The sequence below is a fragment of the Megalobrama amblycephala genome, linkage group LG3, assembly GCF_018812025.1.
Source record: "Megalobrama amblycephala isolate DHTTF-2021 linkage group LG3, ASM1881202v1, whole genome shotgun sequence".
Lineage (NCBI taxonomy): Eukaryota > Metazoa > Chordata > Actinopteri > Cypriniformes > Xenocyprididae > Megalobrama > Megalobrama amblycephala.
The window spans coordinates 51,534,102-51,596,782 of record NC_063046.1 but is presented as its reverse complement, the minus strand read 5'-3'; the positions used below and the strand labels follow the sequence as shown (position 1 = coordinate 51,596,782).

General features: G+C 35.7%; 3 protein-coding genes and 1 long non-coding RNA gene across 8 annotated transcripts in view; 2 read left to right on the top strand and 2 right to left on the bottom strand.

Annotated features, from left to right (window-relative positions):
- The first annotated feature begins 2,520 nt into the window (after window positions 1–2,520).
- Window positions 2,521–7,306, top strand: LOC125264181. The gene is made up of 3 exons (XR_007184012.1): window positions 2,521–2,957; window positions 3,090–3,246; window positions 7,195–7,306. It is a non-coding gene; the product is annotated as an uncharacterized LOC125264181 (long non-coding RNA).
- A 5,632-nt stretch (window positions 7,307–12,938) lies between these two features.
- On the bottom strand, window positions 12,939–20,048 carry LOC125265658. 2 transcript variants are annotated; one of them, XM_048186014.1, is made up of 13 exons: window positions 19,798–20,048; window positions 19,483–19,715; window positions 19,193–19,365; window positions 19,007–19,100; window positions 18,370–18,717; window positions 18,190–18,243; window positions 18,007–18,019; window positions 17,796–17,887; window positions 17,416–17,533; window positions 17,116–17,220; window positions 14,913–15,080; window positions 14,365–14,538; window positions 12,939–14,121 (listed from the first exon to the last, which is right to left on the bottom strand). In XM_048186014.1, exons 2-13 carry the CDS (start codon window positions 19,666–19,668, stop codon window positions 13,880–13,882), a joined length of 1,767 nt encoding a protein of 588 aa, XP_048041971.1. In that variant the 5' UTR covers window positions 19,669–19,715; window positions 19,798–20,048; the 3' UTR covers window positions 12,939–13,879. The 2 variants fall into 2 exon arrangements, with proteins under 2 accessions (XP_048041971.1, XP_048041969.1); XM_048186012.1 differs by lacking the exon at window positions 18,007–18,019 and having other exon boundaries at window positions 18,126–18,243.
- On the bottom strand, window positions 20,045–21,427 carry LOC125264076. Its single transcript, XM_048183321.1, has 6 exons — window positions 21,166–21,427; window positions 20,855–20,984; window positions 20,671–20,733; window positions 20,536–20,589; window positions 20,244–20,422; window positions 20,045–20,182 (listed from the first exon to the last, which is right to left on the bottom strand). Exons 1-6 carry the CDS (start codon window positions 21,313–21,315, stop codon window positions 20,045–20,047), a joined length of 714 nt encoding a protein of 237 aa, XP_048039278.1. The 5' UTR covers window positions 21,316–21,427.
- Window positions 21,428–46,546: 25,119 nt separating this feature from the next.
- Window positions 46,547–62,681, top strand: part of LOC125265638 (immunoglobulin superfamily member 1-like) — a 44,438-nt gene continuing 28,303 nt past the window's right edge. For 2 of the 4 annotated variants that reach the window (XR_007184310.1, XM_048186001.1), the window contains exons 1-4: window positions 46,549–47,131; window positions 48,650–48,694; window positions 51,535–51,831; window positions 53,039–53,335. Coding sequence is in view for 2 of the 4 variants with exons in the window: in XM_048186001.1 (XP_048041958.1) it covers window positions 47,101–47,131; window positions 48,650–48,694; window positions 51,535–51,831; window positions 53,039–53,335 (670 nt within the window). In the remaining 2 variants the exon portion in view is untranslated. Of the gene's footprint in view, window positions 47,132–48,649; window positions 48,695–51,534; window positions 51,832–53,038; window positions 53,336–62,681 lie in introns of all 4 variants that reach the window. The other 2 variants (XM_048186000.1, XR_007184309.1) reach the window with 2 other exon arrangements.

Sequence of the window (62,681 nt, the reverse complement as noted above, 5' to 3'; positions counted from 1 at the left end):
TCTTATCTGAACAGTCTCAACCAGTTGCACAAGAAACAGATTATCAACTCAATAAACATTTTCCCCCTCTTTTTTTACTTTGATAAACAGTAATGCTGTCTTGAGGTAGACATTAGAAGACAGACAAGTGTATCCTCCTTCGTTTAAAGATTTTGTGCGAGAAACACCAGCCTGTCAACAGCATCCGGCTTCAGAGATGCTCTGTGGCAGGTCACGATATTGCCACTACAGCTGAAAACCCTTTCGGAGGGTGAACTGGTAGCTGGTACCAAGAGATACTTTTTTTGCCAGGTGGCTCAGAGATGGAAAGAAAACTTCATGATCCTTCCACCAGTTGAAAGGATCAGTGTCACTCTCCACACTTGCGGACTGCAAGTAACTTGACAGTTCATTTTCAATAGCCCCCCTCTTGGTTGGTGCAGTGGTGGTGGCTGTGCGCTTCTTGAAGAAGCTTGCCAGTCTCTTAGCTTTTGGTGCTACTGCTGCTTCTCCATCTGCAGGCTCAGGCACAGTGGGCACACATAGGCAAGGCGGTTGACAGCTGCTCTGATCAGCCAGTAGCGTCTCCACCTCCAAGACAGCTCTGTGCTTCAATGCATCGACTTTTTCACTTGGGATGTAGGTGGCCCTGAACCGAGGATCCACAAATGAAGCCATCTTCAAAAGGTCAGTAGTGGCTGGGTCAGAATATTTGCTGTTGAGGTACTCAACAATGCTGGTCTTGATCGATTTGCAAAGCTCGCTATCACCCTCTTCACATGCCAAGAGACTTTCGTTAAAAAGGTGCAGCACAGGTTTCACATATGATAGAGTGACGTACTCCTCACCTGATAAAGCATCAGTAAAGTCCTGGAGAGGTTTCAGGACCTTTTGGACTGCTTCTAGGACCTCTAAGTCCTGCCAGGTAGGGACAAGGTGCCTGGTCTTTTTGTCATTAGACAGGACTTTGGCCAGTGCTCCTTCCTGCTCCAGGACTCTCTCTATCATCTGCTGCCTGGATCCCCAGCGTGTGGCAGACTCTGTTATGAGTTGGTGACTTGGCAGACCCAGCTGAATCTGGACTTCAGCAAGATGTCTCCTTTTCTTCCAGCTGTACGAAAAACAGCTTACAATTCTTTTGCACAAAGAAATGGCCTGAGTGACATGCTTGTCATTCATGCCATGTCCTGTCAGAATCATAAAAAACTATTAAACAAATCTGCTTATGCGAGAAATTTGACTCTGGTTTCACTTTAACACATTCATACAACTAATCCAAAATCAAGCTTTAGAAATATTCTACATTAATATTATTTTCTCGTTTCATAGTTTATTTTTTTAATCAACACCAGTACTAATCATAAATATCAAATATTATATTAATTTTTTTTTTCTGAATTTTAATCATGTAAGTGATTTTTATGTATTATTATTTTTGTATAATTTATAAATGATGACTATACTGTAGGCCCTATGTACATTTACTCGTGTTCCGTTCTTGTTGTTCTTAGTATTTAATATTTATGCTATTTTTTAATGCTACTTCATATTTCTACTCCACTAAAAACTCCACAATGTTTAGGCATATGTGTCAACATTAGTTTCTAGTTACTTTGCAGTTTGCTATTTTCAATCCAGAGAAAAAAACTATAGTCTATCATAATAGCTAAATATATGTTACCTTGATGATAACAACAGGCTAACCAGCATTTTAAAGTCATAATTACCTCACCTTTACCAGCTGTAACAACCCTATCTCACGGCGAATTCGTACTAATTCGCACGATTTAATTACGTGGTTAAATCGTACTGTATAGTACGATTTCTTGTTCGCGTTGAATAACTCTCGATTGGAAAGCATCGCGATATTAAACAGCAGTTACACGTGCCACATCTCGGTAAGTAGTCTGTCATATGCTGTCCTAATGTCCTTTTATAATGTTTTATATAAGTCCATTATATGTTATTTATGAATCAAATCGGCTCCATAATGCTCGCTGGATTTAATCTGCCTTCTCTTACCATGTTTTGTTCCAAAAAGTTGAACATATATCGCTAGCTAGGGTGATTAAACTCGTTAGCGTTAGCTAGCTTCGATCAGTTTATTATGTTCATATTGATGGAATTATAGATTATAGTTACTGTTATTCTACTGTGCTAATCTGTAGCTAAAGCACAAGCATTTATTTATATATAGTCCTTGTTATTTATGCTGTTAATTCCTTTTATTTACTATGCAAAAATTGTAATTCAGCATTTCTTTTTCTACCTTGCAGTTACTTCAGATCCTACACTACTCCTTCATATAGACTTCCTTCAACATATTAACCCAACGGCTCTTTTAAGAGCCATCTCTTGCAAAAGCTCTCTCTCTCTCTCTCTGACACACACACACTCACTCACTCACTCACTCACTCACTCACTCTCTCTCTCTCTCTGACACTCTCTCTCTCTCTGACTCACTCACTTTCTCTCTCACACACACACTCACTCACACTCTCTCATTCACTTACTCTTACTCACTCATTTCTCTCTCTCTCTCTCACACACACACACACACACACACACACACACACACACTCACTCACTTTCTCTCTCACACACACACTCACACTCTTTCACTCACTCAAACTCACACTTGCACACACACACACACATTAATGCTGTCACCTTTTATTCCCACCCCATGCACGCTTTTTACTTAGGCCTACATTAATTATAGATTTTTAGGGACATTTTAGGGACGTTACATAATTTTCTCACACACAAAAACATGGCACCTGGAGCCACATCACAGCAGTGTACTGTTTGCTATAAAGAGATCGGAAGTGCCTCCAAATCATGTAAACATTGTGGAATAACAGTTAAACAAAAGAAAAGTCTGGAACACCAAAAACTTAAATTTGATCACCAGTGGGCAGCCAAATTAAAAAAAAGATGGAAATATTTGCAAAATCATGAATTCTGTTGACTTGATTGTAAGTTTTTTTTAAATATATGAAATTAAAAATAAAATAAAAAAAATGACACAAAAAGCCTATTAGCACTAAAGTAAGTTTCTTAACTTTGATGTATACTCTTGTTTAAAACATTTTGTTCTCTCTTCTCAGCTCCATAAGTTGGAATTACTAGGTGTCTCACCAATGCTTTTCATTACAACACAGAAAGGCCAGCACCGCTCTACAAAAGTTTGAGTTAAAAGCTCATACATTCAGAGCCATCCCTCAGTTCCAGTTATGCAGAGGCTTTATGAGGCTGTTACAAGAGGTATTTATTTGTACATTTGCATTCACAATTTGAAAAACTTCTCATTGTAATACCTACTCATTTACTCTTGTCTCCAAAAGATTGTTATGATGTCACACTAAATATATGTTTTTTTAGAGTGCATGTAGTGGCATAACTACTGTTAGTGTTTCATTAGTATTCATCAATATATATAAATCATAACTTACTCTAAAATTATTATTATTATTATATTATAGTTAGGAAGGACTATTATCAGCTGTAGATGAGTGTCAAAATAATGTCAATTGAAGAAAAGTTGCAACACTCGCCCTAGAAGAGAAAAAAAGTTTAAATTTAGTAACATTTTAGCCATTGTCAAGAGCATAAGGACTTTGTCAAGAACAACTATATCACACAATGCTTTACACCTTCTCACAATCACCTTTAGATATTTTGGATGTCCATGTCACCAAGTCTGGACAGTCATTAAGTACAGACCATTACTGAAAGTCTGGACATGGTACCCAATGTCTATACACTGGGATGCTGAAATATTTTTCACCCCTAGAACAGGCAAAAATAAATGTATTCATAAAAAATATCATCACCTGTAATTTATGCAATGTCATGTATGCTATATATTTCTCATGTGGGCATTGATGTATGTTTGAAAAACATCTAGAGAACTTGTATATGCGAACATTGTAGTGCCATAAGACATGAGGATGTTAGTCACCCTGTAGCACAGTATTTCAGACAGCATTCACATTGAACAAGTTCATGTATTAGGCCAGGGACGAGATATTGATGTGAATCATAGGTCCAGGGAAACTTTTGGGATTTTTACTTTAGATTTGTTGTTTCCCAAAGAGCCTATTTAGGTAATAGGCTATGGTATGTTTTATTGAAATTTCTCTTTTTCCCTTTTGATCTTGTAAAAGAAGCCACTCCCACAGTTAGTAGAGTACACTTGTTGCTGATTGTAAGAATGTTTAAAGCAGTGTGTGATGAAGTTGTTTTTGATGTCTTATGAAGGCCTTGACAGTGGCTAAAACATTGCTTGTTTTAAACTGAGGGGCTGTTTACACAACAAACTGAAAATGGAAACATTTTATGCATTTTGCATTTTGTCCATTCATTTACACAACAACAACATTTTGGGGCATGAAAACAAGCTTTTGAAAATAGGATTTAAAGTGCAGGTTTTTGAAAACAATGCCTTTACAGTCACCACATAAACAACAAAAACGTGAATTTGTGAAAACGGTGACATCATGGTAATGCGTATTACGTGTTCACATTTGTATTGCGTGTTTCTTGACAAAGTGACATCTCCAACTACTGGCCTGGAAGTGAATAAAGTTCTAATGTTTTTTTTGTTTTTTTTTTTTCTTGAGTGTTGCACCTTTTCTTCAATTAAGATTAACTTTTGTTTTTTGATAGTACCTCCTCTTTAGATGGTTGAATATATCTTTTTAACCCTTTTTTGTCAAAATAATATCCATATAGCAGGAATTAATATAGCTATAATATAAAACATGTTATGTGGTTAGTTAATATCATGTATTAAGCTGACTCACTGGAATTGTTCTTAATGTAAGCAGTTTCTGCTCATAATGACTAAAATATAAGAAACATATTTGACAGTTTTGAATTACAATCCAAATTTGGAGTCATCTGAAATCTTTGGAAAGACTGGAACTAGCACAATCTGTAGTTTCCTCAGGATGGCTATCCCGAGGCAAAATCAGGAAAACAAATTAAACAGAATTAACGTAGCTGCAGTTCATTGCATTTCAGGCAGAAGACGATCAGGTATATTTCATACTTTTTCATCAGATACCACTCTTTGTATAGATGCAGTGAGTGAATGGTAATTTATATGATGTGTGTAATCTAGAGTCACATTATCAGGAAGACTATTCTAGAGTTGAGGAAGCAAATTGTGAAAACGCTCTACCTTCTTTAGTTCTATTCTATGTACTATCAAAAGATGTATGACCTAAGAGCGTGATGTATAGCGTGATAGAAGATCCGTTAAATACAAATGGATCTAGTGCAGGTGTGCCCAATCCTGGAGATCTACCTACCTGCAGAGTTCAAGACCCAATCCTTATCCAACACAGCTGTATTTAATTATCAAGTGCTCCTGAAGATCTTAAACCAGGTTTACACTGTACAATTTTGACCACAATTTGGCCACCTTGGACAAATTTAAGAAATACTAAAAGATTCCTCTGATCCTAGGCTAAAATATGTAATCTTGTTAGTTTGACGTTCACTGACAGGACATTGCAATCAGATTTGACCTCAGACAGAATTCTAGCAGTGTCAGAAGATTTGGCACACGATCCTGCAGTGTGACTTCCCCTATGACATCAATCAAATTGTCTTCATTTTTCAAGACAAGCCATGATCAAACTTAATGTTAGAAATTTCTTTGTTAGCCACCATTTCAGTCTTGCGTGTAATGCAGCTCACAGTCATCAGACGTGTTAATATAAAACTCCAGACAGGTTTTCTTGTGCACGTATTTTAACATGTCTTGATTGCTGTATGGTCTGTATATTTAATTAGTGTTAGTTTGGTCAGAAATGGAGCTGAACTTTACTGTTCAAAAAGTTTGGACACATTATTATTTAGAATGTTTTTGAAAGAAGTCTCTTATGCTCATCATGCCTGGATTTATTTAATCAAAAATACAGAAAAAATAGTCATATTGTGAAAATCTATTACAATTTAAAATGTTTTTTCATATTAATATACATTAAAGGAAACACTTTACAATAAGGTTAATTAGTTAACATAAACTAATAATGAACTGCACTTATACAGCATTTATTAATCTTTGTTAATTTTAATTTCAACATTTACTAATACACTATTAAAATCAAGAGTTGAATTTGTTAACATTAGTTAATGTACTGTGAACTAACATGAACAAACAATGAACAACTGTATTTTCATTAACTAACATTAACGAAGATTAGTAAATACAGTAACAAATGTATTGCTCATGGTTAGTTCATGTTAGTTAATAAATGAACTAATGTTTAACTAATTGAACCTTATCGTAAAGTGTTACCACTTTAAAATGTAATTTATTCCTGTGATCAAAGCTGAATTTTCAGTATCATTACTCCAGTCTTCAGTGTCACATGATCCTTCAGAAATCATTCTAGTATGATGATTTACTATCAATGTTGGAAACAGTTGTGCTGATTAATATTTTGTTTTGTTTTGTTTTTTTTTGTTTTTTTTTTAACCTGTGATATTGTTTTCAGGATTAGCATAAAAAGTTTATTTATTCAAAATAGAAATCCTTTCTAACAATATATGTCTGTACTGTCACTTTATCAATTTAACATGTCCTTGCTGAAAAAAGTATTAATTTCATTATTTCCTTTTTTTTCTTTTTTCTTTTTTTAAAGAGAAAAAAAGTGTATATTGTTACAAAAGATTTCTATTTTAAATAAATGCTTTTCTTTTTAAACATTTTATTCATCAACGAATCCTGAAAAGTATCACAGTTGTGCTATAAAAAATTTATTAAGCAGCACAACTGTTTCCAACATTGATATTAAATCAACATATTACAATGATTTCTGAGGAAAGGATCATGTGAGACTGATACTGGAATAATGATGCTGAAAGTTCAGTTTTGCATCAAAGATATAAATTGTATGGTATAGAATATTAAAATGGAAAGCCATTATTTTTGTTTTAATTTTAATTTTGTAATACTATTTCACAATATTACAGTTTTTGTCTTTTGTTTGGGTCAAATAACTGCAGGCTTGATGAACAGAGAAGAGACTTTTTTACAAAAACATTAAAACATTAATGTCTCCATTTTTGACCAGTATTGAAGACCTCCAGGAACATGATTGTGCACCCTGAGCTAGAGCATTATAGGCAAATAGGCTGTATAGGTAAACAGCAGTATAAATAAGTTAAATACTGTTCTTTTTTCTTAACCCTCTACAGGGAACACCTCTGCCTCTGTGTCCAACACCTCTGCCTCTGCGTCCAGTGACCCTCCGTCTGTGTCCAACACCTCTGCCTCTGCGTCCAGTGACCCTCCGTCGGTGTCCAACACCTCTGTCCAACACCTCTGCCTCTGCGTCCAACACCTCTGCCTCTGTCCAGTGACCCTCCGTCTGTGTCCAACACCTCTGCCTCTGCGTCCAGTGACCCCGCCTCGGTGTCCAACACCTCTGCCTCTGTGTCCAACACCTCTGCCTCTGCGTCCAGTGACCCCGCCTCTGTGTCCAACACCTCTGCCTCTGCGTCCAGTGACCCTCCGTCGGTGTCCAACACCTCTGCCTCTCGTTCAACACCTCTGCCTCTGCGTCCAGTGACCCCGCCTCGGTGTCCAAAACCTCTGCCTCTGTGTCCAACACCTCTGCCTCGGTGCATCCAGTGACCCTCCGTCTGTGTCCAACACCTCTGCCTCTGCGTCCAGTGACCCCGCCTCTGTGTCCAACACCTCTGCCTCTGCGTCCTGACCCTCCGTCTGTGTCCAACACCTCTGCCTCTGCGTCCAGTGACCCCGCCTCGGTGTCCAACACCTCTGCCTCGGTGTCCAGTGACCCCGCCTCTGTGTCCAACACCTCTGCCTCTGCCGTCCAGTGACCCTCCGTCTGTGTCCAACACCTCTGCCTCTGCGTCTAGTGACCCTCCGTCTGTGTCCAACACCTCTGCCTCTGCGTCCAGTGACCCTCCGTCTGTGTCCAACACCTCTGCCTCTGCGTCCAGTGACCCTCCGTCTGTGTCCAATGACCCCGCTTCTGCATCCATCAACTCCACCACTGCAGCCAATCACCCTGCATCTGTGTCCAGCAACTCTGCCTTTGAGACCAGTGGAACTGCTTCTTTGTCAAATGACCCCACCCCTGCATTTAACGACCACATCTCTGTGCCCAACGACTCCGCCTTTACAGTCAATATTTCCAATGTGTTCTACAAGCCAATAAAAAGAAAGGGGAGACAAATACATAATGGTAATGTTTCCATCTTTGTAATGCTTATTGTTGAACTACATTCAGTTAATTTGAAAGCTATTTCAAACTATTTTTTTTTTTTTGATTGGTTTCAAAATTAACATAACACTAATTAACACACATTTTCTTTTTGTTATTGTCTAATTAAGTTGTAATTATGGATGCATGTTGTTGCGTTACAGAATGTTCACATAACAGCCAGGATGTGTACCATGGAGAGGTTGTGAGGGAGAGAGATAGGGAGGTTGGTCAGAATAAAGAAGGATAAAAAAGCCAACTTCATTACTACTGTTTATTCCTCTTTTAAAACCTTCAAATGAATTGTAATGTTACATGTAAGTTTTGCTACTGAAACAGTAAGTTAACAGCACTGGTAACTGGCAACATCCCTAAACAGTTTCACTGACCAGTAAATTGTCCAATTATATTATTGTTAGGTAGACAAGTACATGAAAATAACTGTAGCAGAAAACAGTTATTTTATTCCTTGTGCTGTTTAGCTTGAAAGTATAATGATGTAACAGATCTTGATACATTTTTTTTGTCTGTCCGTTCTTTAAAGGGAAGAAAAGAATATCTTTTTCGTTGGCAGCCTTGCGCATCTTGGTAAGTACAGACATTTTATTTGGTAGCTTATTCGACCTTATTGTTCTTCTAAGTTCCCAACCACATTCCTGGAGGCCCACCAACACTGCACATTTTGCATGTCTCCTTTGTCTGACACACCCATTTTAGATCTTTGAGTCACTACTAATGAGCTGATAGCTCAAGAAGTTTCGTCTGCTCACCAAGGCTACATTTATTTAATTAAAAATACAGTAAAAAACAGTAATATTGTGAAATATTATTACAATTTAAAATAACTGTGTACTATTTAAATATATTTGACAAAGTAATTTATTCCTGTGATGCAAAGCTGAATTTTCAGCATCGTTACTCCAGTCTTCAGTGTCACATGATCCTTCAGAAATCATTCTAATATGCTGATCTGCTGCTCAAGAAACATTTATGATTATTTTCAAAGTTGAAAACAGTTGTGTACTTTTTTTTCAGGATTCCTTGATGAATAGAAAGTTCAAAAGAACAGCATTTATCTGAAATACAAAGCTTCTGTAGCATTATACACTACCGTTCAAAAGTTTGGGGTCAGTAAGAATTTTTATTTTTATTTTTTTGAAAAGAAATTAATACTTTTATTCAGCAAGGATGCATTAAATCAATCAAAAGTGGCAGTAAAGACATTTATAATGTTACAAAAGATTAGATTTCAGATAAACACTGTTCTTTTGAACTTTCTATTCATCAAATAATCCTGAAAAAAAATATTGTACACAAATATTTTGTACAATTGTACACATTAAATGTTTCTTGAGTAGCAGATCAGCATATTAGAATGATTTCTGAAGGATCATGTGACACTGAAGACTGGAGTAATGATGCTGAAAATTCAGCTTTGCATCACAGGAATAAATTACTTTGTGAAATATATTCAAATAGAAAACAGTTATTTTAAATTGTAATAATATTTCACAATATTACTGTTTTTACTGTATTTTTAATTAAATAAATGTAGCCTTGGTGAGCAGACGAAACTTCTTTTAAAAACATTAAAAATCTTAGTGGTTCCAAACTTTTGAACTGTACTGTGTATATTTGCATTATTATGTGTAAAATTAAATTAAAATTAAATTATGTGTAAATTGGTATTTATTGTTTTATTTGCACATATAGAGGCACCTCTTTCATTTGATCATAGAACATTAATTTTTGTTAATTATGTAATTAATTATTTTGTTAATTATTAATGCCATTTGAAGAAACAGGCACAATGGAAATATTGCTGGTCATATAATTATTGCAAGCCATCATTCTGATACAAAGTTTAGTGTATTTTATTATTATATTTCATAACAATACTTATGACTAAACTATAGAACTATTGAAGTGAAGGACATGTAGGGCCTCATTCAAAATCATAGCATGTTATTAAATATAAAAACAAGTTATTAAATATTTAAAAAAAAAAAATAGCCTACACCAAACACTGTATCAGCATACGATAGCTTATGGATTGTGATCAATACCTGCTTCAGATGTCATGCATAGTTAACAGTGAGTGGTGGTTCATGGAAATATTTTTTATAGTATAAACTCATGGGCAGTGCTGGACAAAATAATTTTTGGCTGACAGAATTATTGTTGTATAGAACTGATAAGATGAAAAAGGTGTTTCTGTGTCAATGAAATATTGAAACTATAAATGAACCAATGTAGGGGAAAAAAGAAATTGAGTCAAATTCTCATTTTTACATTGTTAAACTAAACTTTCCAGTGAGTGAATTGAATGGTCAAAAAGACTGGGCACATCTTTTGACAGGGTGATTTCAAGTTTTATAACAACTACTGTCTTTCTTTTTTTTTTCTTAGTGGCAAGAAGTGGCGGAGTACATGGGTGTCCGAGGATGCTGTACAGTAGTTTGCGAACTATTTGCTTCTGTTTAAATTCATAAACATTTGACATATCAATGCATATAATGAAATAAATACAAAATATGAGTAGTAATTGTGCTTCAATGAATTTGTTTTAACAAATACATTGTACTTGAACAGTGGATGCATGCCTATGTTAATCTTGCAAAACAGCAAAGCATCTATCACATAATACATCCTACAATAAAGTATTGTGTTCTGCAATGAAGTGTGTTTAATGTTGTACATTAAAAATGGGGTTTCATTAAAAAATAAATTTATGATTGATTTGTAAGAAAGGAATCCTGATTCTTTTAATAAAATGATACAGTAACATTGATATAACATGCTGTGGTAAATACAGTAAACATGCCAGGTTTCAGTTACTTGGGAGGAATGCTGCAAAATGCATTACAGGACTAGGTTATAGGTTATAATTCTACAGACACTTTTGGCACAACTTTGTCTAGGATATGTACTAGGGAATTATCAACATGGATCCTTTACTGCATTATAAAATAGAACATACACCGTACCAAGGAAGCATTTAAGGAAGTGCAAGAAGATGAGGATAAAAAAATACTTTTTCTTCAAATTACAGAAGGTTTTATATTGTGATTATTTATATTGCATGCATTTTTGCACCTTGATCTATGTCATAGTAACAAAATTATCTCAATGATATCTGAATGGCATATTGGCCTTATGTAATATTACAAGGTGTGTCAGACTGTAATGCTTTCTTAAATGTAATGAATATCTGAATAATTCTACTATAGAGCAGCTAAAAATAGAATTTGAATTTGAGCTGAATGACAACTCTGATTGTTAGAGCTGCTTTACAGCAGAATTTGAATGTCATTTGAATATTTTTCTGTTTATTACTGAGCTTTGAATCAATCTTGTATAAAGCACTACAACAAATGTGACAACTTCTGTTATACATATAAGTTGGATTAGTTGTTTCAGGTTCACCCAATGCCACTGTTTATAAAACACAGATATAAAAAGAGATAATCAGTATGTAATATAGCCATATAAGTTTTTAACATTTTTGACAACTGCTTGTGGTATAAATTCCCACTGTATGCACATAAGCTAGATAACTGGTTCAGTCACCACATATCTCTATTATCCACTGGTGGCCCTCACACTGAGTCAGATGGTGTCCCATCCCCTGCGATCACTATAACTTGGGAATTAAGAAACTCTTGTGCCTCACTAACTTGTTGCACAGAAGTAACCAGGCAGGACTCCAGACAATGCCCTTGACATCTTGACATCACAGTCAGGTGCATCTCAGACAAATCACAGCGAAATACCCACTGCATGTATTTATTTAGAATTATGCATGTAAAACATATCATAAATATCAGTGCTGCAAAGTAAAAGTGATTAAGTTTTGATTCTTTTTTTTTTTTTTTTTCATCAGATCAGAGTCTCACAATACCCATCAAAAACTGATACAAGCATAATGAAAATATGGAAAAGAGGAAAAAGATAAAATTCTAGAATATAAATGTGACTCAACATAGTTTGTTGTACATGATGAGGAGAATACATATGTGTAGGATTTATTGCCCTTCCACCCCCAGGGGCCCAGTAGTGACCCCTTGAAGAGCAAAAAAATGCATACTTTGAATGACTGTAAATCAAAGTCTGATTAGTATATTTAAAAGAAAATTTGCAGGACAACTCTTTATGTTGTGTTTAATAAATAATGTTAGATACAGTTTCCTGACATATATAGAAAGGTGGTATAAATGCGTTTTAAAAAGTGTGCATAGTAATATACAAAATTTCAGCATATCTCTTAAATATGTCACAGAGGTTTGCCCAATTAACATATTTAAATATCCATTGATTCTTTAAAGATGGAATTTATTTTATTTAATAAGTAAACGTTTTTAAACTACATTACCCATAAGCCTCCGCCATTCTGTCGATGGAACGTGAAATCATGGCGCTGATACTTGTAGTTCTTTGAAGTGTGTGCTTAGGATTAGGGTTAGGGTTGGGATGTCGATAATGGGGTAATTTCTCTCAACATAGCAACGTGGTATTGTTAACTGAATGTATAAGTGGCATAATATTAACAGCAAAACGTACTTTGCAACAAGAAGCGCTTTTTAATAGGGGTTTAAAGATCAACCAACCAGAGCGGTTCCTGCCGGTGCTGTGGAGCCAATGACAACGCAGTTCAAAAGAGGCGCCATGCACACGTCTACATATATGGTCAATTACGACAGGATCTTCCGGTTTTATATGGCGAATTTATTAATGAGATGAATGCAAGATTCCTATAAACATTTATTTGGTTATGTTTTATACATTTATAATTTCCCATTAAACGTAAACTAGCATTTTTAAACGATAGATTCCTTTGTGTGGTTAACCTGATGTAGAAATAGGCTTTAAGTTAGGCTCTTCTAAGCAAGGGCCAAATGGTTTCCATCCATTGCATACACCATGGGGTTAAGTAATATTAATTAAATATATTAATTAATTACACATATTAAATACATAAACATTTACCCCCAGTTTCACAGACAAGGCTTAAGATAGTCCTGGACTAAAATGCATGTTTGAGCTGTTTTTAGGCTTTTAAAAAAATGTGGCACATGTAAGCTTCTGAAAACAGTCTTAAGCCTGAAATAAGATCCTGAATTTGAATCATTACACACAAATCCAACAGTACTCACCTGAAATGGGCTAAAAATCAAATAAACCAGTTGTCAATCAGTCTATTAGGGCAAGGATGAAAAAGGACCTGGGTAGGCATTTTAGTTATATCAGCTCTAGAGCAAAGCAGTTTAGCACATTTATTGGACAAATCTGCAGCACACTCATACTGTAAACAACAAAACTGGTTGGGAGCTTCTCTGTGAATTTGTCATGAATTTGGTACATTTTGGTAAAACATTGTACATATAGTCATGAATATTACAGGTTACATCAAGAAGCTATTTAACAATAAATAATAGTGAATGCAAGTAATATTTTACAGTGCAATTTTTACCATGTAAATTATGAAATTTAATATAAAAACAAGAATTTAACAGTAGGATTACACATTTGCACAACACCTTGTCAGTGTTTTATCAAGTAATATAGACAGTTAAGATTTAATGGAAATTAAATGAGTATCATAAATTAGTGTATGTTACTCAGTTTTTTCACAGTAATGATTTACAAGGTTTTTAAATTTCAAATGAAACTTCGTCTTCATCCTCCTCCTCATCCTCTGAACCATACTGGATATAATCCTCATCCATGTTAAGGTAATCATCATCTTGCAGTTCCTCACACACCTCACAATTGTCTAGGACACTACCGTACAGCTGCCGAACCGAGGATATGTGACTTTTTAGGTAGCATAGTTTTTTCTGTAGTAGAGCGTGAAGTCCCAGAATTCCACTTTTGGAAAGGTCAGAGTCCTGTTCTGTAAGTAACACAAAAACACAAAATTATAAATCATTTTAAGGAGTTATAATCATTTATAGTCATTTTAAGGAGGTTCTATTCTGCTTTAATTTTCTGCAATTACAGCATCAATTAACTTATTCACCAATTGAAGAAAGCGATTATGGATTATTAACAGAGATTCAGTTAAAGTGCAAGATATTATGGACATATTGATTTTAATATTGTTTTTTAACAAAATTAACAGAGATGTAGTACTTACTCTTCTTTGTTATATCAACAGCAACATGACATGAAAGGTCATTTAGAAGAGACAGATCCCTTTTGAGGCTTTTCCAGTGATTCCTGATTTCATTCAGGACAATGCACTCCTCTTCGGTAAGGCGCTTTAGCAGCATCAGTTGGTCAAAGGCCCTTTTTTTGGTGACAAGATTATCTGTGAAGATATTTCCAAAAATAATGACATGAATAGTTTATCAATATACTTTGTACAAAGGTGTTTAAATATTTAATTAAAAAATGAATATAAATTTTAAAAAAATTCTGACGTTTGCATGTATAAACAGAAACAATTATCAAAGCTACAATTTTTATGAATGTATTATACATTTCATTAATGACAACTATTTTATATTCATCATATCTATCAATATACTACAAACTTATTTAATAACCCTAACCCTAACCCTAAACCTAAAGCATGCAAGATGTCCTGCTGCACAATAGGTATACACAACATCCACTGTAAGCAGATAAGCTGCTACATACTGTAAATACAGTACACACATCTAAATGAGTAACATAACATACCACGCTCATCCAGTACCCATGGCCATGCATAGCTCTCACATGCCAGAATTGAGTCGGCTGACTGCAGCTTTTCAGGTGCTTCCCTGTTGTACTCATCCACAGCTGCACTAAATTTGGCCTTTTCCTCCAAAATTTTTCTACGGAGTTTGTGTCTTCTTTTGTTTCCATCTGAAAAGACAAATGCAATGCCATAATATGTGCAATTTAAGACTCTTTCTTAAATTAATTAAAATGCAAAATACTGTACATATTTGTTAAAGAACATGACATTTATTTCCTTTCCCAAAGTTCTTCAGCTTAGTGCTATCTAAGGTCTCACTTTTATAAAACACCACAACAGAGTGTAGAAATTGTTAAGAGGGCCTATTATGTAAAATTCACTTTTTGAACATTGTGTCCCCTGTGTGTATAACCAACCACCCTACAATCATAAAAATCTATTTTTTTTTAATGATCCCCATAAATCAGAAGCAGTGTCTGAAAATGCACTGTCACAGTTTTCTCCCTACTGTGACATCATTGAAGGGAAAAGCCCCATTCACTGGCAATGATCTCTGCCCTATTAGCATAGATCCCTAAGGGAGCCGCACACAGTCCGCCATGTTTATACCCTCTCTAGAGCAGATAGTGATATAATGTTTCAGCTATTCACACAATATAACTAATCTGTTGATGGCTGTAATAATGAATATCTGTGGTTAAAAACTAAGCTCAGAATCGATCCAGAATCGTTGGGAGAGAGAATCGTGATGCATTGTTTTTTTTCTCCCACCCCTAGTATGACCAACACAATATTAGGTTAAACATAAACTGTTCCTGTAGGCCAGGCCTATATGCGTAACATGCCAAGTTGATGCTTACTCTGAACACTGCTTTACTCTCTCGAATGTCACGTGACCAGAGTGTAATCGCAGCCTTTGCATTTAAAAAATCGTATTTTATCATATTGTGATATTATCACAAATGCAATTAATCATTCAGCCCTATTTGTGATTAAACTTTTCATATCCAGAACATGCAAGTACTGCACCTTATAACGTGTTTTCGCAATCGCCTTTCTGAATGTGCTAATGTGGCTAAAGTTACCATTGTCTCTTACTGTATTCACAGAGACCAGAGCTTGTTATTTTTAACCTGAAAACGCTCACTGTCTATAATTCTGAAGCACACTTTTAGTACTTAAAAACAAATTAATGACATAGCTCTGATCTCTGTGAATAGAGACAAAAAGTTTAGCCACATTAGCCATACAGTAGGTGTAAAAACCCACACAAACATTCACAATATATAATGTGGTACTTGCATGTTCTGAATATGAATTTGGATCACAAACATTTTTATTCACTGCATGAGATTCTTCAGACTCCAGTTGTTGATGCTGGAGAATCCAAACTAGCACAAGCTATAAAGGTTACACACTCTTGAAAAGGGAGTGAAAGCAGCTGATCATTTGTATTTAAAAAGACACTTGAAAACACCATGTTTTTGCTCACACCCAAATAAAACATACTATAATAAATAATCCCTGGGATTAGGGCTGGGCGATATATCGCATGCGATTGTCATTCGCATTTCGTCAGTAAAGCCGGTTCCCTGATTACCGCTAAATCGCCATCACCTGCTTTCAAATGGAGCAGCATTTAATAGACAGAACCGTAGTTGACTGACAAGCTACGCAATATCACGTTCATTATCGAAGGCGATTCATCTGTGATATTGAACGTGATATTGCGTGGCTTGTCAGTGATGTACGGCTCTGTCTATTAAATGCCGCTCCATTTGAAAGCAGGTGATGGTGATTTAGCGGTAATCAGGGAACCGGCTTTACTGACGAAATGCACGTGACAATCACATGCGATATATCGCCCAGCCCTGCCTGGGATATTTTGAATTGAAACTTCACAGACACATTCTTTTATTACAGCTTGTAAAAAGGGGGATAATATGTCCGCTTTAAGGCCAACTCACACCACACAGATTAATGCCAACAAACACCAACAATCAAGCTGGCCATTAGATTTAGAGATTTATGAAAATAACTGCCCCAACAGACACCAACAAACGCTGACTGAACATGTTGAGACAGGAGAAAACAAATCCCAACAAACACCAACAGACTTGATGCATTTGTTGGTGTTTGTCTGAGTGGTGTGAATTGGCCTTTAAAAGCTTTAAAATTATTTAATGTTTAAAATGATCTAACCTGTTTGACGGTAAAGATCTCGCTTCCTCTGCCTGATGCTCACATAAAGAGTCTCAATTGTCTTCTGGAGTCCCTGTTGACTGCTTGCATTCTCCTTACTTGTTGCTAAATTATTGATAAGATATGCTTTTACAATAGAAATAAACATGTACATTATGATTACATCAGAGGTATAAGGATGAGGCTTAAATTTAAAAAAAAGTAGAAACAAAAGTCATACACAACACTACAGTCAAAGTTCTGTTACTGAAAGGGTTAAAACAATAAGTACAGTGCTAAAATAATCTAAAATATGCCTACCTGTATCAGCCCACTGCTGGATTTCACTGGTCCAGTCTTTAAGTGTGTCATCTGTTACTGCAAACTCTGTCTTTAGTGCATCAAGATTTAGGGACTCCTCCTGAATTTGTGCTTTTGTCTAATGAACAATACCATAAAGTGCATTTGTTAAAAGATAAAAACTAATGACAGATGCATACATGATTATTGACCCTTTTCAAATGGAAAAACAGGATATACATTTTTTTTTTTATTAATACATAAAGTTGGTCTTGGAATTCACAGTTTTGACTTTATAGTTGCCACTTGCCTACTGAACCACAGCAAATACTACAGCAAAATTAAACACTAAAAGACTACAGCTGTCACCTGTAAAAGAGGAAAGCAATTTAGAAACATACCTTTATTAATCTTCGGGACAGCACGTTTGCAAGGTTGTCAATTTTGCGTTGATTCCATGCCATGGCCTGGATAGTAATCATGTCTGTCCTAGCTAAACAATGTAAAATAATATAAATAATCGATAGCTCCCATTAATGTTGCATACTATTTTTTCCATTTTGGTTTGTTTAGAAGACTGATATGAAAATGATGTTGGACTTGCATTAACACCTCTAGGGATGATCAAGTGTCAGGTAAAAGTTTAATACTAATGCCATTTAAAAATGAATGGATTTTTTGAGTCCCATTAGGTAACTTTGCATTGAATATGTTTGTAGTTATGCACTTACCTCCTTTGGTCATGTATTTACTGCATATAGCAGTTCTCGACAAGAAGCTGTTTACTTGTTCCACCTCTTCACCCAAGGTGGTGCCTGCTCCTTCTTGGTTTCGGCCACCCCACTTAATCTTGTGCACGGAGATCAAATATTTAACAAATAAAACAACCACATCTTTTAGAATACACACACAAATTCACAATTACTGATCATAAATACACAAGTCACAAATTTCATGTTCTGGAAAACTGTTTACCTCACATTTCCAAGAGTGGGCCTTTGCATGCATCACTGACAGGAATGGCTTCATGTGCAGGAGAGGAGAAAGCTCTGGACAATCATTAACAACTCTCTGCAGGTATGGCCAGTACTTGCATATTACGTCAGTGCACATGAACTGAACATTCCTTGGCGTCAGCTCCTTTTGGAGAAACAACGGATATGCAAATATTTCCCCCCTCATCATGTTCAGACTTCTCAGCAGCACACCATGCCGACAGACAGCCACCTCCATCCCCTCCTCATCCAGCTTGTTGATTTTCTTTGGGATGGACTCCCGTGCTGCAGTCCACTGACTCGATCCACAGACACCTTTTCCAGCGGACTATCAAGAGGAGAAAGAAATGTGATGATCCAACAACACTGTATTAAATTATGTTTGTGGATAAATGTCTAAGGAAATAAGTGGGGTGAAAAAACGCCAACAGACAAACATTTCAAATGACCACATGTTGAATTTTTGCTTTACTGCAAGCCATGTGAGATAGAAATATATGACAATTCAATGCATTGGTCTTAATTTTGCTATTGTGTTTACATGAATATGTGCATTGCTATTTTTTGTTCAGGAAATACAATTTTTGAAAGCACTATGACAAAACAATACAACCTACGTGCTTTGTCTTCTTATTAATGTAGTCCACGAACTTGGAAACATCTTCATCCTCACAGACAAAGACACCCTTGAACAGACCATGATCTTCAGCCCTTGAATATAATTACATAATTACTTAATGAAAAGCTAATTGGCATTAAATATTATTTTAATGCTTTTCACAGTGTTATAGAATTTCTGCTACCCTCTTTTGAAGCGATACAATTTCCTGTTACCATCGACTGACACAGCAAGCATAAATGGAGAACAGGCTGGACACTCAAACACTTTCAGTCCACAGAGCTGATCAATTTGGAACTGGCAGTATCTCCATTCGAAAAAACTTCTTTGAAAAGCATCTGTGCAGATCTTTCCATCCTGTGAAATAACACACAAAAAAAACATAAACCTTGTAAGAATGTAAGAGTAATCGCTCACTCCTAAACATGAAAAGATGAAAAAAGGAAATGATTCAGTAGTTCATTTAATTAATACTCGGCCAAAGAACTCCGTCCGCTGTTCCAATAAACTGACGAAGGACTGTCTAGAAAGTCCAGGAGCAGTCAATTTCATGTGGTCGTATGACACAAACACATCAATTTTATAAAGTGTTTCACAGCTTGCTGTGGCAGGCCAGTAACCAGACTTGATCAGGTGTGGGATGCTGGTCGTTCTGCTCATATGGCATGTTGAGCATGTGAAGGTTGGCAAGCTGACGTTGTAGCGACCTATTGAAATAATGTATAGTATAAAAACAAAGTAATCAAAAATTTATTTATTTATTTATTTTTTTAAATACACTGGACTCACCATCAATTCCAATGAGAATAGCCTTTTTACCTCCTGACACCACAATGGTATCAGTGGCGCAGCTGCAAATTTGATCAGGTGTCTCTAGAGGCAAAAGACAATCTGGGAAAAAAAGTAAGGCTAGAAAATTCAACCTTTACCAAAAAACTATAGCTGCGTTATTATTATGATTACATGGAAATTCACATGATAGATTAACATGAAGGTATTATAAATTCTAAAACAACTGAATTACATGCCTTTTTCCTCAAAATGGAATTGGTTCGTCAATATCCACCTTCACCAAAGTAGACGGGGATATGGCCCGAAAGAATCCCTCTACATCTGTCTCTCGGTTGTGCAGTTTCCTTTCATGGGCCAATATATCGCAGTCTGCACAGTACAGCTGTTTAGGAACACAGTCTTTACAGCGGATAACAGATCGCTTCAGTTGGCAGTGCTGGCACGGTCTGATCTCCTGTGTACTCAGCTGTTAATAAAGATTCCACCATCTCGGGCCTCAAAGCTGCCCACTTCTTTTTAGCCTGGGCCATGCGAACTGACCATGTGTTTGAGGAGGTCGGATTTGAGCACTGAATGTCTCCAGTATCAGCCAACAGATCCTCTACCTCTTGATGAAGAGTTTCTGGATTAGAAAAAAAACTAAAGTAATTATAGTGTTCATGGCAGTTGGTTAGACGGATCATTACAAAGCAGTGATTATACTGAGAACTCTTTAAACAATACAAACATACACACCTATATCTTCAACTGCTGGCCAAACAGTGTGAGAAGGCTGTGATGGAACTTCACCTAAGAACAATGAAACAACAAAAAGTCACTAATAACTCTGCAAGACTAGTTATTTTGAAAAGTGTTGATGTCATTACTCACCATGATCAATGTCTACTTGCCCAGACTCCAAAGATGACATAGCTGGACTGTTAATCGTTGTAGCTAAAAACAAATTAAGAGTAATTGAAGCATACAGAACAGCCAGATTATGATGCTACTCATTATGAGAGGAGAAACATGTATAAGCTGCAAGAATACATTGTGTAAAATATAACAAACATACATTTGGAAATGTTTGCCTTGGTGAGTTTTGGCCTTCTCCGTTTTGGCACAAGATGCCCAAACTCATCCCTCTCTACAAAAGAGACTGGTCTGACACGAGTGCTACAGGCTTGTTTGGTCTTCTTTTTCAGCTAGAAAAAAAAGGACATATTTTTTCTTTTGTAAATTCATGTTGAAACAAAATGCAAAGATGACCATAAGCTAGGTCTTTTAAATATATTAACAGATAAAAATACAGCAAATTAATTCGAATTAAAAAGTAGTTAAATGAAAACAAAACAAAAAATTGAAATGAAATGTATTCATCATTACTGGTGGAGGGTTGAAGGTTTGTAGAATTTCTTCAGCCTCCTTGGTAGCTGCTTCAAGTGCAGCACTGGCAGCTTTGAGTTCAAGTTCCCTTGTAATAATTGCAGCTTCCTGACATAATTGGTCAAAACCTGAGTTTTGACAAGATGCCATATTGAAGATGAGAAAGAGAAATAATCAAATAAAAGTCAAAAGACAGAGAGACAAAGGAAGAGAAGAGGGATGGATGGATGGAGGGAGGGAGGAAGAGAAGAAGGATGGAGGGAGGAAGAGAAGAGGGATGGAGGGGGAAAGAGTTGCTGTGTATGTATGTGTGAGTGAGTGAGTCAGAGAGAGAGAGAGAGAGAGAGAGAGAGCTTTTGAAAGAGATGGCTCTTAAAAGAGCCGTTGGGTTGATATGTCGAAGGAAGTCTATATGAAGGAGTAGTGTAGGATCTGAAGTAACTGCAAGGTAGAAAAAGAAATGCTGAATTACAATTTTGTGCATAGTAAATAAAAGGAATTAACAGCATAAATAACAAGGACTATATATAAATAAATGCTTGTGCTTTAGCTACAGATTAACACAGTAGAATAACAGTAACTATAGTAAAAGCATAGTAAGCATTGCCGTATTGAGCTATAATTCCACCAATATGAACATAATAAACTGATCGAAGCTAGCTAACGCTAACGAGTTTAATCACCCTAGCTAGCCATATATGTTCAACTTTTTGGAACAAAACATGGTAAGAGATGGCAGATTAAATCCAGCGAGCATTATGGAGCCGATTTGATTCATAAATAACATATAATGGACTTATATAGAACATTATAAAAGGACATTAGGACAGCATATGACAGACTACTTACCGAGATGTGGCACGTGTAACTGCTGTTTAATATCGCGATGCTTTCCAATCGAGAGTTATTCAACGCGAACAAGAAATCGTACTATACAGTACGATTTAACCACGTAATTAAATCGTGCGAATTAGTACGAATTCGCCTTGACGAGGTTGTTTTAAATGCAAGGAACAAATCGTACGAATTCGTACGATTTAGCCACTTGGTTAATTCGTACGAATTAGTACGAATTCGCCGTGAGATAGGGTTGTAAGAGCAGGTTGTTTTGTTGCTATTTTTATAAACTGAAAATTATTAAATCTTGCTTCTCCCATGATTAAATGTAGTATTCCATTTCAAATAAACCAGAGGTCCCAGGCTCAAACGTTTGATTTTGTTAATATCTTTTCTATAGTAAGACAAACATAAATAGTGATGAAAGCCAAAATATTAAACTGAGCTCAGTTTAACTGCTCAGAACAAACAAGAGACTCATGAACAACCATCATAAAACCAAGTCGTGGATCATCAGGTGACCACACACAGTTTTGAGAATCAATGGTTCACATACTTTTGAACTGGGTCATTTTAATAAATTCAGCTACTTTTTTTTTGTCTTGTGGATTATATGTAAAAATAAATGAATCTTACTCAGGACAGTACTAAATAAAAAAAACACTCTTATTTTGTTAAAAATTCACATTTTCACAGATTCTGCAAGTGGTTCATCTACTTTTTCTTGCAACTGTATATTCTCATCAGTGTTTTGTTAGTTTAAACTTAAATCTGCATATTTGTGACTTGCCCCAGGGCATTTTTTTTACTTCTATAAAAGCCATTTTATTTCTAACCTCATTAAATGTATGCATTTTTCATGTCAAATTTGATTTAAGAATTTGGTTATAAGACACTATATAGGGCTGATGCATATCAAATTAAATTTACTGCAAAATTAGAACTGCACTAAATTTTTGCTGTTAACACTGAATCTAATAAAATCAATCATTTGCTTTCTTTTAATTTTTATCTATTAATTTATTTTGGTACTGAAGTTAAACAGGCAGCTAGTCCAATTGGGCAAGTAAATCCACTTGTCCCAGACAAACATTATTGTCGAGCCCTGATTAAATAAGTATTTTCAACACAGTCTGCATGTTACTCAATTTCGGTTTCATTCATTTCATTATTGGTGTAGCTAAAAAAACTGTTCATGCTTTAAGGGTTTTCCTGGGAATAAACCCTGAACGAGGGTCAAAGGCTGAGATGAAGGGATCGAAACATCAACACATTCCTCCAAGACTGATGAGGTTCCTGTATGAATTGAACAACTTTGAAAATCCATGGAAAATTTGAGCTTTTTTTTTCCAAGCTCAATATGGAACTTGAACTGAGCAGTAATTCCCTCATATTGGCACATGGAAAGAGGTAATGATCACACACAGATACATGGAGCCCTGCTTCCCACTTAATGCTCTTCTTTTAAAGAACATTGCCACAAACACTGGAACATTTTAAAGGTGACAAAAGTCTTGTTATAGATGTCTAGCAATTGTTAATGATATTGATGGGTTGGTGCTATGGTGTTTTGTTTTGAATTTTTTTTATTGTTACCAATCTTTGGTGTAAACATCCTACATTGTTTTATTTGTCTTTTCCTCTTAAAAAGCAAAAAAAAAAGCAAAAAAAAAAAAAAAAAAAAAAAAAAATATATATATATATATATATATATATATATATATATATTTTTTTATATATATATATATATATATATATATATATATATATATATAAAATACAATATTATACAACATAAGCACTTTTTAATAGTGCTTTGTACATTGTTAAATGAATTATAGATTGAAAAGCTTCAGCTGTTTTTGTATTCCAGGTTTGGTATTTATTTATTTTTTATTCATTTAAAAATGGTTTTTGACAGTCTATCATGACAATATCCTTATGAAGTTTATCTTTTTTACAGTGCAATACTACTATTTTATACATGTTCTTCTTTTTTTTTTAAATATCTTTTGCTGTCTAAAGCAAAAACATCTTCAAAACAAGCACTTCCATGTTACATGTTAAAAAGCTACAGCCCTGTTTTGTTTTTAGTATGCGTTAAAAAATGATATATTGTGCACACATACTGTTTAAAATTCTGTCTTTTGGTGTTTAAAGCAACATAGTCTTCAACACAAGTTTCTGCACATTGTAAAATGTTGTTGTTGTTGTTGTTGTTTTTTGTGTTTTTTTTTTGTGACTAGAACATTTTAATGTATTTAAAAAATGGTTTTGACTTTGTTTGGTTCTCCCCAATTTTACTCTTGAAGTTTATCTCTTTTTGACAGTGCAGCACTACTGTTGAATTTGAATGGATTTTTCAATTTTAAGTATGTCAACTCTTACAGTTATGAAGTTTAACGTTGACAGTGCAACACTTGCACACATACATGCATGTTTATAGTTGTCTTGCTGTTGTGTAAAACAGATCTGCAGAAAGCACTTTATGCCCATTGTTCAATGAATTTTTACCATTTTGATGTTTTAGTAAAAAAGCTGAAGCCCTGTATTTTAATTTCAGGTTAAGTGCTTGGATTTTTTCCTCCATGTTTATTTAACAACAACAAAAAAAAAAAAGAAATTGAATCTTGACTATTGTTCATGTACATGCATATTTTTAACTTTAATTGTCTTGCTGTTAAATGCAAAACAACTCTTCTACAAGAAGCACTTTAATGCACATTGTTCAATGAATTACCTTTTTTATTAAAAAACTGTATTTCAGGTTTGGTGCTTGGATTTTATCATTTGTACTACAAAATATATTGAATGCATTTAAGAATGTTTAGATAAAAATAAACCATGTTTGGTTTCTGTATTTTGGTTTGTGCTGCATTTATTTGACCATGTTTATTTGATCAAAAAACTACATTGATTATGGATGCCATTTTAACGTATTTTGGCAAAACTATAGAGATTATTTACAAAACCAGTACAGATCGGTACAAAGATTTCGGTGGTTACGCTAGTTTTACAGCAATTATTGTAAATAATTATTACCAAAAGTGTATGTAAAGTTATGGTGGATGTTCTATAAATCTACATTTTTTCCGTTTTTGAACTTAACGGAAACTGTACCGGTAATTATCTGCCAGTACATTATCCGTTTTTTTACGGAATTTTTTTTTACAGTGAATGTTTATTAGAAACCTCATGATGGACTATTTTATTTAAGATCTTGTCAATGACAGCAGCCCAAATTCCAGGGAATTACAGTCTTTTTGTGTGTTTTGTTGTATCTGATTGCTGAGGAATTATTTTAAGTTAGACACCACGTTAGCCAGCAGCGCTATTAAGAGGATAGATTCGGGTTTTGTAGTCTATTTGCTTTACTCCAGTCATGTCATTGTCATACAAGGGAAAGTTATGTATATATTAGGTTATGTTTTAACCTTGATCCATCCTGTGTACTTGTACTGAGCTGTATGTACTATGTAGCTATACATCTATACGCTATGGCACACTGGATTAAAGCTGCAGTCCGCGATTTTTCCTCTTTGTCTCCATCTCTTGTTTAAAACCTGCAATTGCAGTAATATGCGGAACAGTTATCTGTACGTGCGTTGTGCATCGGCACAGCTTGTCAGCGCGGATGAATCTAATGTTTGCTGTCAATCACCGCACCGGTGTGGATACTGCACTTCAGAATCACAGATTCTACGTCTTGAAAGTATGACCAATATAGGAATTTTCACTGGAAAATATCATCCGAACAAGTAAGTAACATGTCTGCCACTTTTGTTCTGACCAACTGAGGAAAAAAGCATTAGGCCTACAATAAATCACGCTGCCAATAGTGATTAAATCTAACGATCGCTTAGCTCGGATCATGCCAAACCGTGCAAATTATTATTACTGTTATATTTTTCTCAAATTGTTAATGTTAACAACATCAGCATTGCGTGACTATGTGAATATTATGTGTATATTGCGTATATTGTGTGACTATGTATATCTTATCCTCTCTATTGTAGCTTATGATACTCTGAGCACTGCCTATAACTTTTATCGTGAGCACTTCTTGTCTATTTACCCCGTCATGACGACTCGCTTGTTGTATTCCTTACTTGTAAGTCGCTTTAGATAAAAGCGTCTGCCAAATGAATAAATGTAAATGTAAATATTAGCATTACCTGTAGATTTCAATTTCTGTAGCCACTCCACAGTCCAAAGTCTTTTGCTTTTTGACTACGGGTGAATCTCCAGTTGTCACTGATGATTGTCATTTGGATCTTTCTGGGTTACAATCCGCCATCAAAATAATAAGTTTAATTATTTAAGCTGCTGTTTGAAAAGGCTCTAATGATCCGCTACAAGCAGCGTCCTCACGTGATAAAACTGACTAGCCTGAACGGAAAACCCGCCATGTCGCTCTTATTATAAAACATTATTACAAGCTTACCGTTGTGAATCGAGACAAGAAAATTAGATAGTTTTGAACACTGGCTGGTTATGTACTTGCTCAAAAATTGATTTTGGATCATTTTTGACCAAAAAAAGTTGCAGACTGCAGCTTTAAAGTTAAATTAACTTAAATTTTACATTGTTGGTAAAAACCGAGTTGTTGCATAGTTGCAGTAATTTAAATATTTTAAATGTGAAATATTTAAAATTATATATAGTCAGTGAAACTTTGTTAAACACCTTTGCTGATACATTATCTGTCTTCTTGCAGTTTTTAGTCTTAAAATGTCTTAAATTTTACAATATTAAGGCTTAAAGGTCAAATAACAACAATTTAATTGGTGGGGTCTTAATTACAACAATAATCGTTATCATGTTATTTCAGAAACACTGATGTCTAGAAAGAAAGCCATTTCACCTGTCCCACTTTCTGTGGAATAAAGTCCTGCTCAGATGTATTACAGCTGTTTTTTGTCTAAACAAAAGGAAAATTAAACTTAAATGGTTCCTGCAATAATGTTAAATTACCCAACGTATTCCTACCTAAATTTAACATCTGCACTGGACAAAAGATTTAGCACTGCCTTTTATGTTTAACTTGAACAAGAAAAAATATGAAATAAATGTCAGAAACCATTAAATTGAACTTTCTCATGCATGTCAACACATTGTTACAACACTAATTTTGTGTTATAAAACAAATTATAAGTAAACTGTTTGTGTTTCTTGAACATTATTGCTTCAATTCATTTTTTGCTAGATAGAACCTTATAATTCCAAGCGAAAAGTGTTTCTTAGAATTCTAAGGTTCTATCTGCGTTTGACCCGTTCTAAAAATCCCTAGTTAAAAATTTGAGAGGATTTTGATATTGTGCATTTAGAATACATTTAGGGTCTCTGCCATTTTCATGTTTGAAAGAAACTTGTTCTCCATATAGTTTTTGCTATATGGAATGAAAAAACTTTGAAGCTCAATATCTCAAAACTATGCTCAGAATGCAAATAGAACCTTATAATTCCAAGGGGACGATTTTCCTCAATCATTCAAGCATTTTGTAGACATAACAGGTATGTATTTCAGTAATGTGTACTGTACTCTACTACGGTATGCATGCTGTAATCTTAATATTACAGTAGCATTTTTACACTTACAGTGGCATATTACACTTGCAGTATAGTAGACTAAATTAACTTTACACAGATGCATATCACACACATACACATGATTACATATATAGTGTATGCATATATAATCTTGTCTTTTTCATTTATCACAAGGACATTTTACAGTAATTCGTTGACAGACCAACAGTAAATACAAAACTGTGAATCATGTCCAGTCTTTTGCAATCAATCTCCCATATACAGTAATGTGTCCATTTGTACTGTTAACATTGATACAGAAAAAGTGCATTCTCATGCAGTTTCTATCACTGTTATAAAGAACGTAGCCATAGTTTACATCTGACATATTCATCACTGTTATATTGACAACATGGATAAGCATTTTGACTATCTTGTTCGAGAACAATGACACAAGGACTTGTCATTCTGATGGCACTGATATGTACATTGACATAAATACTTGCTTTTAAGAGATAAACTAAGGATTCTGAGCAAGTTACAGGCTTTTTATTGGACCCTGTTTATTGTTTATTGGACCCTGACGCCGATGTGTCAGAAATCATGCCCAGGGCCAAAGGAAGGAAGAGAGGAAGCAGAGGTGGTGTCCGGGTTAGAAATCGTCGGCGGGGATATAAACCTGTTCTACCCTCGGTCATTATGGGGAATGTTCGCTCCCTGGTTAATAAGGCGGACGAGTTGACGGCCTGCTTGAAGTTCGATCGTATGTTCCGACAGACCAGTTTAATCTGTTTTTCTGAGACGTGGCTGTCGGACAGGATACCTGATTCTCATGTGGATATTGAAGGTTTCACACTTCATAGGATGGACAGAGAACAAGCAAGTACTGGTAAGAAGCAAGGTGGAGGTGTCTGCCTGTATGTGAATGACCGATGGTGTCATACTCAACATGTTACGGTAAAAGAGAGTTTGTGACTCGAACATTGAGCTCATTGCAGTGAGCTGTCGACCTTACTATCTACCCAGGGAGTTTTCCCATGTCATTGTTATGGTGGCGTATATTCCTCCATCGGGTAATGGGAAATGTGCCACTGAGACAATTTCGAGGATTATGCATAACCTACAGCATTCTTCTCCTGATGCGCTGGTTATCTTAAACGGGGATTTTAATCACTGCTCTCTCTCTGCCATTTTACCGTCTTTTAAACAAATGGTGACGTGTTCTACGAGGGGTGACAAAACCATTGACTTGTTTTATACGAACGTTAAGGATGGCTATGTTACAAAATTGCTTCCTCCGCTGGGTAAATCCGACCATAACCTGATATCCCTGATGTCCAAATATTCACCGGTGATACGGAAACAGTCGACTACGTCAAAGACTGTGCGCATCTGGTCTGAGGATGCCTGTGAATCATTAAGGCGGTGCTTTGAATGCACAGATTGGACTGGGTTTTTTGATGGAGATAGTGATTTGGACAGTATTTCTGACAAAGTGACTTGTTATATTAATTACTGTGTTGAGTCTTTAATCCCTAGTAAACGAATCAAAATTTTTCCCAATAATAAACCATGGGATACCAGAGAAGTTAAAGCTGCTATTAATAAGAAGAAAGCTGCTTTTTATAGTGGTGATAAAGAAAAGATTAAAGATGCTCAAAGAGAGCTGAAAGTCATTATCAGACAGGGCAAACAAAAATATAAGGCAAGGGTTGAAGGAAATATGTCCTGTACTAACACAAGAGGGCTATGGAATGGTATGAAGTCTATTACTGGATATGGGACCAGTAATCCCAGTTTATGTCAACTGGGTATACAGGCTAATGATGCCAATGCTTTTTTTGCCAGTTTCCCTACTGGGATTAATAAAGTTTTTCAATTCAATTCAATTCAATTCAATTCAATTCAATTCAATTTTGCAGGTATTCCAGTATGTTGTGCTGTTTGTATGAATTGTTTGTAAAGTATGATTCAAGAAATGTGCCAAAGCAACTGAGAAAAACCGTAATGAGTGAGTGACTGAACAATTCATTTAAATCAATTCGTTCAGAGATTCTTTCAGGAATGAAACGTGTTGCTCAGACGAGTGTAGAAGATTTTATTATGGTAAAATTGAGTATAATATAGCATAATATGATGTGTTTTACTTTACAATTAAAATCATATGAAGAAGTGTAAAGCCTGTACATGTGCTGAGAACGCGACAGCATGAGGCTTATACATATGTTTCTAAGAAGAAGGTTTGCTCAGAGGAGTAACAGTATATGTGGCTTTTAGTTTAGTTTTTTTAGTTTAGAACTACTTTATTGAAAATAGGCAATATGTCTAAACTGTAAGTTACTTACTTAATATTAACTTCTTGTTTATTCCGTTCTATAATATCATACCACATTTGCAAAATGCTTTTCCCTGGGAAAAACAGCACTCTTTCTCTTTACTTTTATTGTTTAACGAGGCCTATATCTGTCACGATTTGAGTTTTTTTTTTTTTTTTTTTTTTTGTCTGTTTCCCTGTTCTGTTCAAGTATGAGTTTGTTTATCTTTGGCCACATATTCTCATTTGTTTTCAGTTTCCCGCCACTTGTCATAGTTACTGATGTCCTCAGTTCAGGTGTCATATTAATTACCCTTATTAACACCTCTGTTTGCCTTGTATATAAACCCTCAGTTTCAGTCCAGTCTTTGTTCTGTATTGATTTTTATGTGGCGTTAGTAAGTTACTTTCCTTCTGATTTTCCCTGTTCCTTGTTCCTAGTACTCCATTAAATGTTCTTGAAGATATCTCCTTCATCATGCATTTGAATACTGCAACACCAACCGTTACAATGTCATTAGGCAAAATATAAAAATAAGGAACTCATGCATCCCCCCCATTAACTTAATTTTTAGGTGCATTTTCATTCTTTTTAAAGGCATTTTGCCACAGTCCCTGTTAATTTCAGTCCTTGTGCATCAATCAAGGTCCAATTACTAATCTCGTTTTGAGAAAGTAAACTACGTAAGATTAAAACAGTTTAATAAGAGAAACGGTTTGTAGCCCACTTACAATTTACAGTTAACACCATATTGTTATATTAAAAGATATGTCTTAACCCGCTTTTCAAAAATATAAATGCTGGTAGCCTCTTTTATTTCATTTGGTAGACAATTCCAAATTTTTGGACTATAGTGGATAAAAGAATTACCACCGGATTATTTAGTACCACCAGAAGTACCACCAGATTGTTTGATTTACTGTATAATGTGCCAGTAAATCAAAAATTATTTTTATCTTCAAAATGGTAAACAGTAAAAGCCAGTACATTTTTATGTTGTTGAAACGAACAGAAACAATTAGTTGAAAATGATCTTTCACAGTGCTATTGGGTTAGCTCTTTAAAAAAAGGGATAAAGCGAAAAAAAAATAATAATAACAGTGCTGTTGCCAGCTGTGATATAAGTCGCTATGAATTCAAAATTTTTTTTTTGGCTTTTATTATAAATATGGTAGCATTACTGTTAAAGCTAGTGTGCTCTAAAACAATGACAACATTCACATTTAGAAGATATAAGCTTTCAAAACTTACAGTCTCTACTTCTGCTAATATGGATCAATGATTTTGATGACATCACTCTGAACTTTAGCTTCATATTTTCTGTCCAATCAAATGCTCTCTAGAATCTAAAGCATCGTGCCCCTTATATAAATAGATGCTTAAGCTGCAGCTAAATTCTGTTACTACTATTTTCTACATGGTGAATCACACATAGTGCACTATATAGGGAATTGTGAACAATTCAGACAGTGTAAATATACTTTCCATTGTTTGGATTCACGTTAGTGTCACACGAACCGCCGCAGCGTGCGCACAGTCTGCTCACGATAGCACAGAGAGGATCATGTGTGCATGTTGGTGCATACCAGAAAATGTCTCAAACCTATTTAAATTCTGCACAGAATGCTATATTTTAAAGTGATATTGAGAAGATTAGGAGGAGAAACAGTTAGAGATTAGGAGGAAACTGTGGTTTTACAGAGCTTGACAGCTTTGGCCGAGCTGTGATGTAAACAAAACACTATAAGAGGGGAGTGGCTGTTCGATATGTCCTGCCCCGTCTTCCTGTTTCAGTGGAAATTACGTCAACACAATGAATAATGCTGAGCGTTTCAAGGCACTTCAAAAGATAGTGTGCCAGTCTCCTATTGGCTGAAGTCTGAACATATTACCAAGCCAATCAGTGAACATCACTCCAAACTCCAAAACCAATCCTTTCTGCTACTGACAACCATCAAGCATAAGTCACGCAGTAGTACTACTAATCCTCTTAGAGTTTTTTTAATGTATAATTTCATTGTGTTTTAATTATTTTTGTATTTTATTTCTTAATCCCCTGGTTTCACGGACAAGGTTTAAAGGGTACATAACACACACAGTTTCCACCAATCTCATGTTAATCTTGAGTACCTATAGAGTATAGCATCCTTCATATCTCCGAAGAGTCTTTAGTTTTATCATATTTATAAAAGAAAGAACCGCTGTACCTGAAAACAGCCGAGCTCCTGGAGGCGTGCCGTGGGCGAACCTAAAGAGTGACGAGCATGCACAGCTTTTGTGTAGTGATCGTCTGCAAGCTATCGATGGTTAGCTAAACAAATGTATTAAACACACACAATGCACCATTGCATTATCCATGGATAACTTTTGAACCACTATAATGAATATAGCATATAGTGAATGAGGAATAATGAATTTATGAATTCACTATGTTCGTGTTGTTTACATTATATGCACTTTTTTATATGCACTAGTTTTACTCACTACCTGCAGTTCCGACTCATGACCGGGATCATTACCGCTGTGACCGCTCCAACTTTCAGTTTCAAACGATCTGTAAATCCAGTGTAGAACTGGACCTTGTTTATGAAACCATAAGCACCAATCCTGAGGGCTTGAGCAGCCACGGAAAACACAAGATATTTTCTATTAATTTTATCCAATAAAAAAGTGATTGCAACTATCAGGCATATGACTTTATCCTTATTTTGATAGTTAATTTAAGGCGGTTTCTATGGTTATTTTAATGACTGATATCGAGAGCCCATCAATGTAATGTGTGAGCACAAATATCTCAGCTCCACTTAATGCTGGGTTCTTTGGAAAGCAAGGTTATCTTTCCCTCACAACCAAAAACACACTTATTTGGTGACACTGTTGATTTCGTGGTTTAAAAAGCACGTTGATGGGCGTGTTCTTGCTCTCTCACTCTGGTCGATGTGTGCGCATGCAAGGAATTGCCAAAGAAGTGCCCATACAAGGAATTCCACCCTTTATTACATAATAAAGGGCCATGCTAAAAAAAAAAATATCTAAAGTTTGTGAGAAATCTGAAGAGTATTTTTGGCAATAGAAATACAAATATTTGAAACTTTGGCCATGTTTAGCATGAGAATCCATCTCTTTAACAGTGTAAATAAGTCAGAATGCATAAAACAGCATAAGCTAATCCTAGACTAAAATGCATTTTGAGCTGTTTTAACTGAAAGCAACTTGTACTGGCAGATTTTAAAATATGTCAGTGTCATTGTTTTGTCTCAAGATGCACACCAGTAATATTTTTATGGTACGTTTATAAAAGTTTCTTAAATGCCCTTATTGAACTAAGGCCTAATCCTGGTTTAGCCTAAGCCCTGTCTGTGAAACCTAAGCCCTGTCTGTTGTTTATTTCTTGTGTACATTTTCATGTCTAGTATTATGTAGAACACTTTGAATTACCATTGTCTATATACTGTGCTATACTTTGACTATTCATCAGTTTATTCTGTTTTTAAACAATACTAATAATACTAATCATAATAATGATGTGTGACTAAAAGTTAAAAAAGTCAGGCTTGAAGCAGAATAATTTTATAGTTTACTGCGTAAACATCTACACAGACAGATTTCATCAATAAAATATTCTCATTATCATATCAATATTAACAGAAATGTATTTGCACAATAACATAAATGGGCTATTATTATGCTGTCATGGCAACATTTTGGAAAGCCAATGACAATCGATTATAGAACCCATCACACTGGATGTGAGGTCTGGGGCCGCTCATAAACCAAGAGTTTACTAGGACCAACACCCAATAGAGACTAACGTGCAAATCAGGAGAAACATTGGGCTGATCGAGCTAGAATACTTTTCGAACAACAATTCAACAACATTTATCATGGATTTACTGTGGTAACACTAACTGTAACTGTGTTATTTTGTCAGAAATGTAGGTAAATATATTATTTTATTTAATTTTTAATGTAGACATGACTTAAATGCCAATAAAGGCCAAATAACAGACTATTTTTGTCATAAACTTGCAGTTTTGTGCATTCATATTTATATTAAATTTGTTTATAGACTAAATACCTTAAAGCCATTCTAGAAATAGAAACAATATTTTTACTTTGTACCATGTAGTGAAGTGCCATGTGTGGTTTTACCTGCGGTGATCTAATAAAAGTACTTTTAATTTAAATAAGAAGAGTTCCAACTCAGCAATAATATTTAAATTTCACCCTTTAAAAACAAGTTTGTTAAAAGTTTTATGGATATTGTTTGTGTATTAAATTTGCATCTGTGTCCCATCGTCAGCTCAAGCTTTTGCCAAATCTGTCATGTTTTCAAGAAACAAAACATGTAGGCCTAATATATATATATATATATATATATATATATATATATATATATATATATATATATATTTATATATATAATAAAATAGAAAATAGTAAAGGAACCGGCCCCGAGATATGTCCACGTCATCGAATCTGGCCCCATTTTAAAAAAGTGTGGACACCCCTGCTGTAGACCCATCTGCTTGTTTAACTCTTTTGATGTTTTCAGCTGATGTTTAGCTCTGCTGAAGCTGTTGCTGTCTCATCACATGTGGTTTTACATGTCCATGGCCTGTTGACACTTTGCTGTTTGTTTTGTTTCCAAGGACACTTTAAGCAAATGCAAATGTAACATTGTTTTGCACCCTGATACTGAGTTTGAGAGTTTTGAGTCAGTGGCTGCATCAGCGCCTCCCCTGACAGCAACACAGTGTAAACATAGGTTTAAATTCAATTAAACATCAAGAAAAGAGGGGGAAACTGATGTACTTGAGTGTGGCAGTATTGAGGAAATTGGCTTATGATTGTAATTATGGAGAAAAAAAAAAATGAGATGCTTGGGGATAGACTGGTATGTGTCATAAATGATGACTGTATTCAACGTAGACTGTTGACAGAAGCAGATTTAACATTTGAAAAGGCATTGAAAGTATTGGCCGATGCGGTTCATGTGAGCAGCACGACGCATACGTGTGATGCTGATGCAGGAGCTGTCAAATAACGAGTCAGTGCTCTTCACGGAATGCACAGACACAAGATGATAAGATCCATGTGCAGTTTAATAAGGCAAGTCCAAGGCATAAACAGTCCACAAAAACAGAAACCAGAAACGAAGTGCATGAACAGAAAACAACGAACCACAAACAAAGGCAAAAAACACTGAGACTAAATAGACAGAACTAATGAGCAAACACAAAACACCTGAGTGCAATGACATGAGGATAATAAGTCCAGGAGGTGAATTATGGGAAATGAAGTGAAAACTGGTGAGAAGTAGTCCGTGCTGGAGTGCCCTCTGGTGGCCAACCAGGGTGCTCCAACTGGAGATCATGACATTACCCCCTCCCTACGGAGCGGATACCAGACGATCCACTTAACCGAACAAAACAAAAACTCAGGAGGGAGGTGGATAGGAGGAGGATCAGGGGGAGGGATGGCGGGCCAGATCCAGCGTGCTCCCACTGAAAGCCAGGGTGGTGCTGGAGGAACTGACCAGGCTGGTTCCAGCGGGTCTGGAATCCTGGCTGAGTGCCAGGGTGGCGCTGGAGGAACTGACCAGGCTGGTTCCAGCGGGTCTGGAGTCCTGGCTGATTGCCAGGGTGGTGCCGGAGGAACTGACCAGGCAGATTCCAGCGGTTCAGACGGCCTGGGCAGAAAGCCTGGGCGGCGGCGGCAGGACAGAAGACCTGGGCGGTGGCGGCAGGACAGAAGGCTGACCAAGGGTGCTCTGTGGCCGTATCAGGGAGAGCGGGCAGCTCGGTGACGGCCTCCGTGGCCGTATCAGGGAGAGCGGGCAGCTCGGTGACGGCCTCCGTGGCCGTATCAGGGAGAGCGGGCAGCTCGGGACGGCCTCCGTGGCCGTATCAGGGACGGAGCGGGCTGCTCCGGGACGGCAGCGGGCTCGGGCTGCTCCGGGACGGCAGCGGGCTCGGGCTGCTCCGGGACGGCAGCGGGCTCGGGCTGCTCCGGGACGGCAGCGGGCTCGGGCTGCTCCGGGACGGCAGCGGGCTCGGGCTGCTCCGGGACGGCAGCGGGCTCGGGCTGCTCCGGGACGGCAGCGGGCTCGGGCTGCTCTAAGTGCATACTCCAGGCACGCAAGACCGCCAAAACATAAAACGTGAAAAGAACCCTCTTGGCCATCACCGGACTGATAGGGAGAGCATGCAGAACTGGAGTGGATTCACTAGCTGGAACGGGCTCTGTAGTGAACTCACTGGCTGGAGTGGACTCACTGGCTGGAACGGGCTCTGTAGTGAACTCACTGGCTGGAGTGGACTCACTGGCTGGAGCGGGCTCTGTAGTGAACTCACTGGCTGGAGTGGACTCACTGACTGGAGCGGGCTCTGGAGTTGACTCACTGGCTGGAGCTGGCTCTGGAGTGGACTCACTGACTGGAGCGGGCTCTGGAGTGGACTCACTGGCTGGAGCGGGCTCTGGAGTGGACTCACTGGCTGGAGCTGGCTCTGGAGTAGACTCACTGGCTGGAGCTGGCTCTGGACTTTGAGGTCTGAAGGAAACCTTCTTCCTTCTCCTCCTCCTCCCTTTACCGGGGTGAAGCTGAGGCTCAGTGCCCACCTCCCCTGTGACTTCAGAGACGGATTCATGGTCTGGAGCATGCACACTGCCTGGTTGACTTGGTGAGGCCCATTCTATCCGATGGCGGAGATATGCGGCGAATCTCCAGAAATCCAAGTCCTGTAGCCCTTCCATCTCACACTGAGGTAGAGGATCATCAAGGCAACAATTAAAAGTATCCTTCAGCGCCGCATCGTTGTACCCCACCGCCATCGTCCAAAAGACCTTGGCGAAGCATCCTACCTCTTCTCCCTCCTGGCGTAGAGCCATCACTGCCCCAAGCAGTGCCACACGCTCCCTGCAAGTGGCTGACAGAATAGTCCTCATGCTACTGGATCTTTATTTGGTGGTTCGTTCTGTCACGGAATGCACAGACACAAGATGATAAGATCCATGTGCAGTTTAATAAGGCAAGTCCAAGGCATAAACAGTCCACAAAAACAGAAACCAGAAATGAAGTGCATGAACAGAAAACAACGAACCACAAACAAAGGCAAAAAACACTGAGACTAAATAGACAGAACTAATGAGCAAACACAAAACACCTGAGTGCAATGACATGAGGATAATAAGTCCAGGAGGTGAATTATGGGAAATGAAGTGAAAACTGGTGAGAAGTAGTCCGTGCTGGAGTGCCCTCTGGTGGCCAACCAGGGTGCTCCAACTGGAGATCATGACAGTTCTGACGTAGAAACTGGAAGCGCTGAGTGTAAATAGTGTGGAGGATGACACAGAAGAGGTTGATTGAAGATATTGTTAAATAAAGGCATTTTGTTTTGTTTTTGAGCACAAAAAGTATTTGTCGCTTCATAAAATAAAATTCAAAAAATGTTGAACCACTGCAGTCATGTGGACTATTTTAACAATGTCTTTAGTACCTTTCTGGACCTTGAAAATGTCAGTTAAATTGCTGTCTATTGAGGAGTCAGACAGCTCTCGAATTTCATCAAAAATATCTTACTTTGTGTTCTGAAGATGAACGAAGATCTTATGGGTGTGGAACGATATGAGGATGAGTAATTTGAGTTGTGTGAAGTTAAAAACCTATACTGGCCAAGCTTTAACAGTGTTAGGTTCTGCGCAGGTGGAAGTCAGACACAGAAGAACATGAAGGAGTTACTGGTAGTGGTAGTACCCGGAACAGGACCCGATTTATTGGGCAGAGGGTGGATTAAGAAATTGGGCATGAAATGGGAGGCCATACATAATATTAAAGGGTTGGAAACCATACCCGAAGTGCTTAGCCAACATGCAGAATTGTTTAAAGAGTAATTGGGTGAATTGAAAGGTCCACCAGCAAAGATTTAGCCAGCGAAAATTTATATGGACAAGGAATCCATCCCTATTTTTTTCAAAGCCAGACAAGTTCCTTATGCAATGAAGGTGAAGGCAGAAGCTGAAATAGAACGAATGTTAAGAAAAAACATAAAACCCTGAATGAAATACTCTGAATGGGCTGCTCCTGTATACCACTTTTAAAGTCTGATAATAGAGTACTATGTGGTGACTAAGCTAACAGTAAATCAAGTTTCAGAGTTGGACCCCATCCCTCGAACAGAAGATTTGTTTGCACCATTGTCAGGTGGGCAGAAGTTCACCAAACAGGATATGAGCCATGCTTACCACCAGATTGCATTAGATGCAGAGTCCAAGAAACATGTGACATATACCCACAAGGGTCTGTTTACTCACAAGTTATTACAAAACAATATATATTTTATCCAAATAATTATTTCTGTCCACATTTTTTTAAATTTTCTATTTACATTTTATACAGTATCATATCGCATACCACATTATTGAGATATATTGCATTTTGCACTTTTCTTCAATATCACGCAGGCCTGGTGGAGTCGTAGAACAAATGCACACACAAACCTGAGATTATTCATTAACAGAACAGGTTAAATTCAACAGTCACACTGAAAGAAAGGGAGATCTCACCATGAACTCTGCAGCATTTGACAGCCAATATGATGGACACTGAAAAACATGAACACTGCCAGTAGAAAATTGAAAAAACGAACTAACAAATTTATACACAAGCAACAAAACATGTAAACATTGCACTCTTACGCATTTACAAATATGTGCTGATGCATCTTCACCTCTGACTGAGATCCAGCTGTGGAGTGACTGTCCTCTCTCTGTTTTACAGTAGTAGAAACCCCCATGTGACTTTGAGACAGTAGTGATGCTCATCTCTCCTGTCGTCTGATTCTGGACCAGTGATCCATCTTTATAAAAATCGGTGCTAAGGATCGTGAATTTTGTAGATCGATGTAAACAGTGTAGAGTCAGAGTTTCTCCCTCAATCACAGGATCAGCAGAACTCACCAGAATCACTTCGCCATCTATAAACACAAGAAATTTGTGTTAATTATACACTGAAAAAATCAACCAAAACAAGACAACAAACAAACAAATGCATTATTTTTTTTAAATTCTATGTTTAAACAAAAAAGAAGAAATATACACTCACATAAAATCATGTATATACAGGTGCTGGAGCAAAGCATAAAGTGCAAAAAAAAAAAAAAAAATAATATAGATCAAAAACACACTTTATAAAATGGATAGTTCCTGTCCATCATTCTGATTGGTTGATTGGTTCAAAGCCATTGTAAATTACCTCTACAAACCAAAACCTAAATTCATGGCTTCATGTGGCTTCCCAGCTAACCAAATTTTGTAATAAGAATGTTCACCAAATATTTAGTGTCGGTTCTATGAACATAAAATATGTCCAGTTTTCCTGATATTAGAGGAACGTGTTTTAAAAGCTATGATGTTCCTCAAACGTTCTTTCAACTTAATTTTGATTTAAAATTCAACATTCTATTTAAAGGTTAGTATGATGTTCCTGAAATATTCTTTCAAACATTCAAACACCTGCTGTGAACAAAGAGAAAAAGAACAAACTACTTTCTTTAGCCACAGCCTTAGATGAACTGAACATAAAATACATTAAATCTTTCAAGATCTGATTAAACAACTCCACAAACAGCATTACCAGCTTCACTTATATTACTAAACACACTGACTTTATTTCTGTCACACGTCTACAGATGATCTTATTGAGAATTTAGAACTTTAGAACTTTAGAAGTTTAGATGCAGTTAATCAACTCATCATTTGATTACTTTCTTCTCATATAACATTTAAATTCCAAAAGTAAGCAAAACTACAGAAAAAGCAGTTTAAATCACTTTCAAGCAGTTATTTGTCATTAAACACTCATTAAAATGTTTTATTGAATATGTTTTTATTGATGATTTATTGAAAATGTTTCATTTGAGGTCACCATCATGGTGATCAGTGTTTGATTTAGTTGGGCTCTTGACCCTTGACTTTTGTTGAGTTGCTTCTGTTTCAGCAATTACAGTTTATGGAAAATGTTTCCTCATTGATAAAGCAGATCAACATGTCTGTTTTAATGACAGATTTACAACTGCTTTTTTTTCCTGTAATTGTTGTCTTAAGAAATGTAGGCATTATTGAAAAGTATAAAACTCAACCAATGTGAAAAAAAATTATTTGTAACACCATTGTTGCATTTCAGATGCTGAATGTTGGTGTCTGTGAGTGTATAAATAACACTGTCATTGATAATTTTTTGTTTAAAACATGATTTGTGACATTTATGCACTCACAGACATCAACATTGGCATATTAAACACAACAATGGTGACATGCTTAATGCCAGCATACAAAACCCATTCATGGTTCCCAAAATTCATTGCAGCATAAATAAATTATGCAGCTGAATTACTTATTTCATTATTAATATTTTTATTTGTCACCAATGTTGAGGTTTATATGATGAGTGATGATGTCTAAGCGTGTTCTATTTGACTTTTAAATGGTTTTGGACAATCTTACATAAAAATCACTTCAATGTTACAAATGATTTTTATCACATAATTTGAGTTGTGATCATGCAGTTAATCAAATCATCATTTGATTACTTTCTTCTCATATAACATGTAAATTCCAAAAGTAAGCAAAACTACAGAAAAAGCAGTTGTTTAAACCACTTTCAAGCAGTTATTTGTCATTAAACACTCATTAAAACAGTTATCTTGACTTTATAGGCAGAGCGTGTGTAAGGCTGGGAAGGCTTAGCCTTCCCTTGGGAATGGGTCAAAAATTAGAGGGGGCTTGGCCAAAAATGCATCTGCACATTTAAACTAAATCTAGTAATAAAGTGAAAATGGAAATTAAATGAAAAGTGTTAATTGCAGCATTTAATATAGATCTGATCATGTTGCATTATACTTTTTACACGTTTTACAGCATTGCGCCCTATAACCAATCACACACGATTCTGTTGAGCCTACAATTGCAATGGCCAATCAGAGGCGTTCAGAATAGTCATCGCTGAGACGCCAGAGTTTTGTTCAGTGCACAAGCTGAACTTGGAATTCTAACTGAATTCTGCACTCTCGTGAATGCTCTCAGTCTCATCATTAACAGATTTGGTGATTGTGCTCTTGAGAGTGTCGAAACTAATATAAACAGGTTTTTTTAACAATGTATTTTTGAGCAATGTAGCCAATCACAAACTTGTCTGATGATTTCTAGAACGCATGAGTTTTTGTCCAGTGCTGAGATCTGCACACTCAAATCCTCTCGTTATAATTTAACTTTTAACAAAAAAGTATATTTATTACGTCGTAGACCAAATTAGATATTCATTGTAGTCTTCTTAATCGATTAGCAGAACTTTGTGAGATCGCAATGAATTAAGATGAGTGACATCTTAGTGGTTATAATGCTTTTATTATGGAAACTTGTTTCCGCCACTTAATAAAAAAATAAAAACAGTAATTGCGACTTTATCTCAAAATTCTGACTTTTTTGCTCACCAACTGCGAGTTATAAAGTCAGAATTGCAAGATTTTTTTTTATAAAATTGAGTGATCTAGCCACAATTCTGACTTTTTCCTCGCAATTCTGACTTTTTTTCTCGCAATTGCGAGTTTATATCTTAGAATTGTGACTTATTATAACTTGCAATTGTGAGAGAAAAAAAAACACTATGCTGAGGTAAACAAGTGGTGGAAATGGGCTTCCATAATAGTTATAGGCCTAATTCATTAAGAATTTGAAGATCACAAATTTTTTGCATTTATGTTGGGATGTGTAGACTATAGGTTGCTGATAGGCGACACGTAACTATTTCATGACATAGACTCTATGGAGGAATCGCATTTAGCCTTACCCTAGAGTTGGTTCACCCTCCGCCTATGCTTGATCTGCTTTATCAATGCAAAAACATTTTCTATAAACCCCTGCAATTGCTGAAAATCAAGCAACTCAACAAAAGTCAAGGGTCAAGAGACCAACTAAAGCAAACACTGATCATCATGATGGTGACCTCAAACAAAACATTTTCAATCAACATCTAAACCTCTGTTAATTCTCAATAAGAACGGCTGTAGACGTGTGACAGAAATAAAGTCAGGTTAGTAATAAGTGAAGCTGATAATGCTGTTTCTGGAGTTGTTTAATCAGATCTTGAGAGATTTAATGTCTTTTACCTTCAGTTCATCTAAGGCTGTGGCTGAAGAAAAACATCATACTAACCTTTAAATTACATTGTACTGACATTAAGGAAACATTATGTTCTTGGAATGTTACAAATCAGCGTTCCTAGAATGTTGAATTTTAAATCAAAATTAAGTTGAAAGATTTTTGATTAACGTCATACCTTTTAAAACACATTCCTCTAATGTCAAAAAAACGGAACATTTTTTACATTCCCAGAACCAACATTGACTGTTTAGAGAACGTTCTTACAACAAAATTCTGTTAGCTGGGTTGTTGCTTTACGTTCGGACTTCTGGTTTGATTGCTGAAATGTAACAGTGAACTCAGTGAACAATGATCAGTGTTTATGAGTCCAATCTACAGAGTGATGAAAGAAACACTGAAGCAGTGCTGAAGTCAACAAGATAATTAAATAATTAATTAAGTGACGATTGAGCAGCATTAATCAAATCAACTGCAAATAAAAGAACACATTTAGGGTGTTTACACGACAATGATCTACTAAAAATAGAAAAGTCTTTCCTATGTGTTTTTTACATACAGACGACAACATTGTCAAAATGATCCCAGTTCACACAGATCCATAAAAAACATGTATAGGCTGTTTCTAACAACCTCTATCCATTCAGAGTAGTGGGCATAACTTTTTGGAGGGCATGGGTGGGAGAAAATGAAATATTCACTGTTACAGCAACACTATATCTTGCACCAGATTCTTTCAGTTCATCATTTAAGATGCATTGTGCATTGGAGGTGGTGATTGAGGAGAAACCCCTAATATGATTGTAAAGAGCTTTGGGTGTACAATTGTACATAAGAAAGTGCTATACAAATGTCTCATTTATTTTATTAATTGCTTTAGTGAGAAAATGACAGAGATCATCTTTAGTTTAAGAGGCCTGAATAAAGAGTTGAGCTCATAGTTGTGGTTTAACTTCTGCTCTGTTTCTGCTCTGTGGTTTTAACCAGATTAGAGGAAATGTTTATGCTTTTTTCCGCATCCTCACTTTCATAAGCTCAAAATACTCTAACAGCAAAAGATTCATAGCAACATGTACATGTCATTTTCATTAACTTCCCATTTTTAGAAATCCATCTGTGTTCAGGAAGGCCTGAATGATGCGCTTCTCACTTCTGAATGTAATCGCTGTCATGTTCTACCCTCCTTTTAGAGAAGAAATAAACATTTTAAATTTTGTTGTAGTAAATCATCAGTCCATCTAATCTGAATTACTTTAGATCTTGTGTGTGACAGCAATTCACTTTAAGTCATTTCTGTGTGTTCTGAGTCTCTGGCAATTTGAATGTACTAAAAGAGAAGTGAAATATGATTCCTGTTTGTCTTCTTCATATATCTATAGCAATCACACTGTTGACAAGTTGCAAAGTCTTCAACGTGAAATATGGTGATGCAATACTTTAGCAACAGAAAAGCGGTTGCAGATTTTTAACTGATCCTAGGCTATTATGATGTCAAGTTTTTAATAAAGGTAAAATAGATGGAAAATATACAGACATTGTCGAAATGTAATATGCTAACAGACTGGATGACGTGTCCGTTAAATCAATCATCTTGGCTCTTCTCACTCTTGTCTGCCGCCGCCTACTCAACCTGTTGCCGCGGCCCACTAGGGGTCCTCTGTGATCCTCCAAGGGGGCCGCGAGATAACTTAAAATTAATTTAAATATATTAATATAATTTATTACATTTATTATGTTACATTTTTAAAAATAAATAAAAAAATACATTTAAAACAAGGCACCATCTCTCTCGTATGTATTCTGTGATTGTTTCGGATCAGCCCAGGCCGTTTCTGCTGGAGAATACAGACTGAACGGTGGCTCAAAACGCCCAACTGCTTCATGAACATAGGATATGCAAACTAACTCTCTCAGTTGGAAAAAGAAAACCAGTGTCGCTAAAAAGGTTTTGATGGATGACGATTGTAATGAAGGTAAAGACGATTAGGCTACAGTGACATACAGACTCGTTCATAAGGCATGCGCGAGTCCGTTATTATGTGCAAACAAACCGCACATTTGATCGTTATAACATCGTATTTCTGCATAGTTCAATATATTCGCGAAGTTGTCAAAATGAATGTACTGTGAGTGTTTTATAACGGATGTTCGCCGAACAAGCGTGTTTTGGAGAAGTTTGAGAGGATCAGTGGTGTTATATAGCTATGTTTATAATTTTGAATGGATGCGCATAGTATAAATTCAGTCCTTTGGTATCTCCCTGTGGTCTTGTTTGGTATGGCAGGTTGACTGTGCTTATTTAAAGGTGCCCTAGAACTTTTTTTTTAAAGATGTAATACAAGTCTAAGGTGTCCCCTGAATGTGTCTGTGAAGTTTCAGCTCAAAATACCCCATAGATTTTTTTTAATTCATTTTTTTAACTGCCTGTTTTGGGGCATCATTATAAATGAGCCGATTCAGGACTGCTGGCCCTTTAATTGCTCGTGCTCTCCACCCACGGAGCTCGCGCTTGCCTTAAACAACATAAAAAAAGTTCAAACAGCTAATATAACCCTCAAAATGGATCTTTACAAAGTGTTCGTCATGCAGCATGTCTAATCGCGTAAGTACAGTGTTTATTTGAATGTTTACATTTGGTTATGAATGAGTTTGATAGTGCTCCGTGGCTAACGGCTAACATTACACACTGTTGGAGAGATTTATAGAGAATGAAGTTGTATTTATGAATTATACAGACTGCAAGTGTTTAAAAATGAAAATAGCGACGGCTCTTGTCTCCGTGAATACAGTAAGAAACGATGGTAACTTTAACCACATTTAACAGTACATTAGCAACATGCTAACGAAACATGTAGAAAGACAATTTACAAATATCAATAAAAATATCATGTAATCATGCCAGTTATTATTGCTCCATCTGCCATTTTTCACTGTTGTTCTTGCTTGCTTACCTAGTCTGTTGATTCGGCTGTGCACATCCAGACATTAATACTGGCTGCCCTTGTCTAATGCCTTTAATAATGTTGGGAACATGGGCTGGCATATGCAAATATTGGGGCGTACACCCCCACTGTTACGTAACAGTCGGTGTTATGTTGAGATTCGCCTGTTCTTCGGAGGTCTTTTAAACAAATGAGATTTATATAAGAAGGAGGAAACAATGGAGTTTGAGACTCACTGTATGTCTTTTCCATGTACTGAACTCTTGTTATTTAACTATTAGAGATGCACCGATTGCAATTTTCTTGGCCCATTCCTATTTCCGATTTTTTGTTAGTGAGATCGGCCGATACCGATTTTTGCCGATTCCGATTTTCTTTCTAAGAACTATAATTGACAACATATACAAAAAAATAAACTTTTCTTCAATGCAAAGTTTTATTTTCTTTTTAAGTCAGTAATAAAATATAAACAGCTCAAATAAATGCAACAGAATAAAGAGAGCTATGAAACTAAGTTTTTTTTGGGGGGTTAACTGGGTTTCTATTCAGGTAAGAAATACTACAGAAATTAAAGTAATCAAATGTAAAATGACACATTCAGTGTTATTTTACATTGGTTACATTAATTTCTGTAGTCTTTATTGTAAATATTAATACAGATAAATTCTTACCAGTAAAGTTATAAAACGTATTCAGTCAAGAGCTGAAAGTGATTTTCTTTGTCTTTTGTTCTTTGATTAACATGACAAAGGAATATTGGACTGCTGTCCCTTTAAGAGTCTATGAACGGTGTTCAACGGACCCAATACTGTTACACACAACATGGGTTCACTTTCTTAGCTATTTAACGATTCAAAACTGACAGTGTTTATCTGTATACTCGCCAAGATTGCCTGTGCCGCTGGTTTTGACATACTTTTGTATGTATTTGACAGTTTAAGCGCATTATGCTACTCGTTTTGGTACTTGTGAGTCTGTTTGACTTCTATCTCTGTTTGAGGACTGAGCGTGGCTTGTTCGCCTCACTAATAGGCTAGATCAGTGGTGCGCGCGCTTTCGGTGTGAGCGCGAAACCTGCGGGAATGACTAAAATGTATGCGGCAGTAAGCACTGTTTAACCGGAGCGAATGAGGCAAGTGAGAGAGAGGAGGCGCCCGCGCGGGTGTGTGTCATTTCACCGTGACAGAGAAGAGAGCGAGAACGCGCATTTGACGTTATTGCCTGTGCCGCTGGTAACAAAATGGATCGGCTTGGAATCGGTAAGAAGTGAGACTGATTGGCCGATCACCGATCCGGGCCGATCATGAGGAAAATCGTCCGATTCCGATCCCTGGCCGATCAATCGGTGCATCTCTATTAACTATGCCAAGGTAAATTCAATTTTTGAATCAAGGGCACCTTTAAGTTAACCTGTATTAGCTACTGAGCAAAAGTAGGCTATGATTGCAAAGGTTTAAATCTATCTTGAGTTTCTTCTTTAAAGAAATAATAACATGGGGTTGAAACGTGATAACACTAGGCCTACAATACAAATGCTTTTGTGAATTAAAAAAAAAAAAAAAAAAAAAAAAATAGTGTGGTGGGCCGTGCAGTATTGATTCGGAGAGGAGGGGGGCCTTGGCGTAAAAAGGTTGTGAACCAAAGGCGAGGCTTTTGGCATCTCAAACAAGCCTAATAACAATGGCTGAAGTGGAGCGATGCTGAAACCAGAGCGATGCTGACAATCTGTGCAAACGCTGAAATGAACCACCAGCTCAGCCGCCGCCAGGAATCAGGCACAGCAACTGTTTATGAGAGAATAACTCAAATAAGTGCAGTCGAGGGGTACATGAATAGGCCTACATTAGATGTCTCGTGGTTTCACTTTGTATTCACTGGACTGTCCGTAATGTGTGTGGCAGTGTGAGAGAACACAGTGCGAGGAATACCTGAAGAACTAAGTCATTTAAAGAAGGCCTATATGAACAGAGCTCTACTTGCATGCATTATAACATATTTTAATATTTTAAAATGGATCTCGTTTTCTCTTTCTTCATGTATTTCTGTGTAGTTTTGTCTCCTCCCTCGTCTCTTCTTGAAGTGTTAATGACTGTTTAACAGGAAGTCTCTGTTTTAGCACTCGCAGCACTGTTAAAACAGTGCATTAATGTGACAGTATGGGGTCCAGTGCACTGCCTCTCATACTCTGTGAGTATTTTAAACATATTCTATACTATGTTTCTGTTTTCTGCATTTAGCTAAAGATAAAATAATGGTTGTGCTCTAGGAGTGTCTGAATTCACAGTCTCACTTTTTTATTGTTGTTTATTGTTTAAATTCAGTGTGATGTCACATGTTGATCAGATAAAGAGTTTTAGAAAACATGCATTTATCTGTGCTGCATGTGAAAGATGGAGGCGCCCTGTACAAAATGTTGCTTCCATGTACTTTAGCTTGTTTTTGTAGTAACTCTTGTTCTTCCTATTTCAATTAGTTCAGATAAAGTTGTGTAAATATGCATTTGTATTGTATGTTTCTGTATCTTTAAATAAACTCTCCATCAGAGGCTCGGAGAGATTGAGGACAGTGATTGAATACACAATCAGCTTCTCTATCACTTTTTATTCTCTCTGCCTCACTTACTGCAAAAAAAAACAAAAACAAAAAAAAAACAGACACACACACACATCATATATATATATATATATATATATATATACACACACACACACACACATACACAGAAGTATTTGAACTCTTAAATCACACTTGAAAATTCACACTTAAAGTCATTGCATTAAACATAATATATCAAACCAAGTGGCTTCTGCCAAGAAATGATGCTCGAGATTTTCTCAGAACTATAACTTCTCTTTTTTATGAGACACTTTTTTAGTTACTTTTAACCAGTTGATCTTAGTGTCATATTTATTGGATGTATGAAGTCAGGTCTTCTCAAGATCATACAGGAGTCAGAATAACACAGGTTTACATCAACATATGAGCATGTTCTACTAACACTTGACAGCAACTTGACTACTAACAATGTTCCATTTCTATGACATTTCCATAAATTATTTTGAGAAATGCTTTAATTGAAAACTTTGATTCTGCTATATTTCTTTAAAATGCCTCTACTTTTGATATATAATGCAAATATATTTATGCATTTTTAAATTTAAAGGTGTTTTCAAAAACTGATACAACATGCATGTCCACTTAAATGATCTCAGATTGATGGTTCAATGTGAAACAGGAAATGATGTTGTGTCTCAAACACTTTGACCTGATAGTGAGGCAGTATGACAATTTTGTAAACTTCATTATCCTGAATGGTAAAATCTTTATTCTCAAATGTTGATTATCCAAATCTCCTCTTTTATATAAGGTTTTCTGTAACAAAAAGAGTCTCTTTAACTTGTGAAAAATGTAAAAGGTAATTCTATTGTTACATATTATGAGTCTGTATTTGCCGTCTTGTGAATGTCCTTTTTTTTAAAATTTACTCTCCCATTTATCTTTGGAACTTTGTCGTTGGTGCCTGTTTTTGTACTGTTAATAAGTTGTTCATAAATAAATAAATAAAGATAGTGAGGCAGTAGTCTGGGGTGGAGTGCCCTCTGGTGGCTATCAAGGGCACTCCCACTGGTAACTGGTAAAACACTTTACATGATTTACATTGTGTTGAATGAATGGAAATGTTTCATATCTTTATTTTGTTTTTAGTGCTGGTGTCCCTCATCCACTCTGGAGTCAATCAAGATGATGGAGGTACTGTGCATTACTATATATATATACAGTACAGTCCAAAAGTTTGGAACCACTAAGATTTTTAATGTTTTTAAGAGAAGTTTCGTCTGCTCACCAAGGCTACATTTATTTAATTAAAAATACAGTAAAAAAAACAGTAATATTGTGAAATATTATTACAATTTAAAATAACTGTTTTCTATTTGAATATATTTCACAAAGTAATTTATTCCTGTGATGGCAAAGCTGAATTTTCAGCATCATTACTCCAGTCTTCAGTGTCACATGATCCTTCAGAAATCATTCTAATATGCTGATCTGCTGCTCAAGAAACATTTAATGTGTACAACTGTACAAAATATTTGTGTACAATATTTTTTTTCAGGATTATTTGATGAATAGAAAGTTCAAAAGAACAGTGTTTATCTGAAATCTAATCTTTTGTAACATTATAAATGTCTTTACTGCCACTTTTGATTGATTTAATGCATCCTTGCTGAATAAAAGTATTCATTTCTTTAATTTCTTTAAAAAAAAATACAAATAAAAATTCTTACTGACCCCAAACTTTTGAACGGTAGTGTATAATGCTACAGAAGCTTTGTATTTCAGATAAATGCTGTTCTTTTGAACTTTCTATTCATCAAGGAATCCTGAAAAAAAAAGTACACAACTGTTTTCAACATTGAAAATAATCATAAATGTTTATTGAGCAGCAAATCAGCATATTAGAATGATTTCTGAAGGATCATGTGACACTGAAGACTGGAGTAACGATGCTGAAAATTCAGCTTTGCATCACATGAATAAATTACTTTGTCAAATATATTTAAATAGTACACAGTTATTTTAAATTGTAATAATATTTCACAATATCACTGTTTTTTACTGTATTTTTAATTAAATAAATGTAGCCTTGGTGAGCAGACGAAACTTCTTTTAAAAACATTAAAAATCTTAGTGGTTCCAAACTTTTGGACTGTACTGTATATATATATATACATATATAGTAGTCAACATTTGAAGTGGATCAAAACCTTTCATCAAAGTTGTCCTAAAACCTTCTTCTTAGAACAGCTTAGTTCTTAGGACAGTTTTGATGAACTTCACTTCAAATGTTGACTATATATATATTTAACTTTTTTTTTTATTAATGTGAATTGTGTTGTAGTATTTATTTGTCTACATGGTGCATCAAGATGCCACATTTGTCTCTGCTGTTTTATGTTCATATTTTGCTGTCATATTCACAGCATCTGTTTGTATAGGAGGTCCTTGGGCTGCTAAAACACTGAAAATCTCTGAAATCCAATCAATCAATCAATCAATCAATCAATCAATCAATCAATCAATCAATCAATCAATCAATCAATCAATCAATCAATCAATCAATCAATCAATCAATCAATCAATCAATCAGACCAGTGGTTCAGTAATGAATCTCACCTTTGTCTGATGCCCATTTAGTTAATTTATTTTTTTGTTGTTGTTATTGTTGTCTTTATGATTATTCTGAAAACATGTAGACAGGTGAGTCACCTGTATTTTATTTATTATAAAAGTTACATTTAGAAATACAAGTTCATGGTAGTTTAATTCAACAATTCACACTGTAATTTATGATTGTGTGCCATTAAGATCTTGTGACCAACTATGCTTCGCTTTATTCATTCAGTATGGCTTTGGCTGTAAGAGATAAGAGGCTGTAAAACAAACACCTGTAGAAGTTAGACATAAGTTCTTTGTAGTATTATTATTACCTCATCAGCTCTTAAAGTAAGTGCTGATTTATTCTTACTCAAACCTTCGACTGAAAACAGCCCCACCTGCCGGTCAAAACAGGAACGGTTTAACAGCTTTATAAACACACAAACCACACAAAACAATTTATAACACAAACCACACAAAACAATGGCTTTAAACACAGACTTTATAAGATAATTTCACACAGATTATTTTTTATTCTGATCAGTTAAACAATGTTTGAATTGTGTTCTCTTTCCATTGAGATACTTATATTGTTTATGATGTTTGCCAGGATAGTTTTCCATTGACTCTTGTAATATAGGGACATTTAGCCCTCCTAAAATGTTCATTAGCCACCCATAAATTCATTTCCCATAAATAAATTAGAATATTAGTCAATATTGGCTACATACAGTAATTTTTTTTTTTTTTTTTTGTCTACCATTGCTTCTTAACGTCAACATGAAATGGAAGTTGTGATCTTTTTACTTTTTTGCTTCTGGAACGAACAAATGTTGGGAAGGACTTGATTTTGTCCATAGACAATTGATTGTATTGTTGTGGTTTGCTATTGGTGGATCTCATGTGAGTAACAGGGTGTCCCGCCCTCAAGACAGTAAACACATCATCAGAGAAGAGAAGAGATGTCACTGCAAGAGGGAGGGGAAGTTATTCTGATTAAAGATTATGAGGCACTTGAATTAAAAATTAAATTATGTGCATGAATAAATCCTTCATAATGAATACTGCAATATTCCATTAAAAAAGGATTTGTCACTTTTGATTTCATGGTGGCTATAATGAGAGTGACAACTGCATTTCATAGCTGAAGTAACTCAAAACTCTCAAGACTCACATCAGCATTAAACAGTATCTGTGAGTGAACAGAAACAGACTGGAAAACTAGTTCAGTGTGATGCTGTGAGAGTCACTCACACTCACGTCTTTTGTGTGTTTGCATGTTTTTGTGGAAGTTTTGGTTTATTATAAAGTCATGTCAATTGTAACAAGACTGTCCAGTGTTATAGACGTCTCCATCTTTGATATTTACTTTAGTCACCATCATGTTTGTTAAAGAGTTTTAAGTCACTTTTTGTTTTTGTGTTTCTTCACAGATTTACCCACATCTAAACTGACTGTGACACCAAACACAACTGTATTCACTGGAGAGACAGTCAATCTGAAGTGTGAGATAAACTCTGATCACACTGACTGGACATATGAGTGGTATAAAGGCAGTGCAGACAATAAAATGACGTTAAAAGAGCATGATCATTACAATGTAAATGGAGACACTCTCAGTTTTGTTGGAGCTATTACATCTGATCTGGATCAGTACTGGTGTAAAGGAGAGAGAAATGGAAGTCCAAAGTCATCACAATCAAGCTCTGCTGTTTCTCTCTCTGTGAAGGGTGAGTTGAACATCATTCTTCTTTAAAACTCACTTGACTACATGTATGATCAGGCGTGTAATTGTGAGACTGTGGTTTATTCAGATTGTAAAATCTTATACTGATTACTAAATACAGCACATTACTGTATTCTACCAGCTGTTTCTCAAAAGTATGTGAAACACATTATGCAATAATAAATGAACTGTAACATGCACTGGTGTCACATGACCTCATAACACTTGTTATGAGATTGATACATCAAGATCCCACATTTGTCTCTGCTGTTTTATGTTCATATTTTGCTGTCATATTCACAGCATCTGTTTGTATAGGAGGTCCTTGGGCTGCTAAAACACTGACAATCTCAATCAATCAATCAATCAATCAATCAATCAATCAATCAATCAATCAATCAATCAATCAATCAATCAATCAATCCCAAATGTTGGGAAGGACTTGATGGACTTGATGGGAAGGACTACATACTGTATTTTTTTTTTTTTTTTTTTTTTTTTTTGTCTACCATTGCTTCTTAACATCAACATGAAATGGAAGTTGTGATCTTTTTACTTCCATATTGTGCTGTAAAGCGGCTTCTGGAATGAACAAATGTTGGGAAGGACTTGATTTTGTCCATAGACAATTGATTGTATTGTTGTGGTTTGCTATTGGTGGATCTCACGTGAGTAACAGGTTGTCCCGCCCTCAAGACAATAAACACATCATCAGAGAAGAGAAGAGATGTCACTGCAAGAGGGAGGGGAAGTTATTCTGATTAAAGATTATGAGGCACTTGAATTAAAAATAAAATAAAAATTAAATTATGTGCATGAATAAATCCTTCATAATGAATACTGCAATATTCCATTAAAAAAGGATTTGTCACTTTTGATTTCATAGTGGCTATAATGAGAGTGACAACTGCATTTCATAGCTGAAGTAACTCAAAACTCTCAAGACTCACATCAGCATTAAACAGTATCTGTGAGTGAACAGAAACAGACTGGAAAACTAGTTCAGTGTGATGCTGTGAGAGTCACTCACACTCACGTCTTTTGTGTGTTTGCATGTTTTTGTGGAAGTTTTGGTTTATTATAAAGTCATGTCAGTTGTAACAAGACTGTCCAGTGTTATAGATGTCTCCATCTTTGATATTTACTTTAGTCACCATCATGTTGGTTAAAGAGAGTTTTAAGTCACTTTTTGTTTTTGTGTTTCTTCACAGATTTACCCACATCTACACTGACTGTGACACCAAACACAACTGTATTCACTGGAGAGACAGTCAATCTGAGGTGTGAGATAAACTCTGATCACACTGACTGGACATATGAGTGGTATAAAGGCAGTGCAGACAATAAAATTACGTTAAAGGAGCATGATCATTACAAAGCAAATGGAGACACTCTCAGTATTGTTGGAGCTGTTACATCTGATCTGGATCAGTACTGGTGTAAAGGAGAGAGAAATGGAAGTCCAAAGTCATCACAATCAAGCTCTGCTGTTTCTCTCTCTGTGAAGGGTGAGTTGAACATCATTCTCCTTTAAAACTCACTTGACTACATGTATGATCAGGTGTGTAATTGTGAGACTGTGGTTTATTCAGATTGTAAAATCTTATACTGATTACTAAATACAGCACATTACTGTATTCTACCAGCTGTTTCTCAAAAGTATGTGAAACACATTATGCAATGATAAACGAACTTTAACATGCATTGGTGTCACATGACCTCATAACACTTGTTTAATTCAGTGATTAGTGTCCAGTTATCAGCTCAAAAATTAAACCCCATCCATCAAATGAGCTCTATATCAGCAAACTTACTAAGAATACTTGACTAGTATTGAATGTTAAACATTACCAGGTGAAAAAATAAAATAAAACATATGCATGGATCATCAATCATTCACAATGGGGTCAATAATATGCATTTAGTAAATAGATTAACAACATTTTTTATGGTGTGATACAGCAAGACAGTAACTTTGCACTGCATTAGACTTGTGTTTGTTGCATGTGTTTGTGGAGGTTCTGGTTTTTTATAACAACTTTTGTGAAAAAAATTGTGATTTTTTTCAGTGTTATAGATATCTCCATCTATTATATTTACTTTAGTCACTGTCACTATGGTTACAGGTGATATTCATTGACTATCATGAGAATAGAGGGACTTGAGTGAGAGAGTTAAATACAGATGTTTTGTACTGAAGTCAGAGAGAATGACATGACTTACAGATAATGATGTTAATTGAGTTCATCAAGTCTTCAGAGTCTGTTTAAGTTGATTCAGATTGAGTTGTTCCTCATATGAGCTTTTACCCAGCTAACAGGGAATGTTCTGGCAAGGTTCTCTCAAAGTTATGAACAAATGTTCTTCCAGTAACATTAATAGAATGTTTGTTTAAAGGTGCCCTAGAACGTTTTTTCACAAGATGTAATATAAATCTGAATGAGTTTGAGGCTATGCTCCGTGGCAAACGCTACACTGTTGGAGAGATTTATAAAGAATGAAGTTGTGTTTATGAATTATACAGACTGCAAGTGTTTAAAAATTAAAATAGCGTCGGCTCTTGTCTCTGTGAATACAGTAATAAACGATTGTAACTTTAACCACATTTAACAGTACATTAGCAACATGCTAACGAAACATGTAGAAAGACAATTTGCAAATATCACTTAAAATATCATGATATCATGGATCATGTCAGTTATTATTGCTCCATCCACACGTTAATACCGGCTGCCCTTGTGTAATGCCTTGAACATGGGCTGGCATATGCAAATATTGGGGGCGTACACCCCACTGTTACGTAACAGTCTGTGTTATTCGCCTGTTCTTCAGAGGTCTTTTAAACAAATGAGATTTATATAAGAAGGAGGAAACAATGGATTTTTAGAATCACTGTATGTCATTTCCATGTACTGAACTCTTGTTATTCAACTATGCCAAGGTAAATTCACTTTTCAATTCTAGGGAACCTTTAATGTTATCTGGTCTTTAGTTAAGTCCTGTCCTTCCCAGGCTTGGTACCAGGTCATCTTTTTGCCCTCTAAGAGGTGTCTGTCTGTTGTTCTAGCATCTTTATCTGATGGTGTTGTACAATTTGTTTGTGTTAATCCGCCAAGATCCAATCAAAATGTATCAAAAGAAGGGCCCGGCCATAAACTGGGACCTGGATTGTGCTGTTTACCACAAGTGTTTCCTGTAGTTGGGCTCGTTACCCTTCATTGAGTTAGTTTTTCACCAGCTGTGTTGTGGAGGAAAGTATTCTCTTTCTTGTAAATGGAAAGAGAAAAGAAAAAGAAAAAAAAAAAAAATGTTGGACAAAGCAGAGATGCCTGCAGGACATCTAATCTGTCTCTGACCAGGTCTCCATCTTTATACACTCTTCTTAATTAACTCCCACTCCCGTTGTCTTTCATCTAATTATGGAATCCTGCCACTTGACCATATGCATGGTTACTTCCTGCACTCTAAAAAAATTGGGGTTAAAAACAACACAAGTTAGGTTGAAAATGGAAAAGCCCAGCAGTTGGGTTAAATGTTTGCTCAATGTGCTGGCCAGTTTTATTTAACACAACTTATGTTTAAAAACTACTATATGGTTGGCTTAAAATAAACTCTAAAAGGTTGAAAATTAAAAATCAGACACATAATTACTAGAGACAACAATAATAACGAAATGGTGAACATTTATTAATAAGCAATTTAATAAATGTTTAAAATTTTCATTTTAAAGTGAAGTAATCATTTAACAGTTGTCACGTGACCAACATCTCTTTACCGCATTTAACATTCACCAATACATTTTATTTCCAAATCAAAAACACCACTTCAAATATCAATGACCAAATAAATAAATGAACAAAAACAAGAAAGGAGTAAAATTAAGAGCTCAGTCAATCCTCAATATATATTAGCCTTTAGTTTATAAATCCAAATTGTCTCTTTGATTCAGTTTAAGTTCTCTGTTCCCTTTCCTAATAGTACTATTCACATGATCAGTACTTGTATTCTAAGGATAGATGGGTTACTATTATGCATTAGTTTAAAATGTTTTGCCATAGGATATTCTTCATTACCCCTCCTGATGGCATATTTATGTTCAGTCAGTTGATCCAGTAATTGTCTTTTTGTTCTCCCAATATAAAACACCTTACATTCCAGTCTATAAGTAACATGAGTTTGACAAATAATAATAAAAAAAAAAGTATGTACATCTAAAAACATTTTACCTTGTACATTACCACAGTTATTACAATGGTGGCAACTTATCATTGGAGGATCTTGGAATATATTCCTCAGATTGAACACTTTAAAAAAGTTTTTTAATAATTCCTTTAATTTTTTTCCATCAATTGTACTGTATTTTGTCACAAAATAGACTTTGTTAGAACTTTTTTTTAAAATATCATAATTTGTATATAACAGATAGGATTATTTATGTATAAGATTAAAATGAATGATAAATCAATAGCATTAATCTGTCAACTAATGTCTAAAAATACAATGATTATCTGCCTAACCTAACCAGCTCGGATAGTGTATGGAATATTATATAAATAGATTACCCAAATTTTATAAGCTGTGTCTGCCACTGTCACAGTCCTGGTTGCAGCATGAAAGAGAAACATCAGGGGCATATTCTTCGTACGTCGCTAACTCACTTAGCTGGATTTGACTGATGGCGATTTGGCATGATCTTGGATTGTTCGGTTCTTCGACGCTCATCCTGACTTGCTGTCATAGCAACATGTCCGTAAGCTCAAACCTGCTCGGGAGCAGGCTTATTTCATGTAAACAGGATTAGATTGCATCTTTTTAAGCGGAGGTGATGCTTAAAGTCTGTCCCAGCCACTGCTACTTTCCCACAAGAGTAGGCTACCCTAATGTAAACCAGGGACAATAATAATGATTTAAAAATAAATTTGCAAATAATACTATAATGCCGTGTAGTGTCATAATATAGACACTGACAGTTTTACTCTTTGAGAGATTCATTCGTGAGGGAATAATTACGTAATAATTTTTAATGGAGTCTTACACACATCATGTACAGATGTCTATGCCGTGCATGCATTTGTGCATTTGAACCGCAACAGATATTATGGGAGTGGCTTGATGAAGCGCAGGAGATGCAGATAACTTGATCTTGAACCTTAAGAAACTTTAATTAATGCTGTCAAATATGCTTCAAAGGTAAATTAGTTGCTAATTACAACATTGAAATAAAAAATTGCCTGTACAAATACTAGAAATTGTGAACATAGCCTAAATAATTGGGTAATCATGAAAAAAAAAATAGTGCACATTTAATTTATCTATTATAACATTTATGTCGTTCTTCTTTCATTTATTCACTAGCTGTTTCCTTAGAAATTCGTCAAGTTTTTCGTCAAGTGTTTTTTCTCATTCTATGATGCCATTACAGCCAATCGCTGCATTGCTGATCATGGTTTCGTGTATCGATACATCTGCCCTTTTCATGGAACACGAGAACACGCAGTAATCTTAGACAACTTAATCCAGATATTTTAATCCATTCTGCAAATTCGTCTGAAGAACCAAAGTTCAGAGTTCAGTTATCACGATTAGAAGATCTGGCATCTGTCAAATCATCTCAGATGTATTAAGCGAGGTATGAAGAATATGCCCCAGGATCTTAGTGCAGCAGTTACTTTAATCCACAAACTCTAAATACAAAAACACTTGACTTGGAAATCAAACAGAACAACCAGGTAAACACAACACAGAACTCACAACTGAACGGAACAAACAAGGGGTTTAAATACACAGAGAACAGAGGATCTAATGAGACTAAACAGACACAGCTGGGACAAATCAACTCAAACTCAAATGAGGGTAACCATGGGAACAAACAGGTGGCGGGAAAACTGAGAACAAAGTAGAACATGTGACTAAGGATAAAATAAACTCAGAACAGAACAGGGAAACAAACGCAAAACTAAACACAGCCCTGACACCACATGCTGCTTTAACTGTGCATTTTGCTTTGAGTTCATCATAACCCAGCTAACAGAATTTTGAAATAAGAACGTTCTCCAAATATTCAATGTTGGTTCTTGGAACATAAAAAAATGTCCAGTTTTCTTGACATTAGGTTTAAAATTCAACATTCTAGGAATATTGATTAGTAACATTCCAATAACATAAAAATGTCCAGTTTTCTTAATGTTAGTAAAATGTTATTTAAAGGTTAGTATGATGGTCCTAAAACATTCTTTCAATCATTCAATCACCTGCTGTGAACCAGCCCTGAGTGAAAAAGAGAAAGAACACAAACTACGACTTTCTTCAGTCACAGCCTTAGATGAATTGAAGATAAAAGACATGAAATCTCTCAAGATCTGATTAAACAACTCCAGAAACAGCATTACCAGCTTCACTTATATTACTAAACACACTGACTTTATTTCTGTCACACGTCTACAGATGTTCTTATTGAGAATTAACAGAGGTTTAGATGTTGATGTTTTATTGAAAATGTTTTGTTTGTGGTCACCATCATGGTGATCAGCGTTTGCTTTAGTTAAACTCTTGACCCTTGACTAAGTTGCTTCTTTATCAGCAATTGCAGGGGGTTATGGAAAATGTTTCTTCATTGATAAAGTTGATCAACATGTTCGCTTTAACAGTCAAACTGGACATTTTTATTTTCTTGGAATGTTACAAATCAATGTTCCTAGAATGATGAATTTTAAATCAAAATTAAGTTGAAAGAACGTTTGAGGAACATCTTTTCAAAAAAGTTTCTCTAACTTCAAGAAAAGTGGACATTTTTTACATTCCCAGAACCAACACTGAATATTTAGAGAACATTTTTATAACAAAATTATGTTAGCTGGGAAGTTACTGAAAGACCCAAGTGATTACTTTTTACCCATTCAGCCCTATGCCCAGAGAGTGTCTTGCGTTCAAAAGGCAGACATGAGCTTGACTTGTTTTTTGTTTTTATTAAAAACACAGATTTACGGTGAATGTTCGAGATTCTGTTGCTATAGAAACTAAGATCTAAGATGCAATCCATGCAAATATGAGGTTCTCTGTAGTTTCTTGTGAAATTTATTTAATTATTATTGTTATTAGTATTATCCACACAGCAAAAATGCTTGTTTGTTTAATTATTCAAGTATGTATGGGCCTACGTAAAATACGGGATGCATCATTTAACCTTTAAATCCCGTATTTTATGGGATGGGTGGCATTGTGGCAACCCTACGATAGCAGCAGTCCATTACTGAGGACGCTTAGGGTTTGTGGGGATATTGTAAAACGTTAATCCATTTCTTTGTGATTTGCTGTTATCACAGCCCACACCACAGCCGATAGACGGCTTGTTGCAATTCAGTCCTACAAATGGCACCCGTACCACTGTGACGTCACATGAAATCCATGAATAAGGGGCTTTCCCACTAGAAAAACGAGAGATTATTAGTACATTCCAATCATTATGTGATATACTGTAAGTTAAATCAGGAGAGCAGAAAAGAGCTCTTGCCATAGATATCCTTGTTATACCACTTTACATTAAAATACCAAGTGTTACGTCATTCTCTTGAAGTCTGTACATGAGAACATGAGGAACATTTTACAGCTTATTCAGTCAAACTGACGGATAATGATTATTTGTAGTAAAACCTTATGATTTGAAATAATTTGTTTGTCTTTTTGAGTGTTATCTTCCCAAACGGGTCACTACAGGTTATATTCATTGAATACGAAAGGACTTGAGCGAGAGAGTTCAGTACAGATGAGTTTTGTACTGAAGTCAGAGAATGATGTGACTTACAATGATGTTAAATGAGTTCATGAAGTCTTCAGATAGTCTGTTGAAGATGATTCAGATTCAGTTGCTCCTCATATGAAGTTGTAGTTGGAGTCTTCATCTCTCCTTCACCAGGAGCTTCATTCTGCTTTCTATGGCGAGTCTGAGGTGTTTATCTGAGGATGTAACAGAGCCAGAGCTTCCTCAAAACAACTGACATGACAAAACTAATGAACAGCAAAACAGAACAAATACTATGAAATATGAGATAATGTATTAACTGTATAGTTTTGTAACACATTTACAAAATATGATTTTTAAATTCTTCTACTTTTCGAGTCACTTTATGTTTTCATCTTTTTTTCACAGATTTGCCCACATCTGAAAAAGTTTTTTTTTTTTTTTTTTATTGTAAATTATTTAAAAAATGAAACTTTCATTTATACTAGATTCCCTACATGTAAAACATTTCAAAATTTTTTTTTTTTTTTTTTTTTTTTTTTAATTTGTTGATTAGAGCATACCGCTAATGAAAGTCCAAAATCCAGTATCTCAAAATATTGGAATATTTACATTTGAGTTTCATTAAATGACCATCCCTACAGTATAAATTCCGGGTATCTCTTGTTCTTTGAAACCACACTAATGGGGAAGACTGCTGACTTGGCAATGGTCCAGGAGACAATCATTGACACCCTCCACAAAGAGAGTAAGTCACAGAAGGTCATTACTGAATGTGGTGGCTGTTTACAGAGTGATGCATCAAAGCATATTAAATGCAAAGTTGACTGGAAGGAAGAAATTGGGTAGGCAAAGGTGCACAAGCAACAGGGATGACCACAAGCTTGAGAATACTGTCAAGTATAGCCGATTCAAACACTTGGGAGAGCTTCACAATGAGTCAAATGAAGCCGGAGTCAGCGCATCAAGAGTCACCACACTCAGACATCTTCAGGAAAAGGACTACCAAGCCACTTCTGAAACAGAAACAACGTCAGAAGCTTCTTACCTGGGCTAAGGAGAAAAAGTACTGGACAGTGAACAATGGTCGAAAGTCCTCTTTTCATATAAAAGTACATTTTGCATTTCATGTTGAAATCATGGTCCCAGAGTCTAAAGGAAGACTGGAGAGGCACAGAATCCAAGCTGCTTGAAGTCTAGTGTGAAGTTTCTGAAGTTAGTAATGATTTGGGGGGCTGTGACATCTGCTGGTGTTGGTCCATTGTGTTTTATCAAGATTTTGGAGCACTTTATGCTTCCATCTGCTGACAAGCTTTATGGAGATGCTGATTTCCTTTTCCAGCAGGACTTTAGCACCTGCCCACAGTGCAAAAAACACTTCCAAGTGGTTTGCTGACCATGATATTACTGTGCTTTATTGGCCAGCCAACATGCCTGACCCCTGAATCTATGGGATATTTTCAAGAGAAAGATGAGGAAACAGTCGATCCAACAATATACAGATCATCTGAAGGCTCAATAGTGAGTCAGCAGTGCCACAGGCTCATCACTTCCATGCCACACTTCACTGATGCTGTCATTTGTGCTAGGAGCAAGTCATTTGCTGTAATATGTGCTGCCGACCAAGTATTGAGTGTACAAATGAACATACTTTAAAGAACTTGAACTTTTCTGTTTTGAAAATCCATTTTTTGATTGATCTTAGGAAATATTCTAATATTTTGAGAGACTGGATTTTGGACTTTCATGAGCTGTATTCTCTAATCATCAAAATAAAAAAAAAATAAAAAAAAAAATAAAAAAAAAATTGAAATGTTTTACTTTACATGTAGGGAATCTAGAATATATGAAAGTTTCATTTTAAAAATAATTTACAATAAAAAAATGAACCTTTTCACGATGTTCTATTCATATGACCAGCACCTGTATAAATTATACACAATTTAAAATTCTACCTATAAAATAATATGCTATTCTGTTTCTAGCCCTTGTGCGGTCTTCTGGGTCTTTTTGACCCGCAAATGATGTTTGCTCAAATTAAAAAAAAATGTTCTCTTTGTCCAAATGGCATGAGACTTTGTATGGTGGTTAACACTTTTAAGATCTACAAATATGAAAAAACAAAAAAATGAATCCGCACACTATCAACTTGCAAACCAATAAAAAAGACACTTTATTAGCAATGTTTCGATCGTAAGATCTTCATCAGGCATAAACATTGTATTCAAACTCCATTGTATTTAAAACATCATGAATCACAAAGAATCATCAATATCCAATCAAGATCAGTGATTAAATAATCATTAACACCACATCACATTATTAACTCAACATATATATATATATATATATATATATATATATATATATATATATATATATATATATATATATATATAATAAATATAAAGGAGTATTATTAATGATATCATATATCTAATGATCATATTTCATAACATCACATTAAACAATGCTTCATCATTCATACCCATAGGTGATAAAGTCTGAAGAGTAAAAATCCAGAACAATTCACGTCTCTGTAAGAGCAATTCAATATCGCCCCCTCTAGGTGGCACACTCACTTTTTCAATCCCACAGAAGCGTAAGGAAGAAACATCATGATTAAAAGATAAAAAATGGGCAGCGACTGGATAATTAACATCTTTTCTTCTGATAGAACTTTTATGTTCACTGATTCTTTGTTTTAATTGACGTGAAGTTTTTCCCACATAGCCCAAACCACAAGGACACCGAATCAAATAAACAACGTGTGTAGACGTACAAGTGATAACAGAATGAATACCATATTTCTTCCCAGTTCTAGGGAAGATCTACAAATAAAAATTGGAGTGATATCTTGTTTTTATGTTAGTGTAAAAAAAAAAAGTTACGTTTGTGGTCTTCGGGGACCCCGGGCAACAAAATGTAATTTTGTAACAATATAATATATTTTTTAAAAACCAATGTAATTTTACTCTGTTTATTAATGTTTTTTCTCAACATTTGTGCAGTTTTTGGAGGATTCGTGATATCTTTTAAATTTATATAAATAAATTAAAAAATATTTTTTGAAATAGTTTTTTACGCATGAACAGCTTTTTATGTAAAATTCACTT

Excerpts from the sequence above, each read along its gene's own strand:
- LOC125265658 (XM_048186012.1), bottom strand. The coding sequence starts at position 19,668 with ATGAGCAGAACGACCAGCATCCCACACCTGATCAAGTCTGGTTACTGG. Across the intron at positions 19,101-19,192 it reads TTGTATCGCTTCAAAAGAGG|GGCTGAAGATCATGGTCTGT; the intron begins GTAGCAGAAATT and ends ATTATATTCAAG. Across the intron at positions 14,122-14,364 it reads TGTTGATATAACAAAGAAGA|AACAGGACTCTGACCTTTCC; the intron begins GTAAGTACTACA and ends TGTTACTTACAG.
- LOC125264076 (XM_048183321.1), bottom strand. The coding sequence starts at position 21,315 with ATGGCATCTTGTCAAAACTCAGGTTTTGACCAATTATGTCAGGAAGCT. Across the intron at positions 20,985-21,165 it reads AAACCTTCAACCCTCCACCA|CTGAAAAAGAAGACCAAACA; the intron begins GTAATGATGAAT and ends TTTTTTTTCTAG. Across the intron at positions 20,183-20,243 it reads AGTACACAGGAGATCAGACC|CTGTACTGTGCAGACTGCGA; the intron begins GTGCCAGCACTG and ends GTTCCTAAACAG.